General features: G+C 36.5%; 1 protein-coding gene across 1 annotated transcript; it reads left to right on the forward strand.

The window, feature by feature from the left end:
- Positions 1-10,577: 10,577 nt before the first annotated feature.
- kcnk5a (potassium channel, subfamily K, member 5a) lies at positions 10,578-47,662 on the forward strand. Its single transcript, XM_048190498.1, is given in 8 exon segments — positions 10,578-10,735; positions 10,871-10,921; positions 11,101-11,498; positions 31,543-31,654; positions 33,512-33,678; positions 33,824-33,992; positions 44,858-45,637; positions 45,640-47,662. Coding segments are annotated over 6 exon segments (1,557 nt in total). The 5' UTR covers positions 10,578-10,735; positions 10,871-10,921; positions 11,101-11,312; the 3' UTR covers positions 45,783-47,662.
- The last annotated feature ends 15,336 nt before the right edge of the window (positions 47,663-62,998 follow it).

Here is a 62,998-nt window from a genome sequence, read left to right on the forward strand (position 1 = left end):
CATGAAGTTTTATGAATCTTTTGTTTCGAATCAGTGTTCGGAGCACGTATCAAACTGTCAAAGTCACGTGATTTCAGTAAACAAGGCTTCATTACGCCATAAGTGTTTAGAAATTTCAATAGTTCACCACTTGGGGCGTGACTTTGGCAGTTTGATACATGCTCCAAACCACTGATTCGAAACAAAAGATTCATAAAGCCACCCTCCCAGGACCTAGGGATGGGATGGGATGGGATGGGACAGGGCGAGAGGGATGGGATGGGACAGGGCGAGAGGGATGGGAAACAAAGAGAGATAGAGGGAGAACGAGAGAAATGGGCTCCCACATACACTGCTAAATTGTCCTCCACCAATAGGAGGGATGCCTTCAGCAACGCCAATTGGAGTTACCTGACCCACTTCGCCATCCATTTTACTGCTCCAGCACCACCAGGTTCCAGAACTTGAGGAGGGGTTGATGTTGCACATGGTGGAGGTTGGGATTTTAGGTTTTAGGGCTTTATAGATTTTAGAGCTTCTGTGCAAAACTTTAAGTCACTTTATTTAACAAAAACTGCTAAAAAACAAACAAACAAAAAAAACAAAAAACAGCAAACAAAAGACAGCATGAGGACTTTTCAGCATAAATCAGGCCTCAAATCAGGTACCAGCACAGCACTCTCTTCATCTTTCCTCCCAGGTCAGGAACAGCAAGTTTTATCCTGTCTCTACACTCACTACAAATTTGGGATGTGCCTGAAGCTGAATTTGAAATTTGGAAAGGAGAAAACAGATTCTACAGAGACCTTAAAAGGAAATAGTGAAAGAAAAACTTGAGATAGGAGACAATAAATATATTTCAATACATTTGTATTCTCTCGCAATTATTTAGCTGGGTCATTATATTGTATATAATTTGCGGAATCAGGGAGCCGCTATCAATATCTGGGGTACTGAAATCACTTTTAAATGCCTGCCCTCTTTTCACATTCACTTTCGAATTCACAATCACATATTCTGCTATAGGGTGTGGTGGTACTGACCACACATTTTACAAGATATTTGTCAATAGCTATGTTTCCATCCAAAGTTGCGTATTTAATTTCTGCGCAAATTTTGAATATCGCATAAAACATTTGCGAATAAAGCACTGTTTCCATCCAGCGAGTCAAAGAGAACAAAAACGTCACTTCCTGATACACTGGCGCTAAATATCACTAAGAAAAATTGAAGTTTCTGCAATAGAAGCCATTGTATATAAAAATGTTCATATATAATAAATTATTTACGCCTGCAGATGAAACACAATAAACGCTGTCATGTGAACTTGCATTCAAATGCCTGCTATTTGTAAATGCAATCGTGTGAGGCGCTTCTGGGAGGGAATTAAACCGAACCACTTTAACGACAGACTTTGCTCAGGCGTTACAGAATGACCAAAAACAGCATTTCAGATGCTGTGCAACGAGATCGGTCCACTGGTTGGTCCAGTTATGCTGTTACATTGCAAAGTCACGTCTTTTTTGAAGCGTATCAAGGAATTTTTTTCGGTAAAAGTGTTTCCATCGTAGATTATGCGCATTTTTCGTGTCGCATAAAAGATGTATCCTACTCATTTGAGCGCATAAGTTTTTTATGCACAATTTTCTTCTAGTTGCTCAACTGTCTTAGGTCTTATTTGTCGCATCTTCCTCTTTATGATGCGCCAAATGTTTTCCATGGGTGAAAGATCTGGACTGCAGGCTGGCCATTTCAGTACCCGGATCCTTCTTCTACGCAGCCATGATGTTGTAATTGATGCAGTATATGGTCTGGCATTGTCATGTTGGAAAATGCAAGGTCTTCCCTGAAAGAGACGACATCTGGATGGGAGCATATGTTGTTCTAGAACTTGGATATACCTTTCAGCATTGATGGTGCCTTTCCAGATGTGTAAGCTGCCCATGCCACACGCACTCATGCAACCCCATACCATCAGAGATGCAGGCTTCTGAACTGAGCGCTGATAACAACTTGGGTTGTCCTTGTCCTCTTTAGTCCGGATGACATGGCATCCCAGTTTTCCAAAAAGAACTTCAAATTTTGATTCGTCTGACCACAGAACAGATTTCCACTTTGCCACAGTCCATTTTAAATGAGCCTTGGCCCAGAGAAAACGCCTGCGCTTCTGGATCATGTTTAGATATGGCTTCTTTTTTGACCTATAGAGTTTTAGCCGGCAACAGCGAATGGCACGGTGGATTGTGTTCACCGACAATTATTGTACATTACAGTAGCATTCCTGTATGTGATGCAGTGCCGTCTAAGGGCCCGAAGATCACCTTGACCCTTATGCATAGAGATTGTTCCAGATTCTCTGAATCTTTGGATGATATTATGCACTGTAGATGATGATAACTTCAAACTCTTTGCAATTTTTCTCTGAGAAACTCCTTTCTGATATTGCTCCACTATTTTTTACCGCTGCATTGGGGGAATTGGTGATCCTCTGCCCATCTTGACTTCTTAGAGACACTGCCACTCTGAGAGGCTCTTTTTATACCCAATCATGTTGTCACTTGACCTAATAAGTTGCAAATTGGTCCTCCAGCTGTTCCTTATATGTACATTTAACTTTTCTGGCCTCTTATTGCTACATGTCCCAACTTTTTTTGGAATGTGTAGCTCTCATGAAATACAAAATGAGCCAATATTTGGCATGACATTTCAAAATGTCTCACTTTCAACATTTGATATGTTATCTATATTCTATTGTGAATAAATATATAAGTTTATGAAATTATTGTCTTTGGGAAGACATTCTCTGATCTCTCGTTTTATGCGTGAGGCGAGGTGGTGAAACCTTTCCACTCTGTTCCTTCATGGGATCTTTCCGTGGTGTTGGAGGCTTTAATGGGTCCTACTTCAGAACTGTTAAGAGTCAGCCTCAGATGAAAATTGTAACTCTAATTCTAACACTGTTTTCTCATACATTTTATGTATTTATAATGAAAATGATGATATAACGTTACTCTGTGCGTTCGCTTGCCAGCTTCTATGAGACACTTATTGCACACTGCAGTTAAGCTAGATCAATATTAGAATATCATATTCATAGAAGGGTTTCCTGTGTACAAACAATACTGGATGTGAGCGCATTCAGGGGGCAAAACCGCTAAAGAGTCTTATGCCGGAAAAAATGCTTAACTTGGCTTAATGTACTAAGACAATGATATTAACAGACCAAACTCAGTAAACATCATACTAATAAACCATACTATGTACAGAAAAGCAGTTGAGCCTAGAATTTGAACGCAACGTTTAATTTCACATTAAGAGTTTCCTCCCAAAGAAAACCGTTATAAAGAAAAAGCTTAACGTTGCTTAATGTAGCCAACTAAGTGATATTAAAAGATCAAATTCTGCACAAACTAATAAAGCATACTATGTACAGAAAAGCAGATGAGCCCAGAATATGAACGCAACACGTTTAATTAAGCATTTTTCTCCCATAAAGAAAATGCTTAACGTGGCTTAATGTACTAAGACAGTGACATTAAAAGACCAAACTTAGTAAACACTATAATAATAAAGCATACTATACAGAAAAACACCTGCAGAAGATTGTAACGTTAATAAACCATTGTAATTAATGTAGATTTCGCATTGTTTGTAAATTCTTGTTGACTCAGTAATAAACTGCTATTTCAGAGTTGGATCTGTTTGTTTGTATTTCATTTGGATATTAATATAACATTATGTAAAACGTTAGCTAAAAACAGTTGAGTAGACTAAGTTATAATGTTAGTCATCAGGTCTCTGAATGAAACTGTCCAACTAAGTTTGCTAATAAAAACCTGACATACCCTTTGAATTTATGAATTTACAGTGGTGGTCAGAATTATTGGCACCCTTGGTAAATATGATCAAAGATGACTGTAAAAATAAATCTGCATTGTTTATCCTTTTGATCTTTAATTCATAAAATTAGCAAAATTCTAACCTTTCATTGAAGGAAAAGAATTGAAAGTGGGGGGAAAATCACATTATGAAATAAATGTTTTTCTCCAAAACATGTTGGCCACAATTATTGGCACCCCAAGAATTTTTTGAGTAAAATATCTCTCAAGTATACTCCCATTCATATTTACATTTTTTAGCACACCAGGGTGATCATGAACATGATATTGTCCAGCCATGACGTCCTGTTCCACAGGAGTATAAACATGAGGAAACACAAAGGCCAAATTCCCGTAATCATTCATCACAATGAGTAAAGCCAAAGAATATATTTCTGATGTGCAGCAAAAGATTGTTGAGCTTCACAAAATAGAAAATGGCTATAAGAAAACTGCTAAAGCATTTAAAAATCCCCATTTCCTGCACCATCAGGGCAATAATTAAGAAGTTCCATTCAACTAAAGAAGTTACAAATCTGCCTGGAAGAGGACATGTGTCATGATCACCGTCTGCTCCTGTCAGTTCCCGGACTACACTTCCCACAATCCTCCCTGTCAGTCACATGTTCACTCCACACCAATCACCTGTTGCCACATACAGCCTAGCACACTACACTGATCGCCACACCCAGCTGCAGCTCATTACCAGGACTATAAAGGACTTCCACACACACCACCGCACCGCGAAGTATTGTTAACTGTTGTTGTCAGTTCTGAGCGTGTCCCTGTATTCCCTGTTTGCCTGTTCCTTGTTACCGTTCCTGCCTGTTCCCTGTTTATTGACCCATTGCTGCCTGTCCTGACCCTTGCTTTGTATAACGACCTTTGAGTGATTTCTGCCAGTCCCGACCTCTGCCTGTACCTAGTGATGGGCAGATCGAGGCTTCGTGAAACACTGAAGCAGTTGAATCAAATGTGCCGTAATGATTCGAGGCTTTGAAACAATCTGACACCCGTCTCCACGGTGACCCCTAGTGGTCAGAGCAGTGCAAATGCAACAAAACTCAGGCCAAACATGCATTAAAAATACCCATTTACAAATGTATTGCAAAATTTTTATTTAAAGTAAAATCAATTAAATGGAATTAACTTATCATCTAATAAGATTAAATATAGAGTGTCTGTATAATATGTGTAATTTGTAATTTTTAAAGGCTTGTTTCTCTGTTCCATGGCTCAAGCTAAACAGGCCAATAAGAGATTAATAACTACCATTATTAATTTTAATTATTCTAATGTATAATTAAAACATCTACAAATGCATAAAACTGATCGGAGATCAGGTAAAACCATAGGGTAAAGCCCTAGACACTTGTTCAGTAGTTCTCAGTGAATCTGCATGATTCATGGGTTCACTTTTTCATCGCCCTCTATCGGTGAACCATTGAAATTTCGAACTGTTTAGAAATGTTTCGAAACAGTGATGACGTAATGAAGCCTCGTTTACTAAAATCACGTGACTTTGGCAGTTTGATACACGCTCCGAATCACTGATTCGAAACAAAAGATTCATGAAGCTTCGGAGCTTCATGAAGCGGTGTTTCGAAATTGGCCATCACTACCTGTACCTGGATTACGATTCTGTCTACCCTCTGCTGTACCTGTTTGCTCCTGATTTACCCTGCCTGTACGACCACGCTTACCTTTAATAAAACGCTGCACTTGGATCCCCTGCCTGAGTCTCCCCTTCACAACAACATGTGTCTAAATCGCCCTATTGCACGGTGAGAAGGAAAGTTTGAGTGGCCAAAGACTCTCCAAGGATCACAGCTGGAGAATTGCAGAGATTAGTTGAGTCTTAAGTCTCAGAAAGCCTAAAATATTATCAAACAGCACCTACATCACCACAAGTTGTTTGGGAGGGTTTCAAGAAAAATCCTCTGCTCTCATCCAGAAACAATCTCCAGCACATTCGGTTGTCAGACATGACTGGAACTTCAAAAGGGACCGGCTTCTATGGTCAGATGAAACAAAAAAACATAGAGCTTTTTGGCAGCAAACCCACCAGATGGGTTTGGTGCACACATGGATAAAAAGTACCCCATGCCCACAGTTAAATATAACACTGTTTTTTTAATGTTGTGGGCCTATTTTTGTGCTGGAGGTCCTGGACATCTTGTTCAGATACATAGTATCATGGATTCTATCAAATACCAACAGATAAAAAAATCTAAACCTGACCAATAATGGGCCGTGGTTGGATCTTCCATCAGGACAATGATCCAAAACAAACATCAAAACCAACACAAAAATGTGTCACCAAGCACAAAATGAAGCCTCTGCCATGACCATCCCAGTCCCCTGACCTGAACCCTAAAGAAAATGAGTGGGGTGAACTGAAGAGAAGAAGCACCAACATGGAGCTGGGAATCTGAAGGATCTGGAGAGATTCTGTATGAAGGAATGGTCTCTGATCTCTTGTCAGATGTTCTCCAAACTCATCAGGCATTATAGGTGAAGGCTCAGAGCTGTTATCTTACCAAAAGGAGGTTGCAAAATGTATTGAATAAAAGGGTGCCAATAATTGTGGCCAACGTGTTTTGGAGAAAAACTTTTATTTCATAATGTGATTTTCCCCCCACTTTTAATTCTTTTCCTTCAATGAAAGGTTAGATTTTTGCCAATTTTATTAATTAAAGATCAAAAGGATTAACAATGCAGATTTATTTTTACAGTCATCTTTGATCATATTTACCAAGGGTGCCAATAATTCTGACCACCACTGTACCTGGTTTTGTTGGTTGTTGAGCCTTTATATCCTAAATGTTTACTACAAGGCTAGGCACGATTCGCCACATTTGAAAGAAATTTGATACTGTAAACATACTGTACAAGACATGAGACGTGTGACAGCTAGCTAGGTGTGTGACAATGAGGAAATGGCTAGCATCAATTACTTTGGAAGCCTAGGTAGCGTGGACTCCGTCGATTATATTAAGAAATTAACTCTCAGTAATGGTGAGACATTTGCTTTCTGCTCCCTAGTTGTGCGCGCATCTCTGTGATGACGTTGCACAGAAACACGTCTATAAATTCTGGCTTGTGTTGCTAAATGGAATGCAATTAATTTTAAAACATACTGTATGACGGAAAAAATGCTGTATTACAGTTACTAAAAATAAAGCTGCATCTGATTATGCTAAAATCAACATTTCATGTCCATTTATTTATATATTTTATATAGCCTTGTAATAAATGGATAAAAGTACTGTCAAGTTAGTCATTATCAGTTACATTCAGTATCTTTTCTTGTGAAAAAAATAAATACATTTTTTAATGTATACATTTTTATGTAAAAACTATGTCTACAGTATTATGGAAGTACCTCTGAAATGTGAAAAGTGTCTCAATAATTTGTACAGTTATGATTTCTTCAGATTTCGAGACATGGAAAAAGAAGGGCCTAGTTTTCATGGAGGATGTTACAGAAATTTCTTCTTTTACAGGCATACTTTGTGTGTCACATGGTCAGTCATGTTCTGTTTGTTTTGGTTTCACTTGTCACATATGTTCCTTTGTTCTAAATTCCCGCCACTCATCAGTCACCATGAACACTAACTCATTATCACAGCTGTGCTTCTTTAGTTAATCAACTCTATCAGTTCCTGCTTGTGTTCAGTTCAGTGTCCGGTCTCATATATGTCAAGTGTGTGTGTTGCTCTACCTGTCTCCTGGATTATTGTTAGTAAACTTTGTGTTGGAATACCTTTGATCATCTATTTCTGTTTGCCAGCAGCAATGCGTTACATTGTGATTTTAATCCTGTCTGAATCTGCCATGTCTGTGTTTTTCTCACACCAGCTCAGTAAAGATTTCAGGTCAAATTACCTACTGCTTTTCGGCAAACTAAGAAATCTAATCCCGTACGAATGTGAACGTCTGTGATTGCTGATACTGTATAACCTGAGCTACCTGAGCTACCATTTGCACACCAATCATTCTCATGCTTTCATTTCATTTCAATATGGATGGTATCCAATGAAAAAAATAAAAAGATAAAATTAATAAATGGAGCCAAATCACAAAGAAACTGCAAAGACTGACCATTTTAATATAAATGTCATGTAAGATAGCCTACATGTCTAAATGTTTCCGCTCACTTATGTGAGTTTATTATAAACAGACACTTCTATAAACGTATTTAAATAGGGTTTTAATGATAATTTAAAGTTCTATCAATAAGTAATTTATTAAAAAAAACATATACGTTATAGAATGAATGAATGAATGAGGCATTTATATAGCGCTTTCATATGTACTACTGTACACCCAAAGCGCTTTACAATCATATCAGGGGTCTCTCCTCATCCACCACCAGTGTGCAGCATCCACTTGGATGATGCGACGGCAGCCACAGTACAACGGCGCCAGTGCGCTCACCACACACCAGCTGAAGGTGGAGAGGAGAGAGAGTGAAAGAGCCAATTCAATGGATGGGGATTATTAGGAGGCCGTGATTGGTAAGGGCCTATGGAGGGAATTTGGCCAGGACACCGGGGTTACACCCCTACTCTTTACGAGAAGTGCCATGGGATTTTTAATGACCACAGAGAGTCAGGACCTCGGTTTAACGTCTCATCCGAAGGACGGTGCTTGTTACAGTACAGTGTCCCCGTCACTATACTGGGGCATTAGGACCCACACAGACCACAGGGTGAGCACCCCCTGCTGGCCTTACCAACACCTCTTCCAGGTTATAGCCTACGTAATGCACGCAAACACAGCAGATGACCTTCTGTAATGCCCACTTCTAGAAAAAACACACTCCCACCTCTGTAAAAAACACAGATGTTAATCCCATCTGACAGACATCAGGTGATAAGAATTGTAACTCAAACATTGTTTTGACAAGTAGTCCTGTCCGAATAGTGCTCCAGTCAACTGGTTCCTGATAAGTCTAACTCCATGCAAGAAAAGTATTTTTTTTTAAGAATGGTGACTCACCCACACACCTTTTGTAAACAATCTGAAACAGGTTTTGTTGAATTTTGAAAAATGAAACAACATAACTTGTATGTGCATGACTAAAAAACTAACTTAAAGAGTCTGCTGGCTTAAAGAAATACAAGGCTTTTCTGTGGCACATTTTGAGAATTACCTAAATTTAAGACAGGAGATAAAAAATAATGTCTTTTGTACTACAGATAAACAGTACAATAATTATGAGACAGATGTTTATTATGATGTATGTTTTTTTTTTAATAACAAATAATTCATAGTATATATAAAACTAACCATAATACTCCCAAGATCCAAACTTTTTAGTGCTCACAAAACCGGTTTTAAAATGTAAGTCTGATCAAAATGGTTTTGAAAGGAAAACGGCATACACAAGATTCTTAAATGGCATGCATGGAATGTTAGTAAACAAAGGTGAAAAACAATATGCAAACCTCTTTAGACAAAACAGCAATGAAATAAAATATAAAATACTAATTTATTTTATTCTCAGGTCACTTTATTATCAGAGTGAGTTATATTGTTATTTCTGTGGCAAATCTTCAAATTACTATGCTAAAGCTATAACCTGCCCTTAGTGTGTCCATAAATATAGATTAAAAGCAGATGACAAGCTGTTAACCTAAAACCACAGTAATTTGAAATTGTAAAAGCTCTAGGCATGGACAGAAGGGTGGGTTGAGCCCACCCAAACATCTGCCTTGCCCACCCAATGGTAGGTCAGTCTAACTATTTTTTTATTCATTGCTTTCAGATTGTTTTTAACTGTAAAAAATTAATTATAATAAATATACAATTTATAAAATAAAGGTGTTCTGTAAGCACCCAGTAGAAACACTGGACAGACTATATGCTTGCCACTGGTATACCATCGGAGGCCCGGTGTTGTGCCGAATTTTGACCACTGGTGTCGTTCCACCCAAAAAATTGCTGGTAGACCGACGGCATTTTCAGTAGGTCGGCTTGCCGATGGTGTGCTGACGGAGGTCAAGCTGTGTCTAGCCGCTGACTTTGTAACGCCCAAAAAATGCCAGATCATTGTTAGCTGGGAAATATCTGTTTTTAGCATTTGTGCATTGATTAAAAACACTCTGAGGCGGCCAGTGTGTTGAAAAGTTTGTGGAATGAAAAAAACAAAAACAAAAAAAACAAAAAGAAACCACCAGAAATGTAAAAACAAAAACAACAACAAAAAACCCCAACATGAGTTCTGTATCTTCATGAATACGAATACATTTCGATAGCGCAACGGTAACACGTTAAAGTTGCGTAAGTAGGCTTCCGTCGCATTTTCTTTCCTAACTTGCGTTCAAATCCTCTGGGGAAGTTCGTATTTACGAGGTGGGAAGTCGTGCTTAAGACGGCAGGTGCGTTCAATTCTCTTTCTTCGGAGTAAGATGGCGGTGTACCTTCTCTTAATTAATTACACAAAAATACAGCACTTTTACTTAGAGAAAACGAAAAACAAAGAATGTGTGTTTTGCATTTTTTTATGATTTCAGTTAATTTATCGTTACCTATTGGCTATTATGTTATCATATTATAATTCTACCAAATTTGGAGCAGGCAATTATCTTACTTCGTTGTAAATAGAAAAGCCGGACAACGTCACTGCTAAATACCTAATATTGTGGTATTCCGCCATGTTTCTCACTGATACGCCCCCAACTCGTACAGATCGGGGCTTAAAGAAAATCCCGAACTTCCCACTCGTATTTACGACATTGTGGTGGCGATCATGTGCGTTCAGCTCGATCTTTTCGACATGACTTGAACGCATCAAAACAGTGTGAAAATGGCGACGTATTTCACTCTTCCCTACATCAAACAGATTTCGTAAAAGGAGAAGAACGTTATTGGTGAGCCAAAGAGATTTTAGTTTTGATGATGGAGAGCACCATGTGGAAAAGATATAGCCTAGTCCACAAAAACTTCATTTTTACAACGTTTGATCATTGCCCAAAAATGCATTTTTATTTTTATTTTGGAGCAAGATATGGATGGAAAAACTATCAATGGAGAAGGACATGCGTTATTTAATAAAGGTATAGTGCATTCATTTTTAAATCCTCAAGATTGATCATTCATTCTTTCATTATTTATTTAATAGAACGAAAATGTGGAATTGAAATGTTGTGATGAAAGAGACTGAAAAAAGGGAGGACTATCGTATAGTGGGTGGATCTTGGCTAACTTCCTTCTCGCATGGTGTGTTGAACTACAGGATGAGTTTCATCAGAGTTTCACGTTAGCTGTGTGAGTGGTGCACGTGGACCGCAACTCTCCCGGCGACTGCACTCCAAAACTCACGTTTGTACTTCTTCAAGGAATCTGCAAGGACGAGTTTGAGCTCGCGCTAAAATGAATTAATTTTGAGAATGTTGGAACTGTTTGTGTAATTTTATAAAGAGTCACTCCACTTAACTTGAGTTCATTATGGTGGACAAGGGTCCCCTCCTGACTTCGGCTATTATTTTCTACTTGTCCATTGGGGCAGCAATATTCCAAGTCATCGAAGAACCGAACTGGGAAATCGCAGTGAAAAACTATACAGACGAAAAGGCGAATATATTGAAACAATTCCCATGTCTCACAAAGGCTGACCTGGACAAGATTCTAGAGGTAGGTTTACAAGAGTTTCAGTGACTTTAATTCTTAATGTGCAAAATTACTTGTTGCAACTCGTCTTCACGTTGGAATGCAAGAAACCGAAAGCTAAATGCATTCTAATTGTATTAATGAGTTTTAACTCTGGCTGTAGCCCTCTGTGTGAAATCTGAATGCATGGATGGAGGATAAATCTATGTAAAGTGTACACTTACGGGTAGTGTGCATTGGGTAGAGAGTTAGGTCTCTGGTCTGCTGTTTATTGCACCTGCTCTGTTAACCAATAAGATTTATATAATCTATCAAAAAATAAATGTGTCTCCTACACATATTTTAACCACTTACCTTTGATGTGAAAGCATAAAATGGAGCATTTTACATTTAATATACCTCTTTGAGGCAGCTTTTAGGGGCTTTTGAGAAACATTAATGTGCATGTAGAACTGTTTAAGGAACAGAACCATCCTTAAGATTGTTGTTAAGTTAATGTTTGATTATGGTAATAAAAATAATTTGATTAATGGCAATAAGACCTCATTTTAAATGTCAACCTGAATTACAATATTTTAGGTTAAGGAAATGACACGCATGTCATCCAATTGGCTGAATCCGGAAAAAAGACATGTAGAAACAAGTTGTAGGTTTTCCTTCCCCCTCCCCCAAAGTAACTGACATTTGAGTGGATTGGGTATATGTTACCCCCTGTGAGAATGAATCCTCTCCAAACTGTGGCTGCATTCACTTTCAGTTCTCTTTGTTCTGTTGTTTCAAAGCATGAAACCTCTAAAGTAAGACTTGGCGTTGCAATGAGAGGGATTTTCACTGTGTCTTGTAGAACATTTTGTGCTGTCTGCCAAATGACTCTTAAACACAAGTGCAACCCTCAGGACATGACTATAAAATATAAATATAATGAATAAAATACAAGGAATGTTAAATAAGCCACATAGTTTTTACAAAACGCCAGGCATGATTATAGGGTTGTGTTCTGGCTTACTGGATTTCCTACATTTTTCATATTTCGGTAATTTTGTATTCCAATGTTTTTCATAGTAGTTGTTGCGGTTTTATGGTTTAAGAAGCAACAAGCCTCATGTTTGAACCATTTTTTCAAACAAAAGGATGAGTTGAGTATAATTTGTGGTGTATGCTGAGTCACACTGGTTTAAAGCATTTGAAACGTTTTAACATAACCAAGAACCATTAAGGAAACTTTACGGATTCATGGTTTGTTAAATGAAGATCAAAGTGTAAATAAATCCAGAGACGCAAGTTGGGGAGTTATAATCGGCACTAATATGAAATCTAGGCATTTCCATGAAAATGTCAAACTTGGCATAGAAAAAAATGTTTGTTTTTTTTTTGTTGTTGTTTATGAGTTGTGCTTTTAAATTCAATTTCTATAAAGTGTGGACTCTCATCCATAACCTTAGAACTGTGTAATTCATAACACTGAAATTGTCCATCTGTAAAATACCTGTTTGCTAAATAATTAACTTTCATCTGCTCTAACAGCATTCTTGACTGTACTGCCATCCTTTTATTAATCTGTAAGGTAATGAGTATGTGACGTTAAAGCTGTAACTGCCAAGCGTTCAATGAAAATGCAACATTGCAGAAGTGAGAATATTATAGAAAAGCCTTTTCATAAATGGGGAAAGATTTGTCCATTTGAAACTGATCATTCCATCCTCAATCATTACAGGACGTTCAGGTGGATAAAGATGTTAGCATGATGAATGCATTTGTATTCATTTTGTAGATGTAATTCACATTTATGTGCAGTTGTGAATCAGCCTGTTGTCTTGAGTTTTTTTTCAGACATTAATCGGAAAGAGAATAAAGTACAAGTTAGCTTTATCACCTGCTTAAGGATATTTAAAGCAACATAACTGCTGCTTTTGCTTATTTGCTTAAACTCATGAGGGAGAGTTGATCTTGTCTTAAACTCGTTTATTAATCTTGCATGCTTAAGTGTTTTATATTAGAACAGTACCATTTTACTGAACCTCTAGGAGTGTATCATTTACAGCATAAGCTGATAATTCTTCACAAGCTGATAAGTGAGCAAAAACTATTTATTGTTTTCGTTATCATTTCCTGACACACAAAACGCACTATTTTCCAAAGCAGAATTAAGAAATGTTGAATTTTGAAATGGATGGTATTTAGTTTAAATGATAAAAGCTACAGATTAAAAGAGTTTGTAAACAAGCAGCAGAAGTTTAACTGTTTGTTGGAGTCTGTGCTACTCTTTTTAGTTTGTGATTGAAGAGGTCCGTGTTGTGGCTGTAGCTGGTTGTACGCTGTGATTTCACGAGTATTCGTACAGTATGTGGTTCAAAATGTACTCAAGTTTGCATAAGCCTTAAAAAGTATGTACTGACAGCATCTAAAACATAAATAATTTACGCACAACTTAACTGACCTACAAAATATTTACAAATTCTTATTTAAGCTATGAATATTTAATTCATTGAATTAACTGGTTGATTCTACAATGAGATTTTTATTTGCATTTATTTAAAGCAGTTGGCTCATTTACTTTAATTGAAATTGACGTCTCTCTGACTTCTGGTGCCATCTTATTTTCAAAGCATTACATAATTTTAACCCTTATGCGCTGTTCGTTTGGGGTATACACACAGGATGTATTGGGTCTCCACTAGGGGTGTGACGAGACAGGTAGCTCACGAAACGAGACGAGACACGAGATTGAGTTCACGAGAACGAGACGAGATTTTTACACACTATTTTTAAGAAATCCTCAAAGATGAAATACATGATTAGAAAAATAGTCTGCAGGTGTATTTGAAATGTTTAACTAATTATCTTGTAATTAATGTCATTTCAGTTCTACTTTCTGAGTATGAATTATCATATGCCGTAAAAGACAACAATATTCAAGCACTGTAAACGTTTTTGCCGCAAACTGGCTTCTCTCCTGTATGATTTCATACAAGTCTCTTCAGACCTTACTGTACATGATTTATGAGCTTCTACAACTTTTGACCTCCTAACTGAACTCCTTTCCACAAATTGATCATAGAAATAAAGAGTATAAATAAAAATGGTAAAACTTTACAATAAGGTCTCATTTATTAACATTAATGTATTAACCAACATCAACAATGAGCAATATCTTTGCTACAGTATTTATTAATCTTTGTTAATGTTAGTTAAACATTGAAAGGTTCATGGTTCATTGTTAGTTCGTGATAGTGCATTAAGTAATGTTAGCAAATACAACTTTTGATTTTAACAATGTATTAGTAAATGTTGAAATTAACATTAACTAAAATGGTGTAGAAGTATTGTTCTTCCTTAGTTCATGTAAAGTTAACTAACGTTAACTAATGAAACCTTATTGTAAAGTGTTACCATAAAAATAAATAAGTTTTCTTTCAGTCTTAAGTGCAACCATAATCAAAGCACTCTCTCAATATTCAAAGTGCAAATAGAGACCAAATTTTTCTTTAAGCATGATACAGAGCTGAGAGATGGTTACAACTACACAGCCCAGCCTAAGATAGCTTTCATATTCAGAGATATTGACATTGCATTTGACAAGAAATCTCGTCATCTCGTCACACCCCTAGTCTCCACAGAATGGTATTTTCAAATGGGTCATTGACGAATAAGGTTTTTAAAAGTGTAAAAAAAAAAAAACATACTGCATACTGGCATTTTGTTAAGTGTTAACAATGAGATTGTGGTTTTTATAATCAGTCAACACTGCTTTTGTCATTTTTTTTTTTTTTTTACAAGATGGACTAAATTTGTCACCAAAAAAGTAATTCGGTTTAACCAAAATTTCAGTTTTACTGGATGACACTATTTGTTATACTGAATGATTCTATTTTCAAACAATGCAAATATGCTGATATCTAGATAGCTAGCTAGTTATTTTGCTGGCTAGCTAGCAAAAGGACAATCAAACATTTTATATTTAGTACAAGTTTTTAAAATATTACAACATTTTCCATGTTTTATAGCGGTTGTACCGAATGACCTGATGTTTTGGGACATGCATATGAGCAAGTGAAAACATGAATTTTTCAGAGAGTTACTTTGCTTCATGACCATGTGGTCCTTTGCAGGTGTCTGAATGATGTCACATCCTGTCACAATATTGACTGCATGACTTGATCCAAAATGATCTCTTTATATTGGTTACTCCGAATGACACCAATGAAATTCATTTTTCCGGACATTCTTTCTCATAAAAAAGCAACGACTTCTACACATAATTTTAATACCATTTTGCATTATGTTGATATATGATGTTATAAAATCATGCCAGAATAAAAAAGTATACATTTATTACATTTTAAGATATTATAATCACAAATGAAATCTCTGTATTGGCCTTTGGACGGTTATACCTTTTGACACTTCAGAATCTTTAAAATACCTTTATATGTAGCAAAATATAATTTTAACCTTTTCGATTCAATAAAAGAGATCTAGTTGTACTACCTTACATACTTTGGATGTCATAACTTTGTTTTTATTATTATTAAGGCCTTTGGACAAAAAAATGACACTTGATGTCATTGACCCAAATACATTTAAAAACATTTTTAAAATAACTTGTGTAAAATTCACTTTTAAAAGGATTCACATTTCTAACTTTCCCTAAACCTCCTGTGTGAGACTTTTTTTTCCTCTCACTAACATACAACATACAACATACAACGAGATATCATGCCTATTTATTTATTAAGGGAACGTTTTATTGTATGTTAAAAAAAAAGCAGAAATGCATGATGATGCTGTATGGTAGAGTCCATTGTAGCACAAGGCATCGCAACGCCACTCCACCTTGACACGTTCATGACCTGTTTAATCTTCAGAGGTCTAAATGCAGCAAATTTTGGCTTGCACTCCTGCAACCAAAGCTGAATGTCTTTTCCCATGTAACAGTCGTGGTCCCACACCTGCTAAACAGTAGACACCCTCTGGCTTTGCCTGCTACAGCTACACCCTAAACTTTTGGTTGAACTTGAAAGAAATCGACAGATCTGAACAAACCACTCACAGTTTTGATGGTTCCTCTGAGGGTCAGACTTTAAGGGGGAGAGCTTAGATGTTTAGGGGAGATTTTAGGGGAGATTTACCCACAAATAGTGTACTAATAAGAGTCAATAAACAATAAATGGGTTGAGTCAAGGCAATCTATTTTTACATAAGTCTTATGTCACCTTTTAAGAGTCACCTTTAAACAGCTGGCATGTTCCACTCACCATGACTCATTTCAAAAAGTAATTAAAAGGGTTAATTATCTAAATAAGTCAAACAATCAGAATACACCCTTATCAAATGGGTATATCTTCCACAATCCAACAACTTAGAACCATATAATACACATTAAAAATCAGAGAAAATCTTTAAACAAACAAAAAAGTCTTCATTATACCTAAATAAAATCTGTTCATCATATAAAGTGATCAGGAAAATTAGGACAAAACCATTCATATGGATTTAGTTTTATGATCTCTTTATGAACATTTGTCCGTTGCGTAGCTGTTTATATGGAGAGACAGAAAGCTCTCAGATTTCATCAAAAAGATCTTTATGTGTTCCGAAGATGAACAAAGTCTTATAGGTTTGGAACGACATGAGGGCAAGTAATTTAATGACCGAATTTTCATTTTTGGGTGAACTAATCCATTAATGGGTCAAATGTTGACGAAAAAGATGCATCTTCGGCTGTTTCTTGAAAACGCAGCAGAAGACGCAGCAGCTCGGGATGAGTTAGGCAGGTCATCCACCAGCATGGAATAGTCAAGGTTAAGGTCAGTGAAAGTGATTTTGTGCCTCTTTGGGATGACACCACAAGGCACTGTTCACTTGCAGAACGCAAGCTTCTGGAGGGCACGTACATCTGAAGTAGTGAGTTTAGGTATAAACACTAAATACTGGAGTAATTATGTTGAACATTCAGCTTTGCTAACACAGAAATATATTGCATTTTAAAACATTCAAACAGAAAACAATTATTTTAAATTGTAATAATGTTTCACAATATTACTGTTTTTGATCAAATAAATGCAGCATTGGTGAGCAGAAGGAACTTCTTTCAAAAACATAAAAAAAAATCTTACTGATCCCAAACTTTTGAATGGCAGTGTGTGTGTGTGTATATGTATGCGTGTGTGTAAGAGAGAGGCATTGTTAACCCCTGCAACCCCTTCAACTGTGACTTACTCACCATACAGCACTAGCCTCAAGTACCTTATTGTTTTTATAAAACGGTTACCGCACAATACAACTATTAAAGCCAAAAATATGAATCAATGCTACTTTCATGAAGTAAAATCTCATGGAGCTCAAATAAAAACAGACTAGGAACCGTTCCATATGCTGGTTTTTTTTTTGTTTTTTTTTTTAATTTTTTTTAAACACAATATGTGATATTTCCTCACACAAATACAGCTGCTTATCTCTTAGCATGAGAAAACATTAGTTCTGTTTAGTTGAAGCTCAGCAGTGTTTTCTGTTGCAGCAAGACTGTCGATTCAGCGTTTTCTTTGATTTAAGTTTGGCCTTCAGTAGCTCTGTAGTGAGCTTTCACACTTATGTCCACTCACAGACAAGGACGTTATTTTACGTCTCAGTTCAAGGATAATTATTCCTTGAGTTGAGACATAAAATAACATTCTTGTTTACAACCTTCTTTCACTCTTTTTTGCTACTGACTCATTGTTAAAGACAGATTAGCTGTCATCTAATAGCGTAATAACACAACTTTCACTGAAACTCCTCCATCCCCAACCTCCAAAATGTGGCCACAACTTTTTTTTTTTTTTTTTATCCAGAAGCTTTATCTGATGTGGCATGTTGGTATATTTACACAAACTATTTAGTGCAGCTCAGTGGTGGCATGAATGAGTGAAAAATGAAATGATACTCTAAAATTGGAACTAAAACTGCCAGTAGGTGGTGGTAAGTCATGCCTAATGGTTAGAGATTCAGACTTGTAACCCAAAAGTTGCGTGTTCGAGTCTCAGTTCCGGCAGGAAATGAATTAACAGCGCACTCTTCCACTCGTATTACCCACAACTAAGGTGCCCTTGAGCAAGGCACCTAACCCCCAATCACTCCCTGGGCGCCGCAGCAAAAATGGCTGCCCACAGCTCCGGGAGTGTGTTCACGGTGTGTGTGCACGTGGATGGGCGAAATGTAGAGCACAAATTCTGTATGGGAGACCATACTTGGCTACACATTACACCACCGTCACTTTATGAATGGGTCACTGAATCCATGGCTCACTTGATTCGTTAAAAACCGTGGATTCATTCCGAGTAATGAAACCCCACTGTCTGTTGCTGGGAGATGCACAACAGTTCTGCTGTGGCTTTGTTTAGAACTATGTTCATTTGAAAAATTAGACAAAATATTGACAATATTGACAGTCTTCTGTCTAAAATGTAACAGTATTAACTTCTTGCAATTATTCAGGATATTCAGGGGAAAACGGCACTCTTTCTTGTGTGAAATTGCTATCCTATATCATATGATATAAATGTAAGACAAAAAGCCCAGACAGGGGCATTTTTGCCAACATATCTTGAATTGTATTGGTATTTTAACTGCATTCTACTTGGCTTCATCACTCAGTCAGTCATTACCCTGCATCATGTTCATACAAACTGCATGCAATGTAAGATGACATACAGGTGTGGCCCAGGACGGGGTGTGTTAGAGCATTAATAATTTTAACACGTTATTTTAATTTAAATCACACCCAATTAAAGCGCTGAATTGACAGCCTTCTTTTTAATGCAAGATGTTTAATGCAAAGATCAAAATATTATTTGCCTTCATGTCATTTAATGCAGATCTAGCTTACTTTCAAATGACCTGAATGTTTAGCCCGGGGCTTGTGAATTTCCCACTTAATTTAAATCAATTGCTCAGGATTATAATAGCATTTCATGTCTTATGCTCAGGCTAGCTGTTCAAAATGAAGTCATCAGTTCAAAATGAAGGACAACGCAACTGTGGTAGGCCCACATGGAATCTATGCATTGTTTTGTGCTGATTTTGGGAGAAAATCTGCTGAATTAAAAAAATATATGCAACCGGTACAATTTTGTGAATGAAGGGTGGAAAATTCTGCTGAAATCTGCTGAGTTTTCTGTGGAATTCTGTGGGCTTGAATTCAGTGTAGGTCTACTGATTGCATAATTAATTTGCAAAGTGAACAGTCTTTCTGACTAGTCAGCGATTTTTCTCAAAGTCCTGGCCTTTGGTTTTACAGTGTCACTGAGCATGCTTTACCTTCTAAAACTTATAACCCAAATATCCACCTGGGCTTTATAGCTAAGGATGACTGTGCAACAGACATCTTGTATTCACACATTGTAACAGATTTTTATAAATGCATTTCAAGTCATAACAAAGAGACAATAAGAAGTTTGCCTGTTAGTTCTGGATATTCACTGGATATTCAAGCAATTGCTTGTCAAATACTCCTGATTAGAACTGTATTTCTGCTATCTTCTTTTTTTTTTCATTTTGTTTAAGAGCATTTTTTTTTTTTTTTTTGGTCTTATTTCTGACCTAGCTACCAAACCATGTTATTTTACCTGACCATCAAAAATAAGTTTAGGCAACTTAAAAAAAAATGGCAACCAGCTTTAAAGCATTTTTTTCTTTAACTTTAATAGCTGTAGTTGTGCCAACTTAGAGTGCGTTTACACTTGGCATGTTTGGTTTGATTAAAATGAACCCTTGTGCGATTGCTCTGTTAGTGCAGTTCATTTGAGCATGTGTGAACGCTGCCATCCGAACCCTGGTGCGCACCAAACAAGCGGGCCAAGACTGCTGAAAAGATGGGTCTCTGTCTGCTTCCAAACGAACTCTGGTGCGGTTTGAATGATATATGAACGCAACACGGACCAAAGACATGTTAACAAACCAAAAACAGGAAGATGTACAGAATCCTCGGCTCGCGCATATCGTTTTTTCTCGTCATAGTTGTGAGTTTGCCCATAACAGGCATCAGATGCATGTCTCCTCACAGCAGATCGTTTGTGTGTGTGTGACGGAGGGATTCCCGCCGCTGTTTTGACTCCTTTACACATTTTATAAGCTCTTCACAAGTTCCCAGCTGGCCAAAATACCATCATATGCAGGCTTCGCACACACAACGAGCGCATTTACATCAGCATACAGCATTGTTTTGTATGTTCGGTAAGTTCAGTCTCAAAAAAAGCAATACGTCATAAAATCCAACCAATCAGGTTGTGAACGTATCCCTACGCCTTTAGGTTGGGTATCTTTTGGTTCGGTAATAAAATTGCCAATCTGAATGCTAATCGGACCAGGACTAAATGTTTTTTTGTTTCGTTTTTTTTTTTCCTTTGGTCCGGACCAAACGAACCGAACTACAAGTGTGAAGGCACCCTAATTTTGGAAAGTTAGACTTGTTCACCTATATTAACATTTGAAGAGTTCATTTGCAAAAAACAGAACTTTTATTTTATTTTTTTTTTAAATGGTGTTTATCGGTTTTTGCAAATGAACTCTTCATTTTAAACTACTTGTCTACTTTAAAGGGTCATGAAACCCCCCTGTTTTACCCTGGTCGTTCACACCTATGACTTGAAAAAAAAAACTCTGTGAAAATGGGTGTGTAAAGCTCTGGAAAAGTGGGAGTGTAGAGGGGGGAGAAGAAGGGAGAGAACAACCAATGAAACGGAGACATACAACACACTCATTATACAGAATAATGAATATTAATATATGAGCATGGAGAAAATGACAAACTCCCAAGCACAAGGAAAATGCGAAAGAATATTTAATAGGGCTAATAATAGGCTACTTTGATTACGTTTACGAGCACTGCAGTCTCAAATTCAGTCTTGTCTGTTAGAATGATCGTGTCGTCGCGTTCAGATAGGCTACACCACTGCATCAGTGTCCAGTTTGCACATATAATTCATTTGAAGAAGACTTGATGAAATATGTGTGCATAACTACACCGTGCTAGTTAATGTTTGGTGCAGGAGAATGTGTGAAATAAAAACTTTAAACACGGATACTTTATTCTGTATGAGCTATGTGCCACGTGGCTAGTGTTATTAAACTCAACGCGGAGCTCCGCGCTGAAACCGAGCATATGCGCGCTCCGCCTGTATATCATAAAAACAATCGTATTTTTCATGTGTTCGTATTCAAACTTCAGTTCTGACCGCATCGCGAGCAAAATACAAACACACGTGCTGTGCTGAAGGAAACAGCCTACGCCTCGCATGTTTGAACGCAGCTAGAGCAGGCAGAGGTGAATGAGTCGCACTTTTGTGATATTTGAATTCTCCGCTGTAATGCGATCTCACGCGAACATATTTTCCATTTGTGCTGGTAGATTACAGCAAAACAATCCACATGCACACAAACCTCTGCTCTGGTCGCGTCGCAGGAAAACACATTGTGTTGTAGCACTGAGGAAACGAACACCAACGATATGTCTCTGAATGACAACAGACCGAGGCGAGAGAAGTGATACTTCCTCATGCATAATACCAAAATTATAATCTTATGCATACTACAGCGCAGTGATTGGATTAAATGAGCTTTATGTCATGAATATATATATATATATATATATATATATATATATATATATATATATATATATATATATATATATATATATATATATATATATATCTATCTCGAGAAACAGTCTACCTCACCATGTTCGACCACGTCCGTACCAGAGCCGTTAAATAATTTTTTCAACGGCTCTGGGGTCTCATTTATAAAGCGTGCGTACGCACAAAACGGGGCTGGAAACGTGCGTACGCCAGTTCCTGCGCAAAGGTTGTGATCTATAAAAACAAACTTGACGGGAGAATGTGCGCACCTTTAAGCAAACTTTGAGCTGTGCGTACGAACATTTTGGAGACTGAGCAGTTTGGCGACACCGATGGTGAGCTGAGGGACTGACGGCAGATGAAGGAAAACCACTTTAAATCCTAATTATGAGTCATAATCATAAATACAGTTTATGTTCACAATAACAGTTTAAATAAATAAAAGAATGATTTAAACTCACGTGGAAACACGTTTTCATTTGATAAACATTTACATTAATATTACACTTCACTATTGCCGATAAGCACTGAAATTACATTACGCAGAAGTTAAACAAAACTGATATGAATTGAGTTAGTAGATGTGCTACTTTCGATCATTTTTCCAGTGACACGCTGTTTTAATGACAGCGAGGAGCGCTGGGAGCACAATAATTCCTCTTTAAACTAAACTGCAGATGGTATGGCAAAATATTTTAGCGAGAACGATGATCAGTGCAACTCTTAACTTCGATATAATGGAAGACACTGCTGGATTCGGTGGTAGAAAGGTCCGTTGTCCAGTTTGAATAGGTCCAATAATGAGGTGTTGATGTCGTGTGAATAAGGATCTTCAAACAATTACCATTTGAAGTATATAATATGAGGAAAAAGGTAAGATTTGCATGTTTTCTTTTTAAAATACTTTGTCAGTGACGCGCCGAGACAGACGATTACACTGCAGTAAATAAGGCCCATCTGTTTCCACGAAAAATAGCCTATAAACTTCCTAAAAGATATGTTCACCTTATCAGCAAAACTGCATACATTTGATCTGAATTGTTTAAAACTACTAAAATACTATTTGGCCAGTGGAAATGAATGAATCAGCTCTATTCTAAAACCTTTATCTTAAGTATTTTACACAATTTTGTTTTTATGGATATTTTGATATATTTATTCTAAAACATAAAGAGGATTTTGGATGATCTTTATCAATATAATGTGTGGCACAAATGTCATTTATAGTCCATATCTAATATTTTCCAATGTCTTGTACCTTTGACGGTGTTAACATTGGTGTCACGTTAATGGGAACATGTATGGAAATGATATGCAGATGAGGTTATGCATAGTAAAACTAGGCGTCATAATCCCCATATATGGTGATTTCGGGGAGGAGACAGGGTGGAGATGCACGTACGCACAATCTTCCTCTGACTGGGATTTATAAAAGGATTTGTGCGCAGGTTTTGGCGTAGGCATGGTTTTATAAATCAGAATTTTTTTGTGCGTACGCAGAATCTAGCTTTTGCGCGTACGTACACTTTTAGTAGGGATCCTACGCACAGTTTTATAAATGAGACCCCTGGTCCATACATACTTGGGCCGAAAACACACGATGACGTCAGATTTTGTGACGTTGCTCCGACTTAGCTTTTCAAACAGGAAGTCAGAAATCGATCTGAAAAATGCAAAAATAACTATTTTTCACTTATGAATAACATTAATGAGTACCTTTAGTGTTTTCAATGATGTGCAGCCTATACATATGTTTACATCTCAAAAAAGTGTTTTGGGGTTTCATGACACTTTAAATTGCTCATTTACAAGCTCAGTGTTTTATTTCACAGATTTCAGCCGCAGCTTCAGCGTCTATTTATAGTGTAGGAGGCATGATGCTTCAGGATCTAGAGAGCATTTGATTGGACAGAAAATCTGATGAGAAGCTGAAGTGCAGGGTGATGTCATCAAAATCATTGATCCATATTGGCAGAAGTGAGAGACTACATTTTGCTTGCATCTTCTAAATGCGAATTTTGAAAATATGTTTTGGAGCACACTAGCTTATAAATAACAGTAAGGCTAACATATTAAAAATAAAAGCCAAAAAACTTCAAAATTCAGATTTTTTTTTTTTTTTTTTTTTTTTTTTTAAACAAAAACTATATGAGACAGGAATAGTTTTCCCAGAGGACTTTAGAGACATTTGGGATTCACAGGAGTACTTTGTGATTTGAATCCTGTCTGAATCTGCCATGTTGCACACCAATCTTTTGTATGCTTTCATATCAATATGGATGATATCCAATGAGAAAATTAATAAATAGAGCCAATTTGTATAAACTGTAAAGACTGCCCATTTTAATATCAGTGTCAGGTAAGATGCATGTCTAGGTTTCTCATATATGCTCAGATATGTGGGTTTATTATAAACAATCACTTCTATAAACTCCATGTGAAGTTTATTTAAATATTGATATTACTTTATTTAAACTAAGTAATTTATTAAATAACATAAGTCATACATGATGCACGCAAGCACAGATGATCCTCTGTAATGCCTACATCTAGAAAACGCACACTCCCACCTCTGTAATAAACACGGAGATGTTAGTGCCATCTGAATCGGTAAATCTCATCGAGTTAATAAAACATGTAACGTCCGAATAGGACTATATACTGTACATTGCTACAGAACTTTTTTTTTTTTTTTTTAACTCTCTGCCTGAAACCCTGTTTTAGTCCATGTCTTTTTAAATCCCACCTTTCCAAAAAAAAAGCCAGTCTGCTCTACATTGGTCAGCTGGCCCAGTATGTTGTTGATTGGTCAATCTCTTAGCTTAGAGGCTAGAGCATGTGTTACGGCCCTTACTGTAATCGGGTTTGAGAAGCTGAACAGTTCCATATCACTTCACCTAATTATTTCAGTCCGGATACATTCATACTACACTCACACTGACATCTGCATTTACTTACAGTTGTGAGTCTTGAAATATCCCATTCAAACTTACAGTAGTGTCTTTATGAATGTGCAACAGGAGTCAACAAACCACTGTTCTCTTAACGGTAACCATAGCGACAGTGACCGAATAATATCAAAGATGGCGACTTACATAAAACTGAGAAGTCTTATCGCTTTTGACATGACAAGAGTCTAATCGAGCCGCGAGTTCATCCTTTAAATTTTCATTAACGAACAGCAGCTTTTATATCTGGTGGAGAGCACGTAGAACACAAAACTGACGGGAACAGCCTTGTGGAGAACAGTGACTGGATCTAAACCCACAGCTCATATCACCATCACTGTAAGTTACCGAAACCACACATGAAAACCTGCAACACGTGTTTGTGCAGTGCAGAGTGGCCCTCGCGCACTGTATGACTTGGCAGAAAACTAGTTGTCCAGCCTGATTCCATTCACACAGCACATTTTTCTCTGAGAATGCGGTTGTGGATCCTGAAAATTTACGGTCCTTACAGCCTACAACAGGGAAAGAACCAAAACCCACAAGGATACTGACCAAGCAAATAAATATAAAAAAAAATTGATAAAAATGGCAAACTAATTCTTAGTTTTCCCATACAAATGCACACACAGAAACATACACGCGAACAGGAACTGGCTTGCGACTTTATTCATAAAATTAGTTTTGCAACTTAAAAGCTACATGACATTTCTCAGTAGAAACACAGTACTTTTGCTTTCCGTTTCATCTTTACCCTGCGTGATTTGATAAGCGTTTATTTTTTGTTTCTGTTTGGGCATGGAGGCCGAGACATTGTCCTTGCGCAATGGCTTTAGGTGTGTACCAGCTGATAACAGTGAAGAATGTGCTTGTTGTGACAGGGGAGGTGGTAGGCTATGAAAATATTTGATCTGCCTCTCGCATGATCAAGGCTGTCGTGGTCTTTTTGAAAGCGCATTATTTTTCAATTAGTTGATTGAAAGTGGCCTTATCTAAAAAATTTGATCAAATCTGGGACCCCTTGAGCTGAAATTTTCTTGAGCATTCATGTAATATGGATAGCTTCACTGTTTTATTCCTTCACTCCATCTTTAATGTTTTGTTTATGTTTGGTTACGTATGTCTTTGTTTAAGGTAGGGCTGTCAAACGATTGATCGCGATTAATCGCATACAAAATAAAAGTTTGAGTTTGCATAATGTATGTGTGAGTAATGTGTGTAAATAATATGTGTATATATAAATACACACAAATTAATGTATATATTTAAGAGAAATGTTATTTATGTACATAATATAATATAAATTATATAAAAATATAAATAAATACATATACTTGTAAATATTTCTCAAATATATACATGGATGTGTTTGTATATATATATATATATATATATATATATATATATATATATATATATATATATATATATATATATATATATATATATATATATATATATATATATATATATATATATATATATAATTACACACAGTACACCCACATATATTAGGCAAACTCAATCTTTTATTTTGTTTACGATTAATTGTGATTAATCATTTGACAACCCTAGTTTAAGGTGTATATTTTTTTTTATTGCATCTGGTGCCTGTTTGTGGGGGTGGGTTGTGGGTTTCTCTTTTGAGTGTGTGTATAGTGTATATTTTTTATTTTTATAATTTATAGTTTATATTTTGTGAGACTTTCATCTGTTTTATGTATACAAAAACTGAAAAAAAAAAGAAAAAGAAAAAGAAAGTGGCCTTGTTGTGTGACATTTTGGTTCAAGTCACTCCACTCTGTGCATGTTCGAAAATTATGATTTCAAATTTGCTAGTTCTTTCAAAGCAATCTCTCTGGGGTGTAAAGTAAACACCTGACTCTAAAGCATGTAAAGTCTTTCAGGAGACAAATTTACATGTTTTTGGATTCCACAGAGTAGATGTTGGATATATCCTTTCGTGTTAAATATGAAGGAAATACATACATATGATCTACATAACAACCGGTTTAGCTTGAAGTGTTTTGAATGCTTTGTAGGTCATGAAATGCACGCCTGCCTGCCTGCATCAGGAGTGATGAGTTGAAGGCATTGATTCAGGATTAGAGATTGGCACTACATCTAAACTCATGCCTGAGTTTGGCATGAGATTCCTGAGGTAAGAATGTCAGAAGTCAGTGTATCTGCATCTGTGAATATTCAATTAGATATTGAGGTGAAAACAACAATGAAAGTTTGTGACTTTAGTAATATTGCTGTGGGCATCATTGATGGAGTTATTGATGAAACACTGGATGTTGAAAAAGTTGATGTGTATGGATTGCACTCTGTAACAAGTACAAGTGGTAATCCACCTGGCAGTTTTAGTGAAGAGGGTTTGGTTGAAAAGGAGCATTCGGAGTTGATGTGCAACAAAATATGTAATGATTATGTAATGAAGCTTTGTCAGATCAGACTGCAGTGTCTGTGTAGTGTTGACATGAACTCTCAAGAGCTCTCACAACATGATCCCCCACTGTAAACCTTTTCTAGATGACACATTTGGGACTTTTTTCATGATGTTGAGAAATTTGAGAAGGAATTTACAGTACATCAAAAGAATGTGGGATTTGAGCTCCTAAGTGAGAAGAAAAGGTTTTGTTTAAAGAAACATGTAATGGAAATTGAAAAAATAATATATAGAAATGTGGAAAAGAGCATGTCAAAGGCTTTGAACTAGCTGACCAATTTCATGCATCATGCAATTTTCTTCTCACCTCTTCTGAGTATGTGGGTCATATGACTTGGTTCAGTGTTTCTGTTCTCCTTTTGTCAAACTGACCTAAAACAAACACATTTGCCTTTTCTTCAGTAAAAAAAAAAGCAATAAAACTACTACTATTAATTTGTGAACATTATCTGATGCCGAAAAAGAAAATTGAATCATATGTTGTTCATGCTGTTATTTGGCACATTTTGAAACATCCGTATCCCCTGAGATACGTTGCCACATTAGGTAAAGAAAAAAGTTTAATCCACAATATTGACAATAAAAATTGCACAAATGTTAATATTCACATGTTATACTAATATTATATTTAGTTGACTACATTTTCGCATTTTCAGCTAGATGTTTTTTTTTTGCAGGATAGAACAGGGGTGTCCAACCCTGCTCTTGGAGGGCTACCATTCTGCAGAGATTAGTTCCAACTTTAATCAAACACACCAAAACCAACTAAAAGTAATCAGATTTACTTGGAAATGACAGGCATGTGTGTCTGATTAGGAGCTGAACTCTGCAGGACAGTGGCCCTCAAGCCAGAGTTGACCAGCCCTAAGGTTGAAGATGAGACAGTTCAGCAGTGTAAAAACACAAGAAATTTCTCAGTTTTGGGACACTTAGACATGTCATACATGCAGGATATTTTGCATATTACATTCACATAAAACACATTTCTGACTTTTGGCTTTTTCATACCTCAACATATCCAAATATCAAAAATCCAGAATATGTAAATATCTCAAATTTCTTTGATTTTGTTTCAAAGAAACAATTTCCCATTCTTGTCTTTGTGTTAATAATGGGAGTGTCATAGTTGGGGTGAGTGGAATTGTACAGGAAATTTTATTAATCGTACTACTGATGAACCTCATATATTCAATCATCATCTTGTTCATCAAAGTTAATAAAAGGCAAATGATCTTGTAGATATATTTAGGGTTAAACATCCTGATGTGAAATCGGGGATTGTTTTAAGTGCTTATGCAGATGACATCACAGTATTTGTTAATAATGCACAAGGATTAAGGTTTTGTCTAATGCACTTTGTGAGAAGAGTTCATCAGCCAAAGTCAGTTAGGACAAAAGTGAAGCTCTGTGGGTAGGTAAAGAGGATCAGAGGATCTTCCACCGCTGCCTGAACTTAGATGGGATTAAAGGGCTTTAAAAAGCAAATATTATTTTTTTTTGTGTGTGTATTTGACAACAAAAGGGTATACATACTGGTAAATGACAGTGTACAATACCAACACTGTGTACAAAGCATAGCCTATGATGTAAAAAAAAAAAAAAAAATCACAGTATCAATATAGCAAAGGGAAAAAAAAATCTATTTTTAAAACCAGTAACTTAGCATTATTTTTTAATAAAATAACTAAATAAATAACACTAACAATTCAACCAGCCACTAATCAAAAACTAAAATTTAAGATGCATATGGTACGAGAATGCACCCTACAGGCTACAAACATTTCTGGGAGTACTGAAGAAACATGAGAAAAAATTAACTCCTACTGTACATCTTCAGACAAACACTGACAGTCCAACCTTATATTCATAAAAAGAGAGATGTTGAAAATGCAACGTTGCATAGTGTGATGTTTATTTGTTCCAGAAGTTGTGGTAAACCATCCAAAGAACACAATTCATGCCCACATCCATCAAAATGCTGACTAAAAAGCTTCTTCAGTTTATGAGCAAGGCTACTTGTGTTTACAACTCCTTCGTACAGCCTTGTCATGCTTATGCAACAGTCCTTGTACTTCTCAAGTTGTAAAAGATCAGCTGAAGTTTTTTTGATATATATTCTTGGCAAAATGGCTGAGTGTAAACTCTGAAAAGGGCACAGACCGAGATTCTATTAAAGGGGGTATATGTAAATATTTTCATGTATTGATAGTTTTTGCCCGGAAAAAATATGCATAATATCATTGCGCCTGCTGCACCCATGGTACGGCAACAAAGTTCCTTGATTATTACGCCGGTATGAGAGTATAGTTCCTAGCCATATTGGCCTAGAAAATCACAACTTTTCATTTTCCGTCGGTTTTGGTACACAATGTAACTACAGAAGAGTCAAGTTTTAAATAAAAAAAATATCGAAACTCTTTGGTCATTTTTGAGCGAGATGCTAACGGTCTAATCAGATTTGATGAACTATGCTAAGCTATGCTAAAAGTGGTACCGCCAGACCCAGAGATCGGCTGAATGGATTCCAAAACGGTAAAACTCAACCCTAGTTTAACTCTAGGGGAGTTGGAAAATGAGCCCATTTTCAAAAAAAGTGGAGTGTTTCTTTAAAAGTGTGAAACCTAGTATAGACATGTCCAATGACATGAAATGATGAAAATATGTTCAAAGGCAAATATGGGCTAACAGGCAGAGAGTGAGAATAGATTTGACACTAGAATATGGGTTACTGTCAGGGTCATTCTGAATCAAGAATATGGCCAGGATGAATGCCATGGTCCATAATTGAGTCAGGAATAGGGCCACAATCAGTGTTTCGAGGCTAGACTAGGGCCAGGATAAGGATGAGAGTCCCTGTCTGAATCAGGAATAGGGCCAGGATGAGAACCAGGGTACATGTCAGTATTCAGTATTGGAGACAAGTCTAGGGCCTTAACTAGTCTATGGGTCCAGACTAGAGCCAGGGTGTGAGTCAGAAGAGTCAATATCATTTGAAAATGTTTTTTTGAAAAATAAATAAGTTGTAAAATCTTGCAAGGTAGAACATGCAAACTCCACACTGACCTCCTGGTTCAAGGACTCAAACCAGGGACCTTTTTGTTGAGAGGTAATAGTGCTACCCACTGAGCCACCGTGCCACCCTCAACTGCATTTGGTTTTATATATTTAAAAGGTAAATTGAGCATGGCAGCTTGAGGCTGTCTGCACTGGGGGCAAAAAAACATTTTGTTTGGTAGCTGAAGTACGTCAGAAAGAGAGCAGGGCATCAGTTTACTGTCGGTGACTCGTCTTCTCGCACTACATCCGGAGTGTAGACAAAATCGCTGGTTATAATTGGTTCTATTGGCTTTTGTCGCATCATGTCGCACCGCTTACATCTGGTGTAAGATGTAGCACATTCTACAGAGAGATATTCAAATGAGGACTGAGGTACTGCTAGAAATGTCACCCACATTTTAAAACACAGCTGGCTTGTTCGAAATATTGCGAATACGAGTTTTTATGACACCTTGCTTTAAGGGGATTTTATCTATGTGTGTGGCAGCAGAAGAATGTCTTGTTATTGCTAAGAACAAACATAGACATGCAATGAGCAAACCTACTTAGTTGTCAGATCCAAGCTGTATAAATGTTTATTCCCTAATTTTACATGCAAGGTCTCAGAGGAGAGAGAGAGAGAGTCTTGTTTAATTAAGCGTTTTTCTGTATAATAATTGCACTCAACAGATTCTTTTATCTGTGATTTAAGGGACATATTAAGTCTTGTTCACTAAATATCTATGACATCTTTACATGATCTTAGCTCAGATCCATAATTGAGAAACTTTTATTTAAGGTATGGCCCACTCATGTCCTAGAGATGACATTTTGGCAATGGCAGGCTCATCAGCATTCTCAGGGGGCTGCTGATAACATCACTGGCTTGAGAGGATATAAGCTCTGGTCTCAGACATAACATATCCACATGCTTCTCTAGAAAATTGTCTTGATGTTATACTGTATTCAAATTGAATGTGTGGCTGTTTTCATCAGTTTGTTTAATTTTGAAATAGGTGGTGTCTGATGCTGCAGGACAAGGCATCACCATCACAGGGGACAAAGCCTTCAACAACTGGAACTGGCCCAATGCTGTCATCTTCGCAGCTACAGTTGTCACAACTATAGGTAAGGATCTGGTCCATTTAAGCAGTAACTTAAATTCCAAAAAAGTTGGGACACTGTACAAATTGTGAATAAAAACAGAATGCAATGATGTGGAAGTTTCAAGTTTTAATATTTTATTCAGAGTACAACATAGATGACATATCAAATGTTTAAACTGAGAAAATGTATCATTTTAAGGGAAAAATAAGTTGATTTTAAATTTCATGGCATCAACACATCTCAAAAAAGTTGGGACAAGGCCATGTTTACCACTGTGTGGCATCCCCTCTTCTTTTTATAACAGTCTGCAAACGTCTGGGGACTGAGGAGACAAGTTGCTCAAGTTTAGGAATAGGAATGTTGTCCCATTCTTGTCTAATACAGGCTTCTAGTTGCTCAACTGTCTTAGGTCTTCTTTGTCGCATCTTCCTCTTTATGATGCGCCAAATGTTTTCTATGGGTGAAAGATCTGGACTGCAGGCTGGCCATTTCAGTACCTGGATCCTTCTACGCAGCCATGATGTTGTAATTGATGCAGTATGTGGTCTGGCATTGTCATGTTGGAAAATGCAAGGTCTTCCCTGAAAGAGACGACGTCTGGGTGGGAGCATATGTTGTTCTAGAACTTGGATATACCTTTCAGCATTGATGGTGCCTTTCCAGATGTGTAAGCTGCCCATGCCACACGCACTCATGCAACCCCATACCATCAGAGATGCAGGCTTCTGAACCGAGCGCTGATAACAACTTGGGTTGTCCTTGTCCTCTTTAGTCCAGATGTCATGGCATCCCAGTTTTCCAAAAAGAACTTCAAATTTTGATTTGTCTGACCACAGAACAGTTTTCCACTTTGCCACAGTCCATTTTAAATGAGCCTTGGCCCAGAGAAAACGCCTGCGCTTCTGGATCATGTTTAGATATGGCTTCTTTTTTGACCTATAGAGTTTTAGCCAGCAACGGCGAATGGCACGGTGGATTGTGTTCACCGACAATGTTTTCTGGAAGTATTCCTGAGCCCATGTTGTGATTTCCATTACAGTAGCATTCCTGTATGTGATGCAGTGCCATCTAAGGGCCCGAAGGTCACGGGCATCCAGTATGGTTTTCCGGCCTTGACCCTTACGCACAGAGATTGTTCCAGATTCTCTGAATCTTTGGATGATATTATGCACTGTAGATGATGATAACTTCAAACTCTTTGCAATTTTTCTCTGAGAAACTCCTTTCTGATATTGCTCCACTATTTTTGGGGGAATTGGTGATCCTCTGCCCATCTTGACTTCTTAGAGACACTGCCACTCGGGAGGCTCTTTTTATACCCAATCATGTTGCCAATTGACCTAATAAGTTGCAAATTGGTCCTCCGGCTGTTCCTTATATGTACATTTAACTTTTCTGGTCTCTTATTGCTCCCTGTCCCAACTTTTTTGGAATGTGTAGCTCTCATGAAATCCAAAATGAGCCAATATTTGGCATGACATTTCAAAATGTCTCACTTTCAACATTTGATATGTTATCTATATTCTATTGTGAATAAAATATAAGTTTATGAAATTTGTAAATTATTGCATTACTTTTTTATTCACAATTTGTACAGTGTCCCAACGTTTTTGGAATCGGGTTTGTAATTAACAATTAACACAAATAATTTATAATAAATTGTTATTATTATATCCCATTATTCAGAGTCTTTCAGGCATATCCCTATATATCCTTACAAACAAGGTTTCAGTGCAGTGATTTTGTTTGTTTGTTTGTTTAATACTCAGTGAAATACTTGTAAGCCATGTCCAAAGATAGAACATCAAAGTAATGAGATACATTGTACTTACTATAAGCTGTTATCATTTTTCACCAAAAAATGGTTTCTTTCCACAGGTTATGGAAATATTGCACCCAAAACACCTCAAGGGAGGGTTTTCTGTATCTTTTATGGTCTGTTTGGAGTGCCGCTGTGTTTCACCTGGATCAGTGAACTTGGAAAGTTTTTTGGTGGAAGAGCTAAACACCTTGGGCGATATCTTACTAAGAAAGGAGTAACATTGGTAAGGAGCAACCACACACAGGCATTGTATTTTAATATAATAATTAATAGCTATGAGAACTTCTTACTGCATTTTGAAAAACTATAAGCTTGTTCTTTTCTTTTTCTCTTTCTTTTTTTTTTTTTTTTTTTTTGGCCTCTCAAAGCGGAAAACACAGTTCACCTGCACAGCTGTCTTTCTGTTATGGGGTGTGCTGGTCCATTTAGTGATTCCTCCATTTGTATTCATGTCTCAAGAAGGCTGGACCTACATCGAGGGCTTGTATTTTTCTTTTGTCACTCTGACAACTATTGGTTTCGGTGATCTTGTAGCAGGTGGGTGTCTTAGCTTTTAACTGCTTTTTATCATGGATCACCTAAGAAAATTAATAGTCACTTAAGTTGGCTTGATCTGTATCTATAAATAGTAACATGCTAGCAAGGGTTGGAAATAAATAGGGTTGATTGAAATTAATTGATTAACCGCCAAAATATCCATATACTGCATTTTAAGACTGGTTAAGGCTGCGCAATATAAAACCATATAAAAATCATAATACAGCATAGTTCTATTGTGAAATCACAAAGGCTGTGATTTAATTAAATAAATATATGCGCTGTGAGTTTCAGAGTGAAGTGCGACATTTTTTTTACATGGAAGTAAGTTATGTGTTTCTTACAGCATCTCAGAGCTGCACAGCTCCACACAAACTCATCTGAGCAGCAGCTCTGTTATCAAACTCCAGCTCTGCATATGCTGTGAGTTTGGGTTGCTTATAACATTCATCTGGGAATGCAATGTGCACCATTTCACCAGATTTGTAATGCAAATAGAATAGAATTACACCGGGACAATATTGCTTCTTAACAGGAAAGTTGATTTCTAGCCCTGCTAGCAACATGTTAAAAGACCGACATGATAGTACAAGTCATGTTAACAGCATGTTAGAACCATGGTAGCAGTGTGCTAAATCATGTTAAAAACATGAAAGCTTTGTTAAAACTTACTAACAAATGTGTTGTTAACAACATGATCATGCTAGTAGTATGCTAAAACATGCAAGTATTAGGCAAAATCATGTTAGCAGTGTGTTAAAGCATCTTAAAACAAATTGGCAAATTATGAAAATGTTAACATGTTAAATCATGCTAGCAATGTGTTATAACGTGATAGAAACATGCCTAAATGTTAAATCATACTAACGTGTTTCAAAATTTACGTTCTGCAAATAAAAACTTTCTGTACATACAGTAAATCTTAAGATTAAACAGCTAAATATTAATAAGGCATTCACATTCATGCATTCAGTAGATGGACAAAATAATTTAAAGGTGCCCTAGAACTTTAAAAAAAAAGATGTAATATAAGTCTAAGGTGTCCCCTGAATGTGTCTGTGAAGTTTCAGCTCAAAATACCCCATAGATTTTTTTTAATTCATTTTTTTTAACTGCCTATTTTGGGGCATCATTATAAATGAGCCGATTCAGTGCTACTGGCCCTTTAATTCTCCTGCTTGACGCCCACGGAGATCGCGCTTGCCTTGAACAGTGCATAAACAAAGTTTACACAGCTAATATAACCCTCAAATGGATCTTTACAAGATGTTCGTCATGCATGCGTCGGATTATGTGAGTAAAGTATTTAATTGGATGTTAAAGTTTTATTCTGAGTGAATCTGAGGCTGGGCTCCGTGGCTAACGGCTATTGCTATTGGAGAGATTTATAAAGAATGAAGTTGTGTTTATACAGACTGCAAGTGTTTAATAATGAAAATGGCGACGGCTCTTGTCTCCGTGAATACAGTAAGAAACGATGGTAACTTTAACCACATTTAACAGTACATTAGCAACATGCTAACGAAACATTTAGAAAGACAATTTACAAATATCACTAAAAATATCATGCTATCATGGATTATGTCAGTTATTATTGCTCCATCTGCCATTTTTCGCTGTTGTTCTTGCTTGCTTACCTAGTTTGATGCTTCATCTGTGCACAGATCCAGACACTGCCATTGTCTAATGCGTCGAATGGGCTGGCATATGCAAATATTGGGGGCGTACACCCCGACTGTTACGTAACAGTCGGTGTTATGTTGAGATTCACCTGTTCTTCGGAGGTCGTTTAAACAAATGAGATTTATATAAGAAGGAGGAAACAATGGAGTTTGAGACTCACTGTATGTCTTTTCCATGTACTGAACTCTTGTTATTTAACTATGCCGATGTAAATTCAATTTTTGAATCTAGGGCACCTTTAAAGGCTAATATAACTAGTCTAACTAGTATAACTTGTCAAGTTATAAATAGAAAGAAACATTGACTAAATAAAACTCAAATATACACTGATATTTTGTACCAAAAAAGTATGACTTTATTTTTAGTGGGACACAGTAAGTCATTAAACACATCTAATTTGGACATGCAAAATATTAAGGCGTTATTAGAGCAAAACAACTGAGCACCTGTGACAGTGGAATTTGTAGTTGCAAGAAAAGCCACACGTGTATCAGAAACAGAGAAAAAGTTATCGTAGTTTCTCTCTCTCTCTCTCTCTCTCTCTCCTACAAACACAGCACAATAGGTATTGGAATGTCTGAAAAGTGGTGTAATCTGTGATTGTTGGCATTGGTCAGCGTCTGTTGGTGCAGTGTGAATTACCATTAACTGTTATGCTACACTTGTTTTGATACCTTTGTTTTATTTTCATGTTTTATAAATCGTTTGTGTTATTTGCTTACATTTGATTCATGATAATCTTGCGTTATTAAGCATTCAATCCCCAGCAATGGACGTGGAGCCGTGATTTGAATATGACGCTGTTTGAGGAACAGCCATGAATGTTTCAGGCATTTCAAATGTATCTGGCTGCATATGCTTGAAGAAGAGATGATGTAGGAGACGAGGCAGATATGCGGAGTCTTAGTTCAACTTAAAGGGTTATAAATTATCCCATAATTTACTCACCCTCAAGCCATCAGGTGTATATGACTTTCTTCTTTCAGCCAAACACAATCAGAGTTATATTAAAATATATCCTGGCTATTCCCAGCTTTATAGTGGGAGTGAATAGTAACTGTGATTTTTGAAGTCCAAAAAAAGCACATCCATCCATCATAAATGTAATCCACACAGCTCCAGGTGGGTTAATAAAGTCCTTCTGAAGCAAAGTGTTGCTTTTGTGTAAGAAAAATATCCATATTTATAATAGGGTTGCACAACGATTAATCGTGATTAATCGTTTGCAAAATAAAAGTCTGTGTTTACGTAATATATGTGTGTGTTCTGTGTATAATAATTATGTATATATAAATACATGCACATACATGTATACATTTAAGAAATATATGTATAAATAAATATACATATTTATATATATTTTATACTACATATAAATGTAAATATTTTATATATAAATATAATTTTTTTCTTAAATATATACATATGTGCATGCACTTATATATACATAATTATTATACACAGAACACACATATATTACGTAACACAGACTTTTATTTTGCAAATGATTAATCGCGATTAATCGTTGTGCAGCCCTAATTTATAACTTTATAAACTAGAAACACTGGCTTCTGTACACGAGTCTAGTGTCTGTTTGAAGTGTGAGAGGCGTCTGCTCTCACCTAAGCTTACGTTACATTCTACATTATGCGCTGGAACTCGCCTCCCGTCAACGTGCGGACGGACGTTACCGAAGCTAGAGATTATAGTCTATAAAGTTATAAATATGGATATTTTTCTTACAAAAACGGCCAGAACATTTTTTTTTAAATATATCTTTGATTGTTTTTGACTGAAAGAAGAAAGTCATATACACCTATAGGGATGGCTTGAGGGTCAGTAAATTATGGGATAATTTTCATTTTGGGGTGAACTAACCCTTTAAGAAATTGAGGAACCTGTCCAGTGGAGTATGATCAGTGACGGAGTCACGGCTTTCCTGTCTTATACCCATTTTTCTTGTTACATCAGTACTATTGTCTTGGACAATATTGAGAGGGACCAGTGGTTCGCTCAAATTTGTGTCCTGTGAGACGGATTGGGTCAGCGGAGCAAAGTGTCATTTCTTTTAATCAGCTAGAGTCGACTACAGTGCATATGGCCTTGATAAATGCACAATCAGTTGCAAACAATACATTTATTTGAAATTATTTTTATCTAACACATGGATTGGACTTTGAGGCATGGTTAAATGGTGCTGACATGAGCCCTCTTGCTGAACTCTTACCCTCTAGGTGTAATTTTTTTTTTAAGTACCTTGAGGACTACTCATCGGGGTGGAGGTTTGGCTGCAATTTTTAATGATTAAGTGCAAGTTATTGCCTGTTGAAAGATTCAAGAGTTTTGAAGTTTACTGGTGCTTTGTGCCCTGATATATAGGCCTACCGGATACAAGAAGAATTTTCTAGATGAATTTTATGAGTTTTTATCTGTGGTGGTTCCATATGCAGATTGGATTTTGATCCTGGCTGATTTTTATATAATATGTTTGTTTGTCCTTGTAAACCTATGATCAAAGAATTTTTGAATTTGGTTGATTCTTTTTGTTTATTTCAATGGGTCTCTAAACTAACACATGATCATGATCATGGTCATATTTTGGTGTTTTCTTTTGGGATAAAAATCTAGGACTTGTGCATTTTTAATGGATTTTAGTACTAAGGCGTTATCTCCTCCTATTGAGTCTACAACTTTGCCTTCTATAGGACTTGAGGAATTTATAAATTCTTTCAGTCATGTCTGTTCAGATCTTGGATAATGTTGCACCTTTTAAAATGATAAATCAAAGAGTAAATGAACAACCGTGGTTAAATGATGTTACTAGGAATCTTTGTCGTCATGCGTAAGTGAGTTTAAGATAATTTGCAAGTATCTTATGATATTTTAGAGAATTTAACAGCATTTTGATTGTTTTCAGCTGCTAGATCTTATTTTTTGTAAATTTTACCAGAAAAAGTAAATAACCCAAATGCTTAGTTATAACTATATAAGGCACTGAGTCCATCTAGTAACATCAGAGGTGTAAAGTACTTGAGTAAATGTAATTAGTTACTGTACTTAAGTATCTTTTTTGTAGTTGTACTGAGTATCAAAGATATTGGCAACTTGACTATATTTTTGAGCAAGTAAATGTACATTTAACTCCACTACATTTGTGATAAGTAATGCAATTACAAATTACATTTTTCATGCCACCTAACTTTTCTGCAGCAGTTTGTTTCTTATATAAAGAAGCGATATCACCATCTAATGGCATATTTAACTTTGGCAATGGCAAGTTTCACTCAAAACTTGTCAACAAGGATACTTTACGTGAATGTGAGTGCATTAGCGGGTAGTTGCTGATCGCAGATGTTTTATTTATTAGATGAGAAAATGACTGCAGCTGGTGATGAGGCTCAAACCAGCACATACAGTAGACTTTGATTTAATTTGACTTAACATTGTTTTATTTATCCTCTATATTGACGAGACCTTTCTGACGGATATTGGTTTACTTAAGGCCTTTCTGTGCACTTGAGCTCAACTGAGACTTGAGAGTTTATAGACGTTTAAAAGGTTGTTGTGTCGACCTTGATTTATTGCAACATTGAGGTGTTCAGTTTTATTTTGATTTTAGAAAATAAACTTGATTTTTCATCTTACAAATCAATTGTTTCTTATTTTCACCGGCATGTCTCTCAGGACTAGTGCATCTCTGAGTCTACATTCAGCATGAGTAAAATACTTAAGTAGTGTTAAATTCAGATATTTTAAGACTTTGAATTGGTTACTTGTAACTTGTAGTGGAGTCATTCGATGTAAGCTATCAGTACTTTTACTCAAGTATGGTTTTCAGGTACTCTTTACACATCTGAATAATGTTTTCTCTTCCCCGTCCAAGGATTTTTTAAATTTTATTAATTTATTTATTGACCAAGTCAAATAAATAAAAGGTCAAATATTTCACCAGTAGGGAACATTGTAGTTGAAGAAATGAATCCTTCACATTGCTTGAGTAAATTTGAATTCATTTCCTTAGCTCAGTTGAAAGATATATTCTGTTTTAAAGCCGATGACCTCATTCTATGATATTCTTCCATCACAACTATTTAAGCAGGTCGCTGACATTTTAGTCCTAATATTTTATTGATTATTAGTTATTTATTTTCTGGCACTGTACCATGAGGATTTAAGCAGGCCTTTGTTGAGCCCATTTTAAAGAAGACGATCCTGGATCCACAGGAATTTAAAAACTTCAGGCCTATTTCAAATACTACTTTTAAGAATAAAATCTTAGAGAACGTTGTTCATAATCAGCAAGCTGATTTTATTTATTTTTAACCTTAAATATTATGGATATATTTCAGTCTGTATTTAGAATTGAACCTAGCTCAGACTCAGTTTAGAGATTATGTAGGTATCATGGGTGTGGCCCTTAAGCGGTTGTCTTCTTATCTGCTGGACAGGACATGCTTAGTTAAGATTGGAAACTCTGTTTCTGCATCAGCAACTATCTCTTGGGGGGTCCCGCAAAGTTAAACGGTCCAACTCTGTTCTCTTAATATATGCTGCCCCTGGGTACATTTTTAGGAAATATACAATTAATTATCATTTATATGCTGATGATTTGCAATTATACTTTCCTTTAGACTTTGACTGTAGATCCTTTGTTCATTTTCATAAGTGTTTGACTGAGGTAAAGTGGTAGTTGGCAAGTAATTTCCTAGGTTAAGGCTGAGTTTATGTTTGGAAATAAACAGCCTGAGAAAGGACTGGTTATGGACTACTGTCTAGTAATATGCAATGTTATATGAAGAACTTGGGAGTAATTTTCGATTCCGATCTCTGTTTTGATCATATAAACTGATTTGTGAAAGCATTTTTTTTTTTTTTTTTTTTTTTTAGGTAAGAAAATTGTCTAAACTGAAACCATAGCCGCGTTTCCACGGAAATTACCCGGAACAACTTTTCTCCCAGGAACTTTTTGTCCCCCCAGTCCTGTTGCCTTCTGCGTTTCTAAAGTACCGTGAAGATTAGGCTAATTTGTCCGGTGACGTAGTACTGTGCGCAACTGTTTCTTCCTGTCAGTGACGGACCGTAATCATTCTTGTGCGACAGAAAAAGCAGTATGGAGGAGATTCAAGGAATGCTGCTTCTGCTCATGGTGTATTGGTTTACTAAAGAAATAATGAACCAAACAGCAGAAAACAGACGAGCATTGATAGTAAAGCGTATACAGAAAGCTCGTAATTCTCGATATAAAATGAGACAACGTGTCTTATCAGCAATTGCCGACATCGACCGTGAGATGGCTGGGACGAACGCGCGCCATCGGGCAGAAAGAACAAGATTGGTAAGAAAACAATCAATCAAAATTATCCAGAGTTGTGAAGAATGTTATTATGGAATTTACTGCTGCGTGGAGTTGACCAATCAAATGCGGCGTGAATCCGACCAATCAGCATGTTCAGCGCCTAGTCCCACCCCCGAAAGTTCCTGAACTTTGAAAAAGTACCACCTCGCCATCAGGGACTTTTCTGAGGGGGAAATTTTACCTGGAACTTTTTTTAGTTCCTGGTTCCTGCAGTGGAAACACACCGAGTACCAGCCCAAAGTCCCTAGTTCCCTAGTTCCACATGGCTGGATTATTGTAATGCTTTGTGAATAAAGGCATAAGTCATGCCTTGGTTGCACACCTTCATTATGTCCAAAATGCCACAGCAAGTCTTTTAATAGCAGGAAAAGGAATCATATAACACCTGTATTGAAAGCTCTTCATTGGTTGCCTGTAAAATACAGAATACAATACAAGGTGTCAATGTTTGTTTACAACACACTGCATGGTCAGGCTCCAATGAATATAAAAGATACAGTTGAGCTCAAAAGTTTACACAACCCTTGCAGAATGCAAAAATGTAAATCATTATAACAAAATAAGGATCATGAAAAATTGCATGTTATTTTTTTTAGTACTGTCCTGAATAAACTATTTCTCATAACAGATGTTTACATAAAGTCCACAAGACAAAAAAAATGGCTGAATTTATAAAAATGACCCAGTTCAAAACTTTGCATACCCTTGATTCTTAATACTGTGTGTGGTTTCCTGGATGATCCATGACGCTTTTTGTTTTGTCCCTTGTTTGTCCTGAGCAGTTAAACTGAGCTCTGTTCTTTAGAAAAATCCATGTCCTACAAATTCTTTTTTTTTTTTTTTTTTCTACATATTTTGCATATTTGAACTCTTTTCAGCAGTGGCTGTATGATTTTTGAGATCCATCTTTTCACACGGAGGACAACTGAGGGACTCAAACACAACTATTAAAAATGGTTCAAACATTCACTGATGCTCCAGAAGGAAGCACTGTGCATTAAGAGCCGGGTTTTAAAACTTTTTGAATTGGATGAGCATGATAAATTGTACTTTTTCTCTTCTGGGAAACATGTAAGTATGATCTTTAATCAAAATAAGAAAAACATACACATCATCATCTTGTTCAAAAGCTTTCACCCTTATTTTGTTAAAATGACTAAAATTTTTGCATATTCTGCAAGGGGTATGTAAACTTTTGAGCTATATGTTAATTCCCTACCAATCTCAAAGACTCTTGCATTTTGAAAGTGCTTTATGAATAAAATTTGAGATGAGGTTGAGGTGTAAAATTTGTCCATGACTTAACATTTCTGATACTGATGTGTGAATGTTTTGCACCACGTTTACTGATTCGCAGAATAGAACTTGTGCACCTGCAATGAAAAATGAGAAGTGTAACTGTTGTGTTGTATTTGTGGGAGAGAGAAAGAATTACATGTTTGCAACTCCTAAAACATTTTTTTCTCTATGACTCAAATTTACTGATACTGATTTGTTTTTTTTTTTTTTTTTTCTTCTTCAACTACAAATTCCACAGGTGCTCAGTTGTTTTGTTCCAGCAATACCTTAAAAGAACATGGTAGTAGTCAGCCATCCATGTTTGGTATGTTGTAGGACTGGAATAGATGTCTGCCCATGCTGACATACAGTATGTTTAGGCAACAGCTGTATGTTCTTGATGCCTTCTGGGGCTTCCAGAAAACCTGCAATAAAAATAGTACAGTTCAAAAACAGTCGTACCCATTACAATGTATCTCATCTGGTATAACAAAGATCAATTTAAGTTGAGCTCAATCAGCATTTGTGGCATGTTTGACTTATTTTTTTAACATGGCATTTTAATGTACTTTGCATGTAATTTTTTTTATAAAAGATTTGATGTAAAACATAAAACATCCATGCTTACATCCATGTTAGATACAAAGGCGGAAAACTAATCAGTGCTACATATGGGAAAATCCTTTACCATTCAGTGCTGTGATGTGCCTCTGAGATGTTCCTCTCTAAAAGCAAAAATACAGTGAAACCATATTTAAACAGTGGATCACTTCATAATAAAGTTATATAACTTTTTAAAAAACATATCATTAATAAGATTGCATATATACATAGAAAGCAAAGACTAATATTACATTATTATGCAATCTCACAGCCTCGCACATGAGCAGGAGCATATGAGAAAGGCATGTATAACTGCTCTCTAAGCCCATTTCCAGTCGAAATGACCTTATTGTCTTACAGTTTAGAAGATATTGAAGTTATAACATTTGATAAGTTTGTGTTGAAGTTGCCCGTTTACATAACAGAAACAGTTCCAACATACAGTATACCTCAGAGTTTACCTGCTGCATCATGGACCGGTGTGCAAATATGACAATAAGTTACTAACTTATGAATCAGAAACTCTAAAATGACATTTAACATTTAATGTGTAAAAATGACAAATAAAAGCTATAATTAAGCAATCAAATAAAAAATTGTTTACCTCAGCGTACAGTAGCAGCTTTATGATTCAGATATCTTCCGATATCTTCAATCAAGTTTCAACTTAAACCAGACATGTTAGAAAAATGTTTACCATGTAGCAACATGTTAAAGGATTAGTCCACTTTCAAATAAACTTTTCCTGATAATTTACTCACCCCCATGTCATCCAAGATGTCCATGTCCTTCTTTCTTCAGTCGAAAAGAAATGAAGGTTTTTGATGAAAACATTCCAGGATTATTCTCCTTATAGTGGACTTCAATGGACTCCAGACGGTTGAAGGTCAAAATTACAGTTTCAGTGCAGATTCAAAGGGCTTTAAATGATACCAGACGAGGAATAAGGGTCTTATCTAGAGAAACGATCGGTCATTTTCGAAAAAAAAAAAATACAAATGTATATGCTTTATAAACACAAACGATCGCCTTCCAAGTGGTTCCGCCAAAACCGCACTTTCGTATTCTTCAAAAAGCTTACGCTGTATGTCCTACGCCTTCCCTATTCTACTTACGGAACGAATGCGGCGCCAGTTCCATTTTTTCTGTAAGTAGAATAGGGAAGGCGTAGGACATACAGCGTACATTTTTTGAAGAATACGAAAGTGCGGTTTTAGCACTTGGAAGGCGATCATTTGCTTATATATAAAGCATATACATTTACATTTTTTTCGAAAATGACCAATCGTTTCACTAGATAAGACCCTTATTCCTCGTCTGGATCGTTTAAAGCTCTTTGAAGCTGCACTTGAAACTGTAATTTTGACCTTCAACCGTTTGGAGACCATTGAGGTCCACTATATGGAGAAAAATCCTGGAATGTTTTCATCAAAAACCTTAATTTCTTTTCGACTGAAGAAAGAAAGACATGAAATTTGGATCTGGAAAATTTTATTTGAAAGTGAACTAATCCTTTAAGCCGTGTTAGAAACATGTTAGCAATGTGTTAAAACATGTCACGTTAAATCATGCTAGCAATGTGCTAAACTTGTTAATGACAATGTTAAATCATGTTAACAATGCCTAGCTGCATGTTTTTACTGTGTTTATATAACCATCACATTTTAAACTTTACTTTAAACTTTCAGAAAAGGGTTTGTCAAGCCAACATTAAAGTTTTGTCCTGATGAACTTTAGTTCGCTAGTTCTTAAGAGATGCACAAATAGCCATATTATGCAGTATATCCAAGTGTATATTTTTTTTCATACAAGGAAGCATGCATTTATAAAACTATAAATATATAGAATATAACATTTCCAACACTGAAACTAAAGGAAATGGCTTTTTGATTGATTGTAATATCAATTTGCAAACTTTTTTTTCCTCTATCTGTATTTTGTTTAGGTGTTGATCCCAACGTTGAATACCCTCCTCTCTATCGCTACTTTGTGGAGGTGTGGATCTATCTTGGTCTGGCATGGCTCTCTCTGTTCTTCAATTGGAAGGTGCGCATGGTTGTGGAGGCTCACAAAGCTCTAAAGAAGCGCCGTAAAAGGCGCAAACTTTCTCTGGATGAGTTACAGTGCATCAAGGAAAGTCACAAGACCCTACACCTGCCACCAACTCCTAATGATGTCAACATCTTTAGCTTCCTGTCCAAGAAAAAAGAAGGTTACAGTGACTTAATCAAGCAGATGGGTGTCGAGAAGGAAGGAGAAGATCAATGTGTCAGCTCCGTCACTGGTAGCAAGAATAAAGCACCAAAACGCTCAAAGAGCTGCAGTGATTCTCTTTCAACAAACGGAAACACCATCCTCAGTTTAGACCGTTCACCTCGACAGAAGCGCCGCTATAGCTTGAGTGACAGATTTACTGTAGCTATCTCAAAATCCAAGAGTTACCTTGTTGATCAAGAAGAATGTCTTCTCATGAATGAAATGCATGGGGGAGGAGAGATAGACTCTGACCTAGACTCTTCGAGAATGTATGAGAATCAGTTGGACAAGGACGCAGGAGAGAACCACGAAGGTCTTGACCCTGGAGGCTGCAGTAATGGCCGAATTGCATGGGAATCCAAAGGTTACCAGATCCATATGTTTCCCAATGCCAACATCACCTTCATCGATGAGGAGAATTTGCTAAACAACAACCTGGAGGAGGATGATAATGACTTAATGCCCAAGTATTCACTTCGGATGAGACGGATTTTAGAGAGGAACAGGGCTCAGAATCCGAGACCTCTGTATTCACCACAGATGGGCTAGACCATAACCACTCCTATGAGCAGCTGGCGGAAGAGTATTCCAAAGAGGACAACACTGACATTTGATCTCATAATAGGATTTGGTATTCTGTCTTAAACCTTAGTAATATTTTTCTATCATGAACTTGAAATGATGGTGTAAACTATAAAAATAGAAGTTATTACTCACAACCAATTTCTGTCTGTCTTCAAATGTGAGTAGCATTATACAAGTTTAATGTGATTTTACAAATTAGAACATCTTTTTTAAGTATTTTGCAATAGGAACAACAGACTTAAGAGTCTTTGAATTGACATTTAAATTAAAAGCCAATTTTATAAATGAACAAACTATCTGCAGCTGTTGGCATACAGATTTATAGAGATGTATATCAATAGTTGACTAATTTTGCAGTGGCTCTAGACTTGATTAGGTTTTTATTTATTGTATAGCATAGAAATAGAATTAGACAATTTAGGTCTCTACCTAAATTGTCTAAACTGCAGGGGTCTCAGATTCACTGTAAATCAGTTCACTTAAACATTATAGATTATAGATAGTATGCATGTTTTTTTTTCACCATATTGGTGATTGTTTTAAGATAAAAAATAATAAAAAGCTTCATCCTTATTGGATGTTAAACCAAATTTTTATTGTTTTCCATTTTAGCCCAAAATATTGTTTTGGGTAACCATCTTTGCCTGTTATTTTAACTTGAGATTTATTTAAAATAGTATGTCATGATTTTACCTTTTATCTCATTATTTGTGGTTTTCTGAACTGTTAATATTGTCGATATGATGATATGATCTGCACTCAACTTTGTTGGCCTCCCTCAGTGTGTCTCTGTCAAGTCAAGAAGATGGTAGTTGAATCGGTTCACATAAAAGGTTATGAGTAACCCATTATTACAGTGTTTTTACTAACACGATAACCACTATTTTGGTGTCTGACTCATTTGTTGACATGATGCTAGGTCAGTGTTGACACGAAACCCACATACTGACAAAATAACCATTATAATACACCAAGCCAAAAAAAAGGAAGGAAAGACATGGAAATCCTGGTTGTGGTTCTCTCTGCTGAGCTCTAGCAATGTATGATCCTCTTGCATCATGCTACTGAGTGCCCCTGGTGTGTAGAGCTGCATCCTGAGTCAGTTTCCTGTTTGTAGATGTAATTATGTTGTTTGTATTTCAAGTGTGTTATAAGGTTGATCTCTCTTAATCTCCTTTTGGCTTTCTTTAAAAGAAAGGTGTTTTTTTATATATATAAAAGTTGATTGACCTGATATGCACTGAAATATGCATTCTACTGTATGTCTTCTAAGATTCAGTGTTGTGTATGTCACACAAGTACATTTCGCATCAATTTGCCTTTCTTCTATTGAGGACCTTTAATGTTGTCTTGTCTGGTGTCACTATCAAACTTTTGTTATAGGCCCACCCCTGTTTTCCCAGCTACACTTTAACCAGGGATCTCCTTTGTTCTCTCTGTGCAGTCTCTCTCACTTGAGAGAACAGCGTGTTTGCCATGTAAACATTAAAAAGGGCCTGTCAGTAGCCATCACTGTTGGTGTCCTGTAGTCTCTGTTTAATTAGCTATGAGCTGAATGGCAAAAACCAGAATTTACATCACTGGCCAAGGATAACTAACCTTAGGTTAACCTGTCAAGTCATGGTATTGGTTTTTGTTCATATTGCAAATGTTCGCCCCATTCTTTCACGGAAAAAGAACAAACATTTTACTCTCCAAGTGACATAAAAGGTTAAAGTGGTTTTGATTTTTTTTTTTTTTTTTTTTCCCATGTTATATTTTGAATTTCCTGTATTTTGTAATGCTTTATTTCCTTGTATATTTTAATTCCTTGGTGGTGCTATTTTACTGTTTAGATGATCTCTCTATGGATTTTAATGTTGGACTGAATGAGCATTTTCCATTTGAAATAAACAAATAGGATATCTGCCATGGTCTTTTTCTCACTTATCTTTGATCAGTGGTTTCGTACAGAAGAAGATTAGGGCCAAGCAATAATAAAAAAATAAAATCATCTCGAGATTAAAGTTGTTAAATTTCGAGAAAAAACTCGTTAAATTTCAAGAAAAAAGTTGAGATAAAATGTTGAGAATAAAGTCATTAAATTATGAGAATAAAGTCATTAAATTACGAGAAAAAAGTCGTTAAATTATGAGAACAAATTCGTAATTTAACGAATTTGTTCTCGTAATTTTAACAACTTTATTCTCATGATTTAATGAGTTTATTCTCAACATTTTATCTCGACTTTTTTCTTGAAATTTAACGACATTTTTCTCATCATTTAACGAATTTGTTCTCGTAATTTAACGACTTTATTCTCATAATTTAATGAGTTTATTCTCAACATTTTATCTCGACTTTTTTCTTTAAATTTAACGTCATTTTTCTCATAATTTAACGAATTTGTTCTCGTAATTTAACGAGTTTATTCTCAACATTTTATCTCGACTTTTTTCTCGAAATTTAACACGTTTTTTCTCGTAATTTAACGAGTTTATTCTCAACATTTTATCTCGACTTTTTTCTCGAAATTTAACAACTTTAATCTCGAGATGGTTTTATTTTTTTATTATTGCTTGGCCCTAATCCTCTTCCGTAGTTTCGGGAATACACTTGGACTTATTTGAAGCTAAATTTCTTTGAAAGGAAATGTAAAATAACACAACTTATTTTTGTGAGTATTTGCATGAATTATACTTTCAAATTAGCATAATTTGAAATCTATATATTCGTTTTGCTGATATTTTGTACATTGGATATAAAACGTCTACACACCCCTGTTAAAACAGCTGTTTTTGTGATGTTAAAAAAAGGGCTAATTCATACCAGAACTTATGTACTATTAAAGGGATAGTTCACTTTCACAAATATAGCAATTTTCTACTGAAAGTAACATTTCTAGTATTCATAAAACCATATTTTCCATCTTAAAAATATCTTTAAATTATGACATTCTTTTAATGTCAAATGCAGAAAAATTACTTCATGCATTCATGAACTCAAGGCTAGAATATTGTGATGTTACTGGGTGGTTGCCTTGCAGGCTTAACAAACAAACTCCATCTGCTCCATTTTGGACCATTTTCATACCCTTGGACTCAAAATTCCATTCAGTTGATAATACCTAGAGTATCAAAATCGACCGCAGGCGGTAGATCCTTTTCCTATTTAGCACCCAAACTCTGGAACAGTCGTCCTAGCATTGTTCAGGAGGCAGACACACCCTATCAATTTAAATCTAGATTAAAGGCCCATCTTTTTAACCTAGCATACACATACACGTCATTATCACATTTCTATAATTCAAATCCCTTAAAGGATTGTTAGGCTGCATAAATTAGGTCAACTGGAACCGGGAACACTTCCCATTACATCCGATGTACATGTTACATCGGTAGTGGAATGGCATCTACACTAATATCAGTCTGTCTGTCTGTCTCATCTTTATCCCAAGGTTACCATAGTCAGCCGAATTTGGTCCTTATCCAGATCAGATGGTGGACCTTCACCCAGAGATGACCACAACGCAGCCCTGAATGTCAGCAAAGACTACAACTAGACAGATACCCTGCAAAGAACTCATCAGCTATACAGCCCTTGGCACAGATCCTCAGCAAAGACCACAAGAATCAGACAAGTCAGGCTTTAACTCCTCTCACCATATGCCAATCTTCAAGCAGAAGGAACTGGATGAAATATTCTGAATGATATCAGTCTACAATCTGACTTGTGATGGACCCTGGAATCATAATCGCACCATGTTCGTTCATCTGGCCAGAGGAGAACTGCCCCCTGAATGAGCCTGGTTTCTCCCAAGGATTTTTTCTCCATTTCTGTCACCTTGTGTAGTTAGGGTTTCATGCTACTGTCGCCTCTGGCTTGCTTAGTTGGGGACACTTAATATTCAGCAATATTATGGACTTGACTGCACTGACACTATTGGATGAGAACTGAACTGAGCTAGATGACTGTCCACTGTTTTCTGCAGAGCTGAATTGAACTCATTTTATAATTGATTAACTTTACACAGTTAGTGAACTGAACTGAACTGAATGAACACTGAACTGACTTCAGCTGAATAATGTCTTTTTATAGAGTTGCTTTTTTTTTTAGTTTATTTTTTTAGCTGTTTATCATTGTAAAGATGCTTTGAAACAATCTGTATTGTATAAAGCACTATATCTCTTGACGTCACTTGACTTGTTGATAACTGCCTTTACTGTGTTCCATTGTAAGAAGATGTCTTACAAGTAAAATAAAGATTTTACAAGAATATTTCTGATTTATTTGGAGTTAATCAGGTGAAGACAGGTGTGTAGTACCAAAGTCCCTTTAAGACAAGTCATTTCACTCGGCGGCCATCTTTGAAACGCCTCTCGGGCATCCTGGGCATCATGCAGCTCCTATCTCTTTGAATGGGGAAACATCAGATTCTCCAAAACTGTTCGCCAACCTTATGATTCAATTTCATATTTGAAATCACCAATGAAATCTAACAACAACCGACTCATAAATTTAGTTTCTAAACGCTCGAATCATGACAAAAAAAAACTATTTTTTCAGGCTGGATCAAGCTAATGCGCATGCGCAGACCTAAATGCGCGTCTCTTCGGAGGCGCGCGTCTGACTGTTTCTATAGAAACCGGTGATTCTAACTGCCGCTGAGGTGACGCGATGACTTTACCAGTCGGCGATTGGCTCTTGGCTTTAGAAGGCGGGACTTATTCCGCCATATTGCGCGTTACACTTTCTCCCATTCAAGACAATACGAGTGACACGTCTTGTGTTATTCTATAGTCTTTGGTAGTACTTCACATGAGCTTGGTGATTAGTTATTTCTGAACACAGCCACATACACTATATTAGTGTTCACACTTATGCATTTAGGTTATTTTTATTTTATTTTTAGGTTAAGTTTTTTTTTTTTTTTTTAATTATTATTATCGCTTTTTTGTGTCACTTTGGTTTAAAGGTGCCATTGCATAGGTTGTAATTTTTACATTAAAGGTGCAAAAGTTCTGATATGATTTATCTATGTTTCATACCAAAAAAAAAAACAAAAAAACATCTGTTTTAACAGGGTTGTGAAGACTTTTTATATCCACTGTAATATGTAAAACTGTACTGTTAAACTTAAAGTCCGATTCAAGGTCAAATTTTGCCACATCTCATAATTTCATATAAACAGTAATAGGCCTAAAACATGTCTATCTTGCAAGATGAGCCCTAGACTCTTCTACTTTTATGGCCTTGTAAAGTTATAAACCTTTGTCTGTTCCACGTCATTACATTCTCGCAATAGTTCTCTGTGAATTCTATTCTAAAACACAAAGAACACTTATTTAGACTTGATGGTCACAGGAAAATATGTGACAATGGGAACCTGTCACGTTTGTTTGCGAGATACAACATCTAGGTATTCAGTCACTATATTTCAGTACAGGAAAAATGCTGGACCGACAGTCTCTTGAATATTTATTTAATTCATCATATGCTGAAAAGACTCAGATTAGAGCCTGCATACCAGCAATACAGTGTGAGGCAATTTGTCTATCTGGGTGCTTTGTTCAAATGTGGCCAACTGATCAACATGAACCCCTTTTGGCCTCAATATTAATACACCTCTGTGAGCCCAGAGGACTCCACCCTCTTCAACCTATACATTATTTTCTCAATTAAAAACTAAGAGATATTCATTTTGGTAACTAACACAAATTGTAACTCTGAAAGGTGCCAATATTTGCATTGTATCACGTCACTTCCATCAAAAACATGTCAGCAGAATGGAAGAATAGTTTGCTACTAACCATGCCGGCATTGTAATATGAGGCCATAAAAATTTTCTGCTGAATTGTAAAACAGTCTTGCTTAATAAAGACACTTCTCAGAAGTCATAAAGGTTCACTAACAGGGTGATAAAAAGTTACTTTGCATGGAATGATAAATGTAATAGTACAAGTAACTGTGTAAAATTATACTGACAAAATCATTAATTGGTACATTAGTTGATACTAACTACTTACTACTTGAGCTTAAATGTACAGTAGTGTTTTTTTTAATTATTATTTCCAGTCAGAAAAATAATGAAGAAAAAAATAAAATAATAAATTATGTAATTTTTTTAATGTTTCCTGTACTCAAGGCCCTCCCTAATTCTCTTGCTTATACAGTGCTCAGCGTAAATGAGTACACCCCCTTTGAAAAGTAACATTTTAAATATCTAAATGAACACAAAAGCAATTTCCAAAATGCTGACAAGACTAAGTTTTATATAACATCTGTTTAACTTATAACATGAAAGTAAGGTTAATAATATAACTTAGAGAACAAAATTTTCAGTTTTACTCAAATTAGGGTGATGCAAAAATGAGTACACCCCACTGAAAGTCTCTGGAGCAAAGCAAAATTTTAGACTACAAATGTCTAATTTAACAAGAATTCAACCACAGGTGAGTCTGATTATTCATTACACAGGTGTCCAGCAGACAGTTGACTATAAAAGGGTGTTAAAACCCCTTCCCATTTCAAGCTGTCAGCAATGGCACCACATGGAAGAAAAATGTCACAAGACCTGAGAAAGAAAATAATTTCTTTACACCAGAAAGGTGAAGGTTACAAGAAGATCAGCAAAGCTTTACTTATCAGTCGGAATACTGTAGCAAAAGTGGTACAAAAATGTTTAAAAGATGGAACTGCAACCATCTCACAGAGCCCTTCAGGTCGTCCACAGAAGTTAACACCTCGACAGGAGCATCTTCTGATGAGAAGGGTTGAAGAAAATCAGCATGCAAGTTCACTGCAGTTATCTAAAGAAGTAGAAAGCCAAACTGGGGTGACTATTTCCCATGACCCAATACGGCGTACACTGCAGAGGAATGGCATGCATGGATGTCGTCCACAAAAGAAGCCTCTCCTAAAGCCTAGGCACAAAAAAGCCCACCTAGAGTTTGACAGGGCCCATGTTGACAAAGATGAAGACTACTGGGACTTAGTACTGTAGATTATTCTGTTCTTCAATGAACACTATGTTGGAGTTAAATTCCAGATTGGAATTGTCAAAATCCCAGTGTATTGGTCTTTTTCCAACTTTTTTTATCTGGGCTCAGAAACTTCTCTTTCTCAGTGTTAACGTTCTCATGCTGACATCTTACTGTCTCTAACTTTCTTTTCAGAGCTTAATTTTTGTTTTTAAATATAATACATGTTTTAAAACGTTAGTCACTTTTCTTTGTTCATAGCTTTCTTAAATTAAAATCTGGTTTCCCGTTTTAAACCTTAGGTTTGAGCAGTGCCGCTAAGGGTAAATGGCTGGCTGACTTTATCTGTCTGTAAGTCAAATTCTGTTAGACAACGTTTTGTCCTCTTTTCTTAAAGGCACAATATGTAAATTTTCACCACTAGAGGGCACCTATTCAAAACAAAGGCATAGCTTGATGACGCTGAGATTGAGCACAGAAAATTGGGAGCTGTTGTCTTCACCTCACAGCTGGTGGAAAAGAATTGGGATGGGACTCTGGCAGAAATCATGTTCATGGATTAACATTACTTTAGTAAGAAGCAGAGCGTGGCCGAGTGCTGTGGCAGCTGAACGAGGCCACTGGAACGATTCCTAAGGAGAGATGAGTGTGTCAGACAGCTCAAGAGCAGTGGAGCTTTTATCATGCCATAGTCGAAGCTTCCGCTTCTTCCAGTCAAACGAATGTCAGGTAACGCAGTGCTGTTTATCATATTAGATACATCTGAATGTGTTGAAAATTATGTTATAACGTTACTCTGTGAGTACACTCGGCGGCTGCTATGAGACACTTGTTGCACACTGCAGTAAGCTAGATCAATATTAGAGTATCATATTAATAAATGCTGAGATGGCTTGTGTTGCTAAATGGCATGCAATTAATTTTAAAGCATATTATATGATGGAGAAAACACTGTATTACTGTTACTAAAAATAAAGCTGCATCTGATTATGCTATGTTAGCCACCTGACAAAATAATTCCCAATAGTTCCCTTGTCTAATAAAACATGCAAGTAATATATTAAAGCATCAGGTGTTTCCATGGTAACTCCAACCCTCTTAAGCATGGAGTTCACCAGAGCTTCACAGGTTTCCACTGGAGTCCTCTTCCACTCCTCCATGACAAAGGGAGGGGATCATGCTCTGCTCATTCATGGTTCCCTCAATGAACTGTAGCTCCTCAGTGTCGGCAGCACTCATGCAGTCCCAGACCATGACACTCCCACCACCATGCTTGACTGTAGGCAAGACACACTTGTCTTTGTACTCCTCACCTGGTTGCCACCACACACGCTTGACACCATCTGAACCAAATAAGTTTATCTTGGTCTCATCAAACCACAGGACATGGTTCCAGTAATCCATGTCCATAGTCTGCTTGTCTTCAGCAGACTGTTTGGGGGCTTTCTTGTGCACCATCTTTAGAAGAGGCTTCCTTCTGGGACGACAGCCATGCAGACCAATTTGATGCAGTGTGCGGCGTATGGTCTGAGCACTGACAGGCTCCCCACCCCTTCAACCTCTGCAGCATTGCTGGCAGCACTATGCTGGCAAACCCATAGTTGTAGTGTACTCTGCTGTTCTTTTATATTTACCATTCTTATATATTACCATTTATCTTCTAATCCTACATAAAACATCTATCTAATTTAAGAAATTAGATTTTCTACTTTGTTATATACTGTTGAATCAGAAATTTGTCATTTCAAGAGACATTTCAACACCAATTTCAACAATTTTATAAACAAAATGTCAAAAATAATCTCAAAAAGTAGCAAGAAAAAAAAAAAAGCAGGAAGACTTTAAGATTTGTTTGATGAATTTGGGTCGCTTTATTTATTGTAAGGCCCGGATTAGCTAATTGGCTGCGAGGGCCGGTGTTGTCATGGCACTGGGTTGAAATATGGATGCTCTAGAAACTGTTGACGCGGCCAAATGTTGAGTACCTTTTTCCTTAAAACCCAGTGGCGGATTTAGGCATGGGCGACAGGAGTAATGGCCCAGGGCGGCATCTTGCCGGGGGCGGCTTTTACCGCTCATTTGCACGTAACGTCAATGATATCATGTCACCGTGTGCGTCAGTTAACCAGGTCAGGAGGGACTCTGAGTGCGCGCCCGGAGAAGAACTCTCACTCAAAAGTATACAAGAAGGGATGAGGTGACGTCTGTAGGGAGAGCGAGAGGAGAGCGGGACAAGTTCTAAGAAAAATGGTCTAAGCCACCGGAGGCTGATTTAGGTAGCCTAAATAAATAAAAAGGAAGAGGGGAAACATGCAAAAGATAAAGGCATATGCAGCTATTTCTCATATCGTAATAATAGTAGGCAAATAATAAAATATAGGGCCTATCACTTGTTATGCTATGTTGCTTGCTAATATGTTACACATTGGTCAGCAATATTCATTTTTCTGTTCAACTTACACAACCAGACAGTAAAATGTGATTTTGTAACATAATGTAACTTTTTTTAAAGCTGCGGAACAGTTATCTGTACATGCGTTGTGCCTCGGCACAGCTCATCAGCGCGCTGTCAGTCACCGCACCGGTGTGGATACTGAACTTCAGAATCACAGATTCTACGTCTTGAAAGTATGACCAATATAAGAATTTTCACTGGAAAATATCATCTGAACAAGTAACATGTCTACCACTTTTGTTCTGACCAACTGAGGGGAAAAGCATCAGGCCTACAATAAATCGCGCTGCCAATGATGAATAAATCTAATGATCGCTTAGCTCGGATCACGCCAAACCGTGCAAATTATTATTACTGTTATATTGTTCTCAAATTGTTAATGTTAACAACATCAGCACTGCGTGACTATGTGTATATTTCTGTAGCCACTCCACAGTCCAAAGTCTTTTGCTTTTTTTGTCTATGGGCTGAATCTCCAGTTGTCACTGATGATTGTCATTTGGACCTTTCTGGATTACAATCCGCCATCAAAATGATGTTTAATTATTTAAGATGCTGTTTGAAAAGGCTATAAATGATCTGCTACCAGCAGCATCCTCACGTGATAAAACTGACTAGCCTGAACGGGACTCCTTCCTTTCTGTTTACGGACGTGACGTAATGACGCACAGAGGAACTGCTGCATGCTCGAATTTCCCGCGGAAATCTGCCATGTCGCTCTTATTATAAAACATTATTACAAGCTTACCGCTGTGAATTGAGACAAGAAAATTAGGTAGTTTTGAACACTAGCTGGTTATGTACTTGCTCAAAAATTGATTTTGGATCATTTTTAACCAAAAAAAGTTGCGGACTGCAGCTTTAAACAAACTTATCGCGCACTTTAATATTTTTACTGTAAAGTTGTGCAGTTTGGGGGGATTTATGGTATTTTTTGTTATTTATTTGCCTCAATTTGTAATAATTGTATAATAAGTATATACATTTACATAAAATAGCAACATTTTTATGTTAAAGCCACATTAAAAAATGTGCCTGGGTTTAGTGGATGATTGCTGCCATCTACTGGAAAGCAAACACTTAAAAAAATTTTAAATAACATGAATTTTTAACTACAGTCACTAGTTGGCTAGATAATTAATCAATGGTTCACGTTATAAAAATCATTATTATAACAATAAAAATGACTCTGTATCAAAATTTCTAGCCGTACAAACTAAAACCGAGAGTACAACAAATGAAGACGATGAGATGGCCGGTATGTTAACATTAAGCTAGTTAGGAGCAGTACATTTATGAACACTAATTCTTACAGAAAATAGATTCTGATACTGTTAAACATTATATTGTGTTGTTGTAAAGAATAAATCTTCACTGTGAAGCAACACTTAGGCTATTTGCACTGAATTGGAAATTATATTTTTGAAAAATAAAATTAATAACAAGGCTGTAGAGGACAGTGCACTACTGCAGACTTATACTGAGATTTTAATTACATTATTTTAACCTGTTAACCAGCACCCCCGCTTTTGGAAAATTCCAAGAAATGACATACCCAAACTAAAACAGATACAGTTCATGAACCCTTTGCACTAAAAGCATAAGTAAGGTCTCATTTGAAAGCAGACACTTTGCAGTTTATGGCAAATAATTAATTAATTATTGTCACAATGAAGAAAATAGTTAAAAATAGCTTCAAAGTTTTGAAAAGTTATTAGAAATTTATTTTTATGAAATATATTTATGAAAATAAAAGTGAAGTTGGCCTCGTGGCAATCTAGAAATGCACTGCAGCTAAAGCCACATGTCTGACCATGTTATATTTCAAATATGAAGATGATAAGTTTAAAATTCATGTAGTTTTATTACATGTTTTTCAAGACCATGTCATGAGACTTTATTTAGAAAGGACTCTAAAATGTTAACTGATGTTTATTGTCATCTATTCAAGTGTATTGCCTATATTGTGTTTGTCGTGCTAACTGCCCCATTCAGTTTCAGTTTCCCCTGAACACATTCACACCTCTCCAGCCTGCTTATGGCTCTTATTCTTTTCTTTTGTCTCTATTGTAATTCCTGATGTTCTATTCAAGATGATTTAATCCCTCATTTCATTCACCAAACTTCTCACTTCACCTTCTTTCAAACTGTATCTAATGCCCTTCTTGGAAAAAAAAGAGAGAAAAAAAAGTGAGCTTTACGATTCAAAATTATTTATTTACATTAGCTCAGAACAGGTGCATCTCTGGGCTCGTTAGCATATTAGCTTAGCACACCAACAAAACACGACAATTTATAAGATTAAAACCACGTTTTTGCTCCAAACTTACTAGTCGATTGTTTTAAATAACCTTCTGTGACGTGGTGTGGCTTCGGATCAAAAATCTGACAGAAAATATATAATTTAATGCTATTCTGCACAATGAGAAAAGCTATCTCGATTAGCATTGCATTATAAATATAATCTACTATTATGAATACCTGACATGGCGTGAAGAACACAGATAAACCACATATCATCACAATCGTGTATTTATTACTTTCAAAAGTGACGTTCTGTATGTTTATATCAATGATTATAGCGATGTCTGGTAGCCTCTGTTAGTTCCGTGTATGTCACATGATTGCCTCTTGTTCATGATGTGTTATTTGTGGACTAGTGTGCACAGAGCGCCCTCCGGCTGCAGGTATGAGTTGAAAACACTGTAGTCAGTGTATACAGCGCTCATATGACGACAACAGCGCGTTTAAAAATTGAATAAATATTACTCCTCTGTATAGAAAATTGACATAAACGTACTAGAATCCATCAATATTTCTCCAAATGTGCATGCTTTTAAGCTAAAAGCCCTGATGGATGTTATTTTGTCGAGTTTTTTCATGACGATCTAACAGGAGTTTTTTCTCAATGGCTGAAGCTGACGCTCATATTTCAATGAAAAGGTAACGACTCCGTTTCTCATATTCATAACTCCCGACGCATATTAACAAACAACGGTAACTATACGATGTTGAGAGTAAAATAAAGATTAAAAATTGAAGCTCGAGTCTTAAATCTTTTTAATGATGTATAGTTTGTCAAGTTAATATAGTCAGTCAGGAATTAAAATGGGCCGGTCTAAGGCATGAAACTCCAGGGCTGAAAATGAGTCCCACTCTGGCCCTGATGTAATTTGCACAATTTATAGCCCGTATGCAGGGTTGGGGAGTAACGGAATACATGTAACGGCATTACGTAATCAGGATACAAAAATCCAGTAACTGTAATTCATAACGGTTACGTCAAAAAACATAGTAATCAGATTAGTTACATTTTGAAAAAAAGGGGCATACTATCAGGATTACAATCGTTTCATTTAAAACTAAATTAATAATTATTTTGCCATAATAACACATTAAGCGCTGCTTGATTATACAGTATTTCCTGCGCAAATAACACCCATCTACAATCTCCTCAGACGCAGATTGAATCACTGCTGCTAGTTGAAACGATGCTGCCCGAGGGGGAAAACGCTTTCAATTCATGGAAATTTCACTGCTATTTTGTTTTCAAAGAAGAAAATGCAAACAACATGGTTGTACAGTGCAAACTCTGCCTTCCATCTATGTAAACTCTTTCTTTATCAAAGGACTAAAAAATAATCTGTAATACCATACTGTAGCCACTAGATGTCTGAATAGCCCTTTACATATATTCAAGGGCTGTGTATTCCCAAATTGTGGAAATCAGACATGATTGCTTAGTTTTAAAAGTAACCAAAATTCTAACCATTAAAATGAAAGCAAATTTCTCTTACTTTCTTTCTTTCTTTCTTTCTTTCTTTCTTTCTTTCTTATATATATATATATATATATATATATATATATATATATATATATATATATATATATAGATAGATAATCCAAAAGTAATCAGATTACATTACTTTCATATTGTGGTACTTGGATTACGTTATTGAATACTTTTTTTATGAAGTAATTTGTAACTGTAATGGAATACATTTTTAAAGTAACCCTCCCAAGCCTGCCCGTATGTATTGTGTTAGTATATATTGTAAATTCACAATGCAAATGTTGTGGCTATGTAGGCCTGCTTTGTCTCATTTTAGAACAAGCGCGCCTTCTACAGTAACACACTCTACATCTGCAAAGATCAAGTGCTTAAAGTAGGCCATTTCTCCCAAACGACAACATTTGTAACTCTTTACACAGATATTTATCATATTTATACTTTCTTATTACTCTTTTATCTGTAACTATGTATGTTGTATTCCGTACTTTTCTTTTGGGATCGCCAGTTAACAACTGGATTTGAAGATTGGCCTCATCAGGTACGAAATCACACACAACCACCTTAAAAACAATAGGGACTACATTTAGCCTATAACAATTTATTTTTCAAGCAAGAATCTTTGATACTTGACTGAACAGAAGCCAAAACGTTTTTGTTTTTTTCTTTAATGACATAGGCTAATGGGTAAAATCATGATAATGTAAAACACTGTGCTGATGATTTATACAGACCAAGACATTTTAAATGAATGAACTCAGACTTGAATAAAGCAGTAAGCAAAGGGGAAGTTGATGATTTCTTAGGCCAGTAACGTTAAGTGAGGCGATGATTCCCTCTACTGGTGATCTTAAGTAACTATGCTAAAATGTATTTTAACTTTGGCATTGTGCAAGGTTTCTTTCAAATAAATAAAAATGATCATAGCTGACAAACGAACATTTAAAAAATGGCAGTTTATTAATGTGTTCTATTGTAATATCTGAAGATGACATATGTTGTTTATCTGTGTGTCCTTCATAACTGATGGTCTGCCAGGATCACACTGATCTCCTTGAGCAAATTGTTTCTGCTCCAGCGCATTTCAATTCATCCAGGTATAGTATCTCTGATGGCTAATGATGGTTACTGCAGGACTGATGGCCTAATCACATCAAGTAAGTATCATTTTAGCATTCCAATTATATCTATATCTATATCTATATCTATATCTATCTATCTATCTATCTATCTATATATATATATATATATATATATCATTAGCATTAAAATTAAAATATGCATTTATTAATTGGGTTGTCTGTTTGTTCTTTATTGCAGGACTGATGGCCTAATCACATCAGGTAAGTATTATTTTAGCATTCCAAACAAATTGTATTATTATTTCCTTCCAGGTTCTACGTCAAAACGCCAGCTCAGTATTGGCCGACGCTGTTCACGTGAGCAGCACGACGCATGCGTGTGATGCTGACGCAGGAGCCGGCCAATAATGAGTCAGTGTTCTGATGTACAACCTAGAGGCACTGGACATAAACAACATATGAGAATGACACAGTAGAGAAGATATTGTTAAATAAAGTCGTTATTTTTGTTTTGTTTTTGCGCACAAAGTAATCTCGTCGCTTCATAAAATTAAGGTTGAACCACTGCAGTCACGTCGACTGTTTTAACAATGTCTTTAGTACCTTTCTGGACCTTGAAAGTGGTGGTTAAATTGCTATCTATGGGGAGTCAGATACCTCTCGGATTTCATCAAAATATCTTAATAGATGAATGAAGGTCTTACGGGTGTGGAAAGACATGAGGGTGAGTAATTAATGACAGAATTTTCATTTTTGAGTGAACTCACCATTTAAAAAGCAAAAACATGTCCTGACACATCCCATAATCATGCACCTGGCAACCCTGACGCTCTTACATAACTGCTGTGCGCATGCAGGACATGAAACATGTATGAGTCATACACATGTAAATAAACCCAGCAAAACAAACATAAACACCCAGGCAGGAATTTAAATGCATGCTTGGTGACATGAATGTGCTTGGCCTGCTGGCATATTCACCCTTTGTTCCTTTACTACAGTGTGTAAAAAAAGAGAGAAAGGAAGATAACAAGGAGGGTCTATGAAGACCCCACCCATAAATCAGAATGTGCTACCGAGGTTTTGGTGACATCCAGTCGGTAGTAACGCACAGACGTATAGGGGAGAAGCCTAGCTGGCAGCAGAGCAGATGTCCTGCAGTGACACTTCCCTGAACAAGGCCCAAGAGGCGGCTAAGCCCCTCATGGAATGAGCTCTGATGTTTCCTGGGGCCTGCACTCCCTTCGATTCATATGCCAAAGCTATAGCTTCCATAAGCCAATGTGAGAGACGTTGCTTAGATTTGGGACTCCCCTTGTGAGGGGGCGCCCATGAAATAAAGAGCTGGTCGCTCTTCCAGAAAACACTGGTCCTGGTTATATACATCTGTAATGCACGAACAGGACACAGAGCATTCAGCCTCTGATCCTCCATGGAGGAAGAAGGTGGAGGGTGAAAAGCAGACAGCTCCAACACCACCAATGTGAACGCAGTGAAGCACTTAGGCATAAAGACTGGGTTAGGCTTAAGAAAAACCTTATCTCCACTAAGAGAGAATTTAGTGCACGAGGAATGAACCGAGAGTACATGTAGCTCACTGACACGTTTAGCTGAAGCCAAGGCCAAGACCAAAGCCATCTTGAAGGACAGTCCGGAATGAACGGGAACGTGATAACATAGTCAGACATGCCCCTTTGCCAGCTGTGATGCCTGGTTACTGGTTTAAACTTGGCCCAGGTTTGTAAAAGATTTTTGGGTCAGCACACCTTAAAAGCTTCAACAATTCATTGCCAATTAAGTTTAGAATACAATGAACAAATTAGAACCCAGTTTAGGTCAGATAGCTGCTAATGGTGGATATTTTGATGAATCGAAAATGTAAGTTTTTTCAATGTATAAACTGTTTATGTAATTAAATATGTTTTCGTAGTTTGTGTTGGAGGGCAGTGTATATAATAACTTCACACATCTATAGCCTCTTCAATATCACCTCTTTTAACAAATTCCAAAAGTATCTCCCAAATATCATAAAATTCATAAGACTTCCCCTTTATTACAGTATGTAAGCTTTTCAAGGCCCAAACTGGATATCAAGTTTTTCAGCCAAAGCCCAAGGGAAGGGCAGCCAGCATTCTTCCAGCAAAGGGCAATTGCACGCCTTGCCTGTAGTAAGCACAAGTCTATCAGTTTTCTTTCTTTGATGGGCAGAGAGCGCTTGTCCACATACATACCCAATACACACATTATAGGGCTTAAAGGAATAGGAGAGGAAGTAAATTGAGATACATACTGAGTCACCTTACTCCAAAACATTTGCATCTCCTCTCATTCACACACACAATGAAAAAATATACCCTGGAACTTATTACACTTAAAACATAAGCCAGGAATACTAGGGTTAAATTTATTTAATCTCACAGTTATAGGTTCTCATTATCCAATTATATTGTAAGAGTCTCAATCGAGTGTTTATATGGGTTTGTGCTTTCAAACATATTGTACCCCACTCATCTAATGAAATGTCTTTATTTAAATCTTGCATCCATGCTTGTCTTTTATTTTCAGAACTTTCTTTATGATTTTGTACCATTATATTGTATAACTGGTTAATTTGCCCTTTACTGAAACAGTCATGTGGGGAAAAGGTTTCCAATGTGGATAATGAAGGGAGTTGTACAGAATTCTTTAATTTCGAGAAAATAGAACTTATAAGCTGCAAGTATTTAAAAAAAAAAATGTGTCCGGCGTATATGGAACTTCAACACCAGATTGTCAAATGACATTAAAATATTGTCTTCATATAAATTCATCAATCTAACAATACCCTTATTCAACCATAATTTAAAACCCATATCATTTTTAGCTGCGCTGAAATATTCATTACCCCAAATCGGAGAAAAACAAGATAACAATGAGCCTCTCAGAAAAATGTATGAACTTTGTACCATATCATAATGGA

This window comes from Megalobrama amblycephala, linkage group LG5, assembly GCF_018812025.1.
Source record: "Megalobrama amblycephala isolate DHTTF-2021 linkage group LG5, ASM1881202v1, whole genome shotgun sequence".
In the NCBI taxonomy this organism is placed as follows: Eukaryota; Metazoa; Chordata; class Actinopteri; order Cypriniformes; family Xenocyprididae; genus Megalobrama; species Megalobrama amblycephala.